Raw genomic sequence first — 71,025 nt, forward strand, 5'->3', positions numbered from 1 at the left:
ACTATCAGTGGAAGACCAGGCTGCTGCTCAGAAAAGACCCTACAGCTCCTTCCCAATGTCGGGTCTGGTGATAGTGCTGGAGGCAAAGCTGCAGGTCCTGTGTCTCCAGGTGTGCATTTCGAGCACCTAAAGTCAATATTCATGTGTTGAAATAAGAAGGATGACTCGGTGTTTGAGAACTGTGAGGCCCCAATGATTGTAACAGGAAATGTCTTAATATTTGTTTAAATAGAATGATTCAAACTGCAGCCTTCTGTGCTGATACCAAATTAAAGTAAGGAGGGGATTTTTGAAGTTATTCTGCTTTTAAGTGCAACAGGGGAAAAAAAGCATTTAAAGGTACCATGCAGCTGATGGAAAACTACAGTTCCCAGTAATTTGTATTATCAGACATGATGTGTCTTCTAGACATTTTAAATTCCTTATTGCCTGTTCCTGTGTCATAACTTCCTCATACACCCTGTTCTTGCAAACTGAGTAACTGCTCAAACAAGTGATTGGGGGTGAAATAAAAGGTGACTTTGGTGTGCCGTGAAACAGCTTGTTAGCACAGGCAATTCCATGATGCCTGATGGAACAGATGCTGAATCAGACCTGATTGCAGAGGGAGGAATCAATTTTTTGCTGTTGAATTACACTTATCTTCAAAGATGTAAATGATTCCACATTTATTCAGCAGGACAAGTCCTGAGGTTTTATATTCCATGTTGTTCATTGCTGTGCCATTCGTTACGATGATTTGGCTTTTAATCTACCAATGAATACTGAATGAAGAATTAAATCATGAATCAGATCTCTTCTGTTACTTCCCAGGAACACAAGCCATTTTTATTTTCAATTTCAGGTTTCTTTTACAGTAGAGGACAAAAATAAATTATAAGTGAAAAGAAGTTAAAATTATTCTTCTCAAGCAAGTCTCCTGTATCAATGCTTAATCCTTCCGTTATGTCTGATGTCATTAATCATTCTACTGTAATATTTGACACAATCATTTGTGGGACAAATGAGGATCTAATATAAAAGCTGCAATAATACTGACTTATGTGGAACTGCAGCTAATTATAACATATTTGAATTTTCATCTTTCATTAAAGACCTCTGTAAAATGAACAACCTTTCACACTGCTGAAATGACTGAGACAGGAAAGCAGAGGAGGAGTGAGGGAAGAAACATCCAAGAACAACAGGAGAAATCTCAGCACCGTAATGAGCCAATATCAGTTGTTGATGGATTCTTTTTAATGGTGGGCTTTTTCTCTTTCAGATGTCTTCTCTACCACAGCTGTTGGACTCAGCTTATTTAGGTTGGAATGGTTTGGTTGCTTGGGTTCATGAACGACTGACTGCCATCTTCAGAGGTTAAACATCGCTTCAGTCTTCACAGGTGGACTAGAAGAGATAAAGGAGACAGGATGCCATTGCAGGAAGATAATATGTCTCACTGAGCAAGAGGATGAGAGTTCACTAAATATTTTCTGCAAAGCAGCCTTTCCTTCCTCTCTCCCCACCACATCTTCTCTGTGCCTTTACTTGTAGACCTCTAGAACCTCAGTCTTTGAGTTCTCTCTTGAAGTGTCACGTTCAATGTTTGTGTTCAGTTGCTTGGAGAAGCATCAGGCATTGCTGCCAGTGCTCAAAGCCTCAGATCCATCTGTAGAGAGAAAATGAGCAGCATAAATTCCCAGTTTGTGTATTAGCTAAAAAGGTGGCTAGTCTCTGCTATTTCTGTATTTGGGATCCTCAGTCTGAATGTGGGCTCATTACTCTATTGAATTATATATCAGAAGTAATTTCTTTTCCTGGGAAGTGAATCCTATATACATGCAAATCTATTCCAAAATGGATTCCTCCTGTCTCTCAGATGTTGCTTTTGCCTTGGCTAGTCTTCAGAAAAACAAATTGTCCAATTAAATTCACCAATGGTTTTGCCCCCCATCTAGAAATGAGAGGAGATCATAGATTTAGCACATTTTCTGGATGCTGAGATTCATATGCAGAGTGTTGAAGGAGCAGCAGCTTTCCTTAGCAGCCATTCTCTTGTGCTGCCCTTAAGCATCCTGGATTGATGCATTTTTCATTTTCCAATGCAATTGAACCTTTCTGTGCTGGTGCTTCAGCAAAGCTGTAATATCTCCAAACCTAACAAAAGGGTTATTTTGAAGATTTCAGTTACAGGAGTATTAATGCCAGGCTTGTTTCCTTAACAGTCTGTTACATGCTGTAGGCAAGGACTGTGCTGTTTGAGGTGAGTACAGCACAAACTCCTGTGCAGATCTGCCCACTTCAGACACGTCAGTGGAAACCAGATGAATGACACTGTTTCAGGCATGGACCAGAGCAATGGGAAAATGGCTAGCAAGAGTTAAGGATTTATTGGTATAATGAAGGGTAGATTTTCTCCCTTCCCTGCCAATCCCTTTTAAAGAAGTCTCTGAGCAGAAACAAAGGCTTACTGTCCACCACCATTTACTGAGTCACTTCTTTTCACAGATTTCTGTGCTGTTTTTCTCGCGTCTGCAGTTATTCCATTTATCCCTGTTATTCTCCATCCTTTCACTCTTCTAAACTTCACTGTATTCCTCTAGAAATCACCTTTTTGTTTTTAAGCTCCTGTCTGCCTCTCAACGTTTCTGCATTTTTTGTTACCATCTTTCTATGGAGCATCTTTGTTCTCACTGTATATCTTAAGCCCAGTTTCTTCAGCAGTTTCCTTCATCTCACTGCTGCTGGACCTCCTACGTCTTGTCCCCACTATGTCATTTTCAGTCACAAATGGAAGGCTGAGCTGCAAGGCTGCAAGAACCCTGGACTTCCACACAGAAGTGCTGTAGCCAAATACAGATGTCCAATTCCAGATGAGGTTGGCAACCTTCTGATGTTATTTTTGAGTCTGGAGAAAGATTATGTCCCACAGGCACTTAAATAGCTGGATGTTGGATCAAGTTTGAGTTGACTAGTAACAGTTTTGCATTGCTTTCTGCCCCTTACACAGCCTTGATGATAGGTAGAGGTCTTGCCTGAAGGGCAGGATGGCTCCAGATGAGTTGGGGCAGTTAGGTGGGCATCATTTGTGCACTATATTTTTCCTAGAAGCACTGCTTAGTATTTCTTATATTGCTGAATTGTATTCAGCAGTAGTACAATTGGAGTATGATTATGATACTCCAATAATAAGCAATAGGGAGTTCTTTACTTAATCCCACCATATTCTTTAGTTGTTTATAACTTCAGTTTGCATTCTGCCTCCTAAAATGCAGATTGACTCAATTCTACCTCTGCAAGCTCTACCTTGCACATACCTGCCACACAGAACTAGTACAAATGATGTGATCCCCCTTTTAAATCTTCAATCAAGTTTAGCTGTACAGGATTACAATTCACTGGTTAGACTAATATTACACTTTAATTTCGGAATTCAGGAGAATGGTGGGAATCTTCAAAGATTTCCTCACTTCTGAACTCATTCTCCAGGTACTGAAAGGATCTCAATGCATAAGTTTTGTACAGTTGCTGCTTTAATGAGAGAATTTAATGGTACCAGGTGCATTCCTTGATGACTTCCGTTTGCTCTTTTTATCATGAATTTAACATTATTCTTTCAGAGTACATTTTTGCAATCACAAATATGCTCTTTTTGTTTACACAATCATGGTCTTGCAAGTCAAAAGGGGCAGAGGTGATCACTTGAAACATTTCTTACAGAATAAACATTGGCAGCCAAAGGTGAGGATGAGATTCTTAGTGCTTCAGTAGCCCAGATGTCCTGGAAAAGGGCACCAAGAGCTCCAGAACTTGGGTAAAATGGGATTCTTGGAAGTAAATGTAAGCTGTTGCTTACTTAACAGGTTTAACAGCAGGAGAGGTGTCTTAGGGAATGCTGCAGCCTTGGAGCGTTGATTCAAATTGGTGCTGTTGTCACAGGCAACAGACAAGTACCAGGGCTCACCTGAAACAGACCTCTGCACTGAATTAAACACGGCCATCATGCCACTATGCCTGCAGTGACCTGTGTGGGCAGGTGGCTGAAAAAAGCCATCCCCAAATCCTTTCCATGCTAAAAGCCTTTGTGGTTTTCCCAACTGATGGAATTCCATTTGCATCTTGCTGGAAGCTCTTATCTCAATCTCTCTCCCTGCCATCCTGCAGTCATATGAATTTAGTTGCATGTAGAGCTCCTGATCATCACCAAGGAATGACCAAGGTCTGGGAGATAAAACCTTTTTTTTCTGGGGACTTTTTGTCCTGGTAGGACTGATCTCTCTGTATGAAGGGAAATGTGTTATTCTTCAAACTTTGATTTCTCACTTGCTTTTTAGGCAGTGAACTGAGCACTGATGGCCTTGGCTCTTGAAGAGGAATATCCTGTGTTTTAGCCTCACTGCAGGACTTCAGCTCTAACACCCTGGTGTATCTACAGTTCAGGACTAGGAGCAGGTGAGGATGCAGCTAAGTTTGTACCTCATACTTATCAGAGAGACTTCTCCAAGAGTCACTAGATTTCAAGTTTTTCAGAGAAACAAGTATCACACTGTTGGAGTCAGTGCTGTGAACATAAATTTTCACCAAGCACTATATAAATATTAAAAGTAAATTAATTTATGTAGCACTTTAAATACTATATAAATTCAACCTCAAATGAAAGTCCCATCCCAAAGATTTATAAAGAACTTGTACATTTTAGACTGGGGGAAAAAAACCCATCCCTCCTTTTTAAGTAAAGGGAAAAGCCTAACTCAGAATTGTCTTGTTATTTACTCCTGTATTCATATTGCACATTAAAATACTTACATAAAATGTGTCAGTTTTCAAAAGCAACTTGTTACTCTGTTTTTCAACTGAACTTGGCCAGACTAAAAAGAGAATTATATATGCCAGAGGACTGCAGTAAAAGAGATTTAAGGGTTTTCAAATACTGTAAGAAAGAGACTATAGTAAGTGACCAGTGGAACAGTCAGCAATTTTAATTAATACAGGGCTGCTTATTGATCTGTCATACAGATTTACCCCATCTGCAATATTTCAGCAATGTTCCTATTTCAGAAAACGGCACTTGTAAGAGCCAGTAAAGAATATGGAAGTTAAGAATGGAAACATTTTGTAACTGGGACGTTCTCTGCTAAGATCTTTTTCTATCCCATTTAAGCACCTCACGTATCTTCACACAAAAATTAAAGCAAATATATGGAATCTATAGGATAGTCTATCCTCATCTAGTGGAAGGTGTCCCTGCGCATGGCAGGGGCCTGGAATGAGATGAGCTTTTCCAACCCAAACCATTCTGTGATTTCCATGATATTGCTTTTCTAACTTAATGCCAATGGGTTCACTGCACGTCAGTGTGAAAAAAAATCCATCAAGTCTAAAATATATTGGTATTTTTAAACAAGTGGGATCTTTAGCAGTTGCGTCTTCAAGGTGGTCATTTGTCATCCCTGAGCTGACTGACCTACATTTCCATTGGGAAAACCAAGGAAAGTACTAAAAAGGGGCTAATAAATGCTCTGCACACATATGGAAGTTCTGTGGTGTCAGCAACTGCACTTGGTAGATCTGCTTTTTTCCTGAAGGGTTTGCTTATTTTAAAATTCTAATTATTTTAAATTTCCATTTTTAAAGTAGCATGATGAAATTAAAATACCCTCAATGCAAATTTGGCACAAAAACCTGGTTTTAAAGCCAGAAATGTGTCCTGAAATAGCAGCACTAGCAGTGGCAGAACATCTGCACTGGAAGGAACTGCTGCTGTGCTCTGATTGAAAAGAAACACGAACTGAAGGTGGTAATGGTGATGTGTCTGTTTTTTAATTAAATACATGCATGTTTATTTAAAGTTTATGGAGAGCTGTGCTGTGTTTACAGAGCAGCTTGTGTGGCAACATATGTGATGTCTCCCAGGTCATGTCTGGTGAGCACCTGGTGTTGGCAGAAGGATGAAGCCATGAAGATTATCGTTCTTATCGTTCAACAGCTGTATTTTAAGAAAAAAAAAATTAAGAAGGACATATGTGTTGAGTTTTTTTATGAAACCCAAATGGCTGGGAACTTGATGGTTACACATGGGTCGAGAGCTTTGAGAAATCGGGGATAGACGTAGAGACGGTTTTTTGAGTGGGAAACATAGTTTTATTTTTAGATGAAGAAAACGCCTCATTAGGCTTTTATTACCCCAGAATGTTCCTGCTCACCGCAGTGGTGAGGTGAAGCGTTTAGCCTTCAAATGGCCATACAAGCCACGGCCTTTTCCGGGGCTCGCTATGCGCAGTTTTCCCTCGGGCCTGATGTGGCAAGGCCCGACCAGGCCACGCCCCAGCCCTGACTGTCCCCCCACAGCTCCCGTCAGCGCTGGCCGCCATTTCCCGCCGGGGGGCGGCTCTACCCACCGTGCGCCTCGTCCCATTGGCTGATAGCGTTGCGGAGGTGCGGCTAGCTGCCGCCTCTCGATTGGCGCGTGCGGCTGTCGCTCTTGGCGGAGGCGTGGCCTGGCGAGGCGGGTCCCCGCAGGGGCGCTGCGGCCGCAGTTGCGCTCGGGCGGCGGCGGGTGATGGCGGCGGCGATGGGCTCCGCGGTGTTGCCCCTCCTGGCGCTTCTCGGGCCCGCGGCCGCGCTCGCCGGATACATCGAGGTGTGTGAGGGCTGTGGGGGAGGGCTCCCCCGGGGTACCCGATGCATAGGCGGGAGGTAGGCGGGATTCGGGGTGTCTCGGCTGGTGTGGAGCCGCCTGGAGATTGTCCAGCGTCTTTGAGACCTTCCTGGAGTGGTGAGTTCGTATTTTACCGGTGTTTTCGCGAAAGCCGTGTCCCTCAGGCCGCTCATCTGGACGGGAAGCTCCGTCTCACCGGGATGCTTGGGGCTGTTTTTTTGGGGACGTGACCTCGGCATTCTTGGCACGGGAACAGGAGCGGCCAGCTCAGATGGGTCCAGAAGCATTGAAGACTGTTAGAGGGCTATTCCCTACAGAAAAATCTCGGTTGAACGAATCCATTTGGTTGATGATGGATCCAAAATAGATCTTTGTGTTGGAACTGGTACCTCGGCTTTCGGGGAAGATGCTTCAGCCAAGTGTAAAGGCTATGCATTTCAAATATAAATGCCTTAGATGCCCATAGGAGTCTGTGTTTGTATGTGTGTGTATATATAAATACACACTTGTTCACACATAAACGAATATATATTACTTTTGTATGTATGAAACGCGTATTGTATTTGCATATATGAAAATAACTGGACAGAGGAAATTCCAGCTTTTTCCTAAATCTAAAACTCAGTATAATCTAGCTCTCCAAACAACAAGATGAGTAGGAGAAAATCTTGTGAGTTTAAAAACTTGATACTATAACTTGTCTTATTAGAGGGAAGGAGAAAAACAAGGAGCTAAGTATGTGCTGAGCTTGAGAAATGGCACGTAAACAGAGTTTACTAATCTACGCCTGAATGTTGTTTGGAAATGCAAAACAGCTGCATCAGTCTTGTGGAGGTTCTGGTTTATGTAGGGCTGGATAAAGAAAAGGCTGGTGGCTGTTTGTGAATGGCTTGATTTGAGAGTTTACAGTAAATTTTAGCAAGCTTGGTTAAGCAGAACATCTACCTCAGTGTGATGCAAAAATCTAATGCTCTAAGATGGTGGTAATTCCTAACTGGCAGTAAACTTGGATATTTTTAATATATGTTGTACAAAATTGGTCTGGTCTGTGATTTCTGCTTGTTTGGTTGCTATTGAGGAATACTATTCCACATACTTTGTACCAATCTTTCTGTTAAATTTCTGTAAATTAATGGGACATGGTTGATAACGATTTGCGGAACAACTCGTCGGGAGGTTATCTTGCAGGAAGGATGGGGAGCTGCTCTGAGGGCATGGAGCTAATGCCCAGATCAGGTTCCTTGGCATTGCCTTGGTGGCAGGGGACTGCCTGGTGCTGCATCCAATCTCTTGCACCTGTTTGGCAACTCCTCCAGCTGTAGGTCACTTCCTCTCTTACATCCGAGACAAATTTGGCTGCTATGCATATCCCTTCTGGAATCTGCTGCTTAGGGACATGTGCCATGAAAATCAGCTTGGAAAACAAATCTAGCTGTCACTTTATTCCAAGGCCTGGTGGTGTCTGTGTGATGAAACAGATCTCAAGTTTGGCCCGTCCCAGGACTGGCAGAGAGGGAGAGTGGCTGTGTCACATGTTGACTCTCCAGGAGGGGCCAGCGGCCCCAGAGAGGGGGTCACTGTCCTTTTAGAGAAGGATTAAAATGAAAATGTTCCTGCAATTCAGTTTGCTTCCTCTGAAGGCATGATAGCCGCCTTCGTCTGCTGGCATAAAATGTCAACTGTGGCATTTTAATCCTTATTTTTGCTGCATTCTTTCCCATTGTCTTGTCGGTGGCAGACTGCAGTTCTCAAGTCTTTTATTGCTGTCAGATTTGCTCAAGAACCACTCTCGATGCAGAGCTTAGGAAGTAAATGGTTTTGTTCTGGGTTTTACACTGTGGTCATTACTGGATTTTACCAGCTAATGTGATGAAAAATATGCAAGCAGTTGGTTTTTGTAAATAATCAAGATGTCATTTGAAAGTTATGGAGAACATGTAACCATGTCTGCAGTTATTAGTTCAGCTGGATTGGCATGGTCCCATTAGGTGGATTTTCTGTCTCTTGATTATCTTAGCTCCCATTCCCTGTCCCTGGAACACCCGCTAATCGTCTTATCAACTACAATCTGTTTTTCTTTCTGTGCAGGGCAGAGCAAGGGGAGTGGCAGTTTATTTTTTTCTCCTAAATTATTGTATCTGATCTCTTGACTAGGGCGTTCCCAAGGGTTGGTGCTGGTGACAGTCGGTCTCCCTTTCAGATCATAGTGTGGGGATGGCTGATAACCTCTGACAGTCTCTCTTCCAAATGAATATGAATAGAAGAGTTTAGAGCAATCATGGATCCCAGCAATTAATGTGTTTCTTTCCATAGCAGTATGTGTCTGAATTTTGCTTGTTTTGATTGTGAAGTCCCCAAGAAACTCAAACAGGACACTGATGCCAACTGGAAAAAGACTATAAATCTATGCTAATTAGATCTGTATTCCAATGATGAACTACTTCTGCTGTGCCCTCAAGACCTTTGAAGGTGCAAAGTTTTTTTTTTATTACTTGATTTTTTTGTGTAATCAAATCAAAGGTAATGCAGACTTGATACGGCTTTTTTTTTAATAATGTTTGGTCTTTTTCCAAAGCTCTCTTGTATGCTTGCATCTGTTACCTGCCTGCTCAAGTCACCAGGATTTGGGGGAGGGGGGAAAAGAAGGGTGTGTTTTGCAGCAGAATTTCATGCTATTATTTTTGTCTCGTATTGCTTAAATTCTCCCTGGCAAAATATCAGCCTTGTGCCATTTCTGCAGACCTTGGGGACTTCTAATTGCCTGCGGCATCGAACAAAGAACTCCACCTAGGGAAATTTCCACTTCGGTCTTTGAGTCCTGAGCAGAAGCAGCTCAGGAAAATTCCAGTCTTGAGCCTGTGGCCTTTAGTTTGCTCTCAGTTCCTAAAACTTTGCTTCTTAGTGTTAGGAAATACAGCTTCCTGTGAAGGTGATAATATGCAGTGCCTCTTCTTTGCTTCAGTAAAAGCTCCTCTGAAACAAAGATATGGAAATAAAGCAAATCTGATACTGCGGGGAGGCTCTGGATTTTCTGCTGCATTGTAGGATGGCACGTGATAAGTGCTTCTTTTTGGAGGATGCCTTCAGCTCTTGTTTCACCTGTGAAATAATTATCACCTCTATTAAATGTTATTTAGTCATTAATAGCTCTACCAGGGATTGAATGACTTTTTTGTTAAAGTGGTCGTTTCATCACCTGCAAGTAACTCAAAAACTGTTCTGTAGGTGGCTTTAGCTGTATTATAATTACACACTGCTTCTGCTCCAGCTCCTGGGAGTCCAGGGAAGGATTAGTGCAGTTCCTTGTGCTCTGCTCCAGTTGTGCTTCTCTCTAGATATGCCTTGTAAAACTTCTGCCATTGCTTTTCCCTGTGTGTGTCTTGGAGGTGTACGGGCTCAATCTTGGAAGAATAAGTCACTTGATTGTAGCCTCTGCTTCTACACATGTACTTAAACCAAGGCCTTGTTCCTCAGCTGAAAATTGAAGAGAAGTACACCATCCCCATCTATTTCTTGTTAGAAGGCAAAGCCTTTCTCTTTCTTTTTTTACACTTTGGCATTTCACACTCTGCTCTTTAACTCCTCAGGCTTTCGAAATTGATGCAATCCCTGGGGCTCTTGCCCTTGTGCTTCTTCTGTGCAGTAAAACTTGGTGTCATTGTTTTTAAGTTCAGGCAGTCAGCGCCTCTGAAACATGGTGTTAATTTAAGATGATACTTGCTCTTAATTGGAAGCCTTTCAATATTCACAATGGCCTAGAAACCCTTCTGGTGAGGCTCTTAATTCAGAATTGTACTTGAAATTGCAAGATTGACCCCCCCCCCCCCTTTTTTTTTCCCCCTCCAAACTGTTGTCTGCACCCATTATGGGCATGTTCTGCTTTCTCCACTTGCAGTGTGTTTATCACAGTGAAATGGCATCTCCTACCACAGGTTTTACTTGCTGGGTATCTTAAATTGAGTACTTAGGGCTTTGTGACTATGCATTAACTATATTAATGTTATCATTTGCTTTTGGGTATTTCCCTTTTCACCTTTTTCCTGTAGGTGCCAATAAGTCTCAGGTTTGTGGGGAGAAATGGGTTGACAATATTGTACATAAAAACTTTTCCATATGTAGATATATACTTATCATGTGCTTACTAGTGTGAGTTACAAAGTAGTAAGAAGGAAGATGTCAGTTAATTGTCAGGTTCTTTTTATTGTGAATTATCCAAAATGACTTGTTTTTTTCTGGTTTGGAAGGGTTGATGGCTCCTCCTCAGATACAATAAGATAGAAGTAACTTTAGCCTGTTAATACTGTTACTTGTATAGGGCAAGTGGCTGGTGCTGTAGGAGCAGCACTCTCGCTCCTGAGGGGCAGTGCACAGGGAAAAGTGCATTTTGGGATGCATAATTTGGCTGGGGTTGTCTTTGAGACTAATTTCTTAACATGAGATTTGACTTTTTTAATTTATGAATTTCTGCAGCTGTAAGCAGGGAGATATATATGCATGCACACACACACACTTCACATGGAGATCTAGCTTGTGAATGACAGTCTTTTTTTTTAACTTGTTCAGCACTAGATTTACTACTTCCACCTCCATCTGCCTTCTCAGTTTCTCAGTTGGAGTTAAATATATATTTGTGATTGAGTGTTCTCTAAGCTATGCTACCTTATGGGAGGACATGGAAAATCTACATGTACCAAAGAATACAGCAGTGCAATCCACCTTTTAGCCTAGCTTTTAAATGTCCATTGGTTCTAATGCTTGCTCTGAAGGATTGATGTTTAAAACACAAAATTCTGTCTTTTTGTGCATTTGTAGGAGTTTTAAGTTGCAACCTAAGATGAATGATCAAAACACCAATGTTCTGCAAATGACGTTAAACTAATCTCCCTGGCAGCCAAACCCAGCCTGCTTGGCTTTATGTAATCAGGTGTCCACCTGATCAGGAGCACATGTGGCTAAGCTGCTTACTAGCTTTTCATTTGGAGGTATTACAGGGATGTTTTGTACACAGCCAGCGGGGAAAAGGATGTACTCCTTATTCTTGAAAGATCAACCTGTAGATGTACTAAATTGAGTTCTAACTCCATGTTGTCATGTTTGCCTGCTGTGGTAATGCTCTTGTACAAATGAATGTATTGCAGATCTTCATTTTAGTTTATTTTTTCAATAGCCTCCTAGTCACTCTTAACTAGTATGCCCAGACAAATGGTGCTGATCTCTGCGGCATTTGGTGATTTATTTCACTTTCCATTTTTGCTGGTGACAATGGGAAGTCAAATCACATGTTGGCACTCTGTTTCCTGAGGAAGACTCACTGCTGGGTGAGGCATAGTAGGGAACAAAAGGCTTTCTGGACTACAGGCAAGCCTGGTTGGTGTGCATTTCATCAGATTTAGAGATTTCTCCTGGCGAGACTGGCCCAGTAGTCTGTGAGGACTGGTGCAGCTGAACTATCCTGATGTTGGAGTGTTTACTGCAAGGATAGTGGCTTCACTTGAGCTGTTTTTTTCCTGATGATTTGTTTCTCAAAATGACTCTGTTGGGCTGTGCAGTAACATCTGTTAGCAGTGGTTTGAGCGAATTCTTAGTTCTCAACCTGCAGATCAGTGGCTGCTTAGAGAGTTCAGTCTAACCTTCTTTGCCAGGGCTTTCTTGGGGGGTTCCTCCTCTAAACCTTCAAAAGTCTCACCAGTTATTTCTAGTGCTAGGATTTCCTGCACAGGTGAGCTGTGGGGTAGAATGCTGTGGCTAGACAAGGCCTTCAGTTGATGAAGCAGGGTCTGAAGTTATTCCATGCAGTATGTGAGCCTCAGAGAAGCTTATGGAGGAGACAAGTCAATAATTGTTTTTCTTGGATGGCTTCACTGTGCTTTGAGACTAACTGAAGATCATTATCAAAGGATGACTTTGAGCTCAAGTTTTTCAGACTATCAAGTATGAAGGGCATTAAAATTGTCAGTATAACTTAGATGCAGCCTGAAAAAAACCCCAGCAGAATCCGCAGAAGGTGGGAGCTGTGCCTTGGTTCCCAGTTGTGCTGGAGAAAGCTTTGGGTAAGGCACCGAGTCATTGGTGTGTTCCAGCTGTTGGCAGTGTCACCGGCCTGTGGTGTCGTGCCGAGGTGCAGCAGATGATAAACGTGCCTCAGCAGTCAGATCCCAGGCTCTGGCTCTGTGACAAGGATGCATTTAGGTAATTTCATACAGTAAGCTTCTCTCTAACAAAATTATAGCAGTGCAAAGTGTATTTTTGATCCAGGTCAAGGACGGGGACAGGCAGACACACTGAGCTGGCTGAGGCCATGCTTTACTTGACTATAACAGCAGGTTGATATTCAATGAAATTTCCATTTAAAAGTAGCTAATTGTCATCTCCTTATGAATGACTTCATGTTTAAATAAGTGCAGTGTTTAACGTTGAAAGTTCCTGTTCTCATTTAGGTCTCTTTTCCTCCGACAAATATTTTCTGGTTATATTTTCAAATGTGTGAGCTGTTCTGAGGTGAGGGTCAGGGGGTTGGTTTCTTTCAATTCTTGCATTAGTGAGAATTTTATTATTTTATTAATGCTCTACTGTATTAGAGCTTGTGTTTTCTCATGAAGATGTTGTGTTTGGGTTCTTGAACCCATCACTATAAACCTCTAAATGGAGCCAGTGAGGTGAACTCAAAAATCTTCATCTGGTGATGATGTTGCAGAGATGAAACAGAGGTTTAGCAAACTACTTGGTATTTTCCACGAGTTGCCTTATGCTAGCTTCAGTACTGAGATGCTTAAATCAAAAGCCAAACATTAGCATTTTTGATCTTTGGGGGTTTCTTTAAAGGCTCTTATGTTATTTTTAGCTCCAGCTTCCTGCCAAAAGCTTTGTTCCTTTTATTTTGGATTTTGTGTTGATGAATCCCACTAGTTATGATGTCATTGCATGGTGTGAAATGACAGCAACAAAAAGAAAAATCTTAACCCATACCATCTGTTACAGTAAATATTATGCACTCCCATTAGATTCCAAGCGGATTTGGATTGCATATTTACTAGAGAAGCTGGTCTCTGCTTAGACTTATGGTACCCTCTAGCATAAAGCCTTTAATCACCAAATTCTCTATATGGTTTTGGATTTGACATGACACATTGCAGGTCTAAGTTTAGTTGTTTGTTTATCAGTGTTTAATCTTCTGTCATTCATATCAGGCCTAGTAACTTGCCAGAAATTATCCTAGAGGAATCTGTGTGAATTAGGATAATTCACTAATACCAAGCATTGGTTGACTTCTTACAGTGGTCATCTTACGGTAATTGTGGCCTGAAATAGAGTGGGGCAGATTTGCTTTAATCTCATAAGTATTCTTCTCAAAGATTAAATGCAGAATGTTGATTCAAACCTGTGGTTAGTGCTCCCTGAGAGTGTATTGGCATTTGCATGTGTCTTTCCCTGCATAATTTATCAAAGCCCTCACTGAAGAAATTGAATTTGATAGGTGTTTTATTTTATGCTGCAAGATCACAAACATGTTTAGAAACGCTAAAGAAGAATGAAATGGTGTCAGGATCCAAGCAGAGCATGGAGCTGCCTTAGCAGCCTTGGTCAAAGATGGATTCTGAAATGTGGGGTACAGCAGTGCTTGTGTATGAACTGAAATGTGCTGCCTGCCAGGGAAAAAGGAAACTGAGAAATTGTTGAGGGTGTATGTTATCGTGGAAACCGGTTATTACTCTTGAATGGAGCAGGATGCTCTCAGCTCCCATTTGGACTTGGGATGAGATTTAAGTGCCTCCAAGTAGTTTGAGTTGCAGGGTTTCAATAACCACTTCATTTCCAGAGGCTTTAAGTAAAGCCTCAGTGCTGGAAATGTCAGGCAGTGGAGAAGGTTTTCTCTTGGTAACCAGCCAAAAAAATGGAAATTTTGCATTTGCAGTGTATTGATGTATTAGAACTCAGCCTTTGGGCATGGATGGACGTGATGCTGTGGCTTACCTGGGCAAGACCCAGATCCCAGGAGTTGCTGGGGGAATTCTTGAGGAGGTCACAGAATGAAGTTGTGGTGCTCCTTTGAGTGTGTGAAGTTTGGGCTTGGGACAGAGCATTGTGTCATTGCAGGAGACACTGGGGAAAGAAGGGGGGACAAAAACATGTTCCTGCCCCTGTCACTCCTGATAAATGCTGTCTTGTTCAAATTGCATCAATACTTGCCCTGCAACAAAGGCAGTCAGTATGTGGATGTCCTGTTAAGGGCACGACCACTTTCTCGGAAGCAATTTTCCAATAGCTGAGGCAGAGATGGATGGCCTCCCAGAGCAAAGGCTGGATGGGGTGGAAGGATTTGCAGTGCTTTATCCCTGCCTTGTCTACAGCTGGCTTTGTCGGCTGGATCACTGCTTGTCACCTGTTCTGTCCCTCTCCTCCTGCCTATGTGCTTAGGCACTTTTGTCTTTTTTTCATGGTATACGCATTTGAGTTTGTGAATAAGAACTTGCACTAATCACAGGAGCTGAAACCTGTTACCTATGTTTGAATCCATAGTGCTGTTTTATGCATAGTGTTTTTAAATAATCCTTAATTTTAAATCCTTGTGTCTTGCTGTGGAGTATATCTTGGTTTCTGAGATTGGGAGACCAAGAAATAAACATAAACTAGCTGATCTCTCCCTGCACAACAGGTCCTTCCCTTTGCATCCTGGCTGCCAGGTAGAGGAACTAGAAGAGCTGGATTCCTTACATAGTAGGGCTCTTAAATGGCAGGAAATCTTTGCTAAAATGTAAAATCCACAGTAGAGACAAAAGGGATTTTGCAGTTGAGACTGAAATTTCTGGGTTTGGATAGATTTGTTGCACTCAATTCTACTGAGCAAGCTTTTGCAACTTGCTTCACATGGGACTTAGCGTGATGAGAAGAATACTTTTCAAAATATAACTATGAGAGGTTTTCCACAGAGCATCTACAGCATGTTAATTCCCTCTTTCACTGCAGGGCCCTGAGTAGAATGCAGCATTGTAGTCCTTTGGTAATAAATGCTGATGGATTTCAGGAGTAGTGCTGTCATACTTTTAGTGGTGTGTGTGCAAACTGCTATACTTGGTACTCCAAGGAAAAATTATTATGGAGACACCAGGAAAATTTTGGGCTGCAAGCTTCCTGTGTGCTGTAGCAGAGACATGGGGAGCACTGTTTTCCAAGACCCTAAATGGCCTTTTGCTCCAGGCAAAAGCAAAGATGATTTTACTTCATTTGCTTTGCTGTCCTTGATTTCAGTTTGGCTTTTTGAGCTTTATGCCATTGTCTTTAAAGATTTTTGCAAAAATCTGAATCATTATTCCTCATTATCTGAGTGGCTGATAGCATTAGTGCAAGTTCTTATTACTCATAATTTTCTGTTGTTTTATTTATTGGGCTGTGACCAAATACACCATTTATTTTTATCTTATAACTGGGGGCACAACAAACATTTAGCCACAGCTGGCAGCAGCATTAACTAAGATAGGTTTAATGTGCTAAACTTTCAGCAGCTCTTCCCCTGGTGTTGACTTGGAGATGCATTGCCTCTGAAAGTCTTTTGTCTTTTTTAAGAGGATGCTGCTGACCTGCTCTAAGCTGTTTCTCAGTTCATAAAAGAGGGTTGATTTTTACTGTTTATAACAGCAAGCTTTAGGTACACCAGATCAAGCAGAGATTTCTTTTTGGTTTATAGTATTTGCCTTGGAATGACTGCTCTGCCTTGAAGTGGCTCTTCAGATGGGTCTCAGCAGCATCCATCTCACAGTCTCTACCTACAACATGTCCAGGATGATGCTCTTCACTGATGAAGGGGATTAAAATAGTCATTAAGTTGCTGAATACACCAAATGTCCTGTTAAGTACAAAATAAAGATAGTGAACATGCTGGAATGATACAGTCTGTTGGAATGCATCAGGATGGGAACATCTTTAACTTGAGCCAGACTTGAAATGCTTGTATCGCAGAAAGATGAAACCAGGGCTTAGTTTGCATATGGAAACTCTTGGTCTAGTGCTGTCTGTAGAGACACTTTCTTGCTCTCATTTTTCTCTGCTGTGTTTAAGTGAATAGTTGGTTCTGTCTGCCCCACCTTGACTCCTGAGTGCCACTTAAAATGGTCTGCTTGGCACTATTGTTAGGATGCTTCCTGCAGTGAATTAACTATGGGAACAACCCAAAGCAGAGGACTGTTCTTATTTATTTCCACGTCTCTGGGTTAATATTCAGAGCCTTTAATTGACAGGTATAACTTTGAAAATACAGACAGCCTCTAACACAATTGTATGACTGTGACTGAATAGTTGATCTATTTGCCTTTGTTGTCCAGGCTGTAGAGTTGCCATGCAGCCTTGGCACCCACAAATCCATTTTGTGCTGGTTACCAAACCTGTTTTCCCCCTTTCAACAGGTACTGCAGTGACATACGAAAGTTCTCAGTGCAATATTCTCAGAATGTTCCCAGCCTCATAATGCAAATCCTTGTAGTACTGGTCCCACTGCTGTCCAGGCTGGCTGGGAATTGTGCAGGGAGAGGCAGCCTCCAGGATAATTAAAGCATGGAACTTATTTGGGCTCTCAATGATTTTTTGTTTTTGTAAGATATCCAAAGTAATTATATTAGAATGAGATATGCTTCTGGCTGTCTCGTGCTATTGCCTATCAGGCTATAATTTTAGTATAGCTTTCTTGTGTGCTGCTCTCTTATGATTTGAGACATCTGTGGGGCTAATCAACATCAGGGATTTGCCAGATTCATTTGCAGCTGAGATGTGTGCACAGTTGGGTTTCTGAATTTAAGAAACACCTTATTGGGCCATGTCTGAAGTCAACCAGCGAAACATAAAACCACCATTCCTCAGGGTTAGAACTGTGTGCAACTGCTGAAAGCACTACTGAAGTGACTCCGCCCATGGCTAGGAAAATGATGAGTGGCCAACTGCATCAATAGGCAGATCAATCTACCCTCCAACCACTGTGATCAGATTTGCATGTTAAGTCAACGTTTCCATAACTGTCCTTATCTGCTTGTGGGGTCAAGGAAAGCAAAACTTGTTTAGAAGGCTGACCATTTAGTTCTTTCTCATTCAAGCATGTCTTCCAAGAGCATCTGAGCAGGAGAAAGAAAAGCATCTCTAAGTAAAAGTCAATAGTCACTTCTTTCCTTGCCTAATAGCCTTTTCAAAGCAGGAAGATAAAGAATTGTTTGGAATGCATCTGTTCAAAATAACGTATCTTGACAGTTTTCTTTACAGTTCCTCCAGTTGGTCTTTATACAAAAAAAAAAAAAAAAGCTGCTGTGATGGACAGCCCGGGAAAAGGGTTTAAAAAAACCAAATAAAAATACTAGTACATACAGAGACCTTGAAGAGGAATATCAGTTGAAGTAATGGAAATTCTCGCTGGATAGTGCCTCTTCAAGGCATAACAAGATGGTCTAAAACTGTCCTGCCTGCTCTTTTTCAGGGAGTGATTTCCCTTGCTGTTGCAGAACAGGCAGTTTTTGCTTCCACCTTTGGAGTAAAGCTTTCAGCACCTGATTGTTTTGTGCTTAGAAGCCCTCAGTGAAGTGTAAAATTACTTAAAACTCATCAAGAACCTGCCCATCAGGTGGGTGCAGCTGCAGCATGTGAATTCTTCCACTAATCGTCTGGTCTATTGCATTTTAACTAAGCCGACAGAAAAGAATAGTGTTCTCTTCCCTACCTTGAAATTTTTTCAAAAAATGAATAAAGAAACGTCAAGGAAATAATTATCAGTGTACAGAGAGTTCATGCTTCCCACTGAAACCTGGGAGAGATTATTAACAAGTTAAAATCTCATTTTATCGAAGATAAAAATCCCCTCTCCCATTTTATTTCCATGCAGTGCTATGCAATCTGATACAGCTCAATAGGGTGAAGAGGTATAAAATTCAGTGTAAGAAATTCAGGTGTTCAACATGCAAAGCCAGGTAAATATTCTGCAGTGATAGCCCTGAAATAATAGAGGTTCTAGGCTTGCTTCTGTGGAGCTAGTTTTACTTTCTGGATCAGCAAAATCAGTAATGGCCATTTCAGCCAGCTTGAGTCTGTTCTATAAATTACCACTTAATTTTCTAATAGCATTAGGCAGCTGTTGTAAGTAGAGCTCTGCTGCTTCCTGTGAAGGAGCTGGTTAATATGTCCATTAGAGCTTTTGTGCAAGGCTAGCTGTGGGGTGGTGCTGTGACTGTTTAACCCCGGCTGATGAATTAATGCTTTAGAAATAAAATGCTGCTAAATTACTAAGGATTGCTTTTAAAGAGTGGAAAAAATGGAAATACATTAAGCCATTGCTGAGGTCCTTTACTTTCTGTGACCCTGCTCCTGACAAATTTTGAGGGTACTTCAAAATGCTTTTTGTCATGTGACTTCTCACGTGTCGGACTGCTGAATCCAGGTGTCTGAGTTCTAGAGAATGGATGGAAGTCTACTTTTCATCCTCTGCTTTGGAAGAAGGTGAATTGGAAGATTTAAGCCTGAATTCTGCTGATAGTCACAGGATCTTTTGAGCACTGGTTGGCTGTGTGTGTAAGCTTAAAAATGAGCAAATAAAGCTTTTGCCCTCAGACTCTTGGAAGTAAGAAGTGTTGCTCTGAGCCTTCTTCCAGCACTCCATGCTTAGCCAGGGTGGTGCTTGCTATTCTTCATTCTACCCTTGCTTGAGGGCTTGCTCCCTCACCTTCAGTTTGCTGGCAGTAGTGGAAGGCAGCTGGCAGCCTTTCACCACTCTCATTGCTGGGATAAGAAATAGCTGCAGTGAGGAAAATGAAAGACTCTTTTGGTGACAGTTTGAGATGGTTTTGCTAAATTAATTCTCTTGCTTTTTTATTAAAAATATTTTTTAGTGGAGTGGTAGGAACTGTTCCTAATCAGCAGCTAACTGTAAACTAAACTTTCTTGGCACAATGTTCACATTGAAGTTTTCTTTAAGGAAAAAGATGTTGTTTATCAGACCTGAATAAACTTACTGAGCCAATATAGGAATCTCTTTAAACACTGATTTCTGCATACCTGGACATGAAAGGTTCTTAAAATATTTTGTTTTGTATGTGAGCAGTCATGTAAGCTGCTGCCTGAAAGATGCTCCATAACAACTCTGAACAAATAACAGGAGGAGGTGTATGGGAAAATGGTTTTGGTTTAAAATTCCAATTTCCAATATTTTTAAATAGATTTACTAAGAGCCAGAGTTGCTACCTGTTCTCAGTAACAGATACTTACTACTGACTGTTTTCATAGGCTTGAAATTTGTAGCAGTAGCCTGTGCTTTTGGGTGGACTTAAAGTTTAAAATATAAAAGTATTCTAAGTTTTTATTCTGGAAACAACAAGGGTATTCCATAATTTTTTGCTAACTCGTTAATTTTGTTCTGGATCAGCATAAGCTTGGCAGAGCTCAGGGAGCAGCAGCAAGGATAAAAGCAGTCCTATATTTTAGTGGTTTCCAGTTTTCAAAAGATGGTCATTAGCATGGTTTGGAAAGCCAAGACTTAAAAACTTCATGGTTTCCTCTGCAGGTTTGAAGTTTCATCTGAATTGTTTGGAGGACAGAATTACCAATTAATTGTGTTGAGTTCTGGGTTTTTTTAACAGAAGATTGTGAATTTCGAGGTGGAAAGCATTAGGCATGACCTGCAGAGCTCCAGCTTGGTCAGAGCACGGCCTGTGTGCTGTTGGGAAGTTGCATTGTAGCCTAATTGCAGGACTTGAAAATTCAAAGTATTTTATCATATTCAAAAACACATGCAGTCTGTGCACATAAATAATCAATCTGTGATGCTGAAAAACATCTGTTAGGGGGTGGATACTTGAACCAAACTCAGACTGCTGACCTGCAAACTGCATTCCTGCTTGTTATCCTTCTTTATCCTTATCTTTTTTTTTTTTTTTTCCCTCAGGAATTTTTCCTTGCCACTTCAAATTCTCTGTTAAAATACACCCTTCAGTTTCCTGCTTGCCTTTTGGATCATTGTGTTTTAGATAGAAATGCAGCCTTTTTATCTGGAGTCAGCCGAGTGGTTAGACAAGTAGATGGAGTGAGAAGCCACAGGTTCATGCAGTGGCCCTTGTGCACAACTCCCAGTGAGCTTCACAAGGTCTGTAAAACAAATGTTTGTGCTGTTTTGAGGAAGGAATTTTGGTTTGTCCCCTCCTGGAATGCTAAATCACTTTGAGTCAGTAGTAAGGGGTTTAATTTTCTCTGCCTGATGTTAACAAATTCTGTCTCCTTTCTGCCAGATTTGGCCACTAGGGAAGTTAGTGGAGAACTCGTGTGGGTGTGTGACTTGGATTAGTTTTAGTCCAGGAGTTACTTTTGCCTTGAACAAATTGCTTTGAAGTTATGAAAGATTTTCTGAATGTACTTTCCTGTGTATTATGGAATCTGTCTCCTGGTAACTACAGTGATTATATTCCCAAACTCTTGCGTAGCTCAAGTGCCTTAAGATGGCTCGAACTCTCCTATCAAACCATGGAGAAGTTACAGAATAGCATCTCTCAGTACTCCTCCACATTTGCTGCTCTCAGTGATGCCTTTGTGGTATCGGCAGTATGGTTCATATTAATAATCAGTTCAGAAATGAAAGACCTGAGAGTTAAACTTTTCAAACACTGTTAAGCCATAGCTGCTGTCCTTAGGCTTCAGTTTGGATCTCCATTCTGATAGTCCAGGAAGGCAAAACTGCCCTGTGGCCATTTCTTTGGTAGAATATTAGTGAATGTGAAAACATTAACTTGCACTCAAGTTTTTGCTTGCTGACTGACTAACAAACAAGACATCTTGGGTCTCTGTGCCTCAGATGCCCAAATAATTAATGTGAGAAAGCAGTTATTAGTCGGACCATACAAGACAGAGTGATGACACAGATTGGAGCTAGGAGACCGCATTAAACCGAGCTGAGCCTGCTGCTGGGTGACCTTAGGCAAGTCTCTTGACTTTGTGCCTCAGTTTAGCCCGGTGGTAAATAGGCCTGGCTCTCTGTGCTGGGATAGGACCTGCGGTGGTGCCATAAAAAGGGGACTTTGAAATAGTGCTGTGGCAGTGTTCTGCTGCGAGGGGAGGGAAGTGGCCCTGACGGTGTCTATCTGACACAGCTTGGAAATTGTCCCTGACGTCCTTGTGACACGTGGAAGATGACCTGCTGATTAAACCTATTTGGACCTACCTGTGAGCATTGTGAGGATTATCAGTGTTTGTGCTTTCCTGTTCTCTTGCCCTTATTTTTAAGGAGGCTTTGCGTTAAACTGTTCTAGTCCCAGCCACTATCCCCAAGCTGTACTTTTCAAGCTTGAGGCCCTGAAATTGATCTTTTTCAAAGGACACAGTTCTGGGTACAGCAACATTTGTTCAGGAAATGTTCCAGTGCAGTTGTTATGAACTTTGTCTCTCCAGGGATAGAAAAGAGGATGCCAAAGGCAACTGTGTTACACAAGCAACTTCAGGAAGCTGAGGAAGTGCTGAGTTGTGGCTTTCCTGCATTTGATCACCTCTTCCCCAGCCTAGCACTGCCTGCAGTGTGGCACTCCCTATTGAGTGCAGCAGTTCACAGTGCAAATGTCTCACATGCAAATTATGTGCTCTTTTACTCATATAGGCCCTTATGGAGCGTGATAAACCAGAGGGGGAAATAACCTCATACCTCCTAAGCACAAATTCCAAGGGCAAAATAGCTGCCTATGAGTCAAGGGTACTTAGAAATCTCCCCTTTTCCTTGTGGCAAGGCAGTAAGGAATGCTTCAGGCTGCAGTAGGTTTTTAATCCTACAGTTGCTGTTGGCACACATGGAAGTACGTGGATTATTGTCACTGAACTTCTGAGTGTTCAAGTTGGCCATAAACACAGGCATCTAAACATAAACTGCACCCCAGCTACCACTGCAGCTCCTGCCTTGGCTCCCAGTTCTCTGCTGGTGCAGACTCCTCCACCACAAGTGTCAATAAAGGACAAGCAGATGAGAACTCCACCCTTTCCAGCAAGTTAAAGCAAGCCAAAGACTGCTTTAGTGAGATTTCTGCCATTTAAATTCAAAAGCAAACCTAGGCTGGTATTATCAGCTCACACCAGATCTGCCTGCAGACAGTAATTCTTCCTGTCTTGGACCCCTGCCCATGTGCATTATTGTAATTATCAGCAATTTAAAAAAAATAAAGCAATAAAGCTAGGATGAGCTGCTAGTCTGTAGATTTACTGCTTGCTGTGTCAGGCATTCATTCCTGACCTTGAACCTTCCTGGGTTCAAGCCACCTATCTGCTGAATAAAAGCAGGAAGAGGAGCTAAGGAAAACAATGCATGAAACACCATTTGAAGCATGAATTGAGAGCTCTGCTTGCATTTACAAGTTATCAATCCAAAACCAGGGGAATTTTAAGTATTCTGTCCAGAAGTTCTTGTGTGTAAAGTTCTTCTGCCAACTTCTCTCACTTTTTAGTTGAAGTGTTGGTTTCCTGAATACTGACTTAGCATTAATTTCCAGGTGAGATTCATGGCAATGAATGTTAGATTTAAGGGCTCTGTTGCATGTTGTAATTCAGGAGGGCTGGGCTTTACAATGCCAGCCCAGCTGTTCTCCTTCCAGTAGCTTCAGTTTGTGACTGTGGCTCTTCTTAATTTCCATTTTCAAGGAGTGGCCTCTTCTTGGGGAAAGGAAAAGGCCTATGGACATCAGTTGGAGGCAACCCTCTTATGGGGGATGCAATTGAAGCAGTTTGAGTCCCTGCACAAACATTCGCACCAATTTTTCAGTCAGGCAAAATGTTAGAATCCTCACATATTCAAAAGCAGCCGCTGTGGAGGGTTTTGTTCACAGGAAGGCTGGTAAGGTAACAGGGCTCATTTTTGTGTCAAAGGAACTGTTAGAATTCCTCAGTAGTTTTGAAAGTGTTCAGTTTATATCCTCAATATCTATGAGTATTGCACCTACAAAGGGAGATTTGCAGAGTTGCTCAGATAGAGTAGGGAATGTAATTAAAAAAAAAAAGGCAACAGAAAGAGTTCTTTCTTCATTTTAATGTGGGCAGTGTGATTTATCTGAATAAGGACAGTGCTGAGCAGCGTGTTTGTGTTCCAGAGTCCCTCAGGTTGTGGTTCATGTGGACCATGATTTAGTAACCAGTGTTGCTTTTGAGGGCCTTAGCCTAATTAAAAATAAACAGCACAAGTAATCTTTCCAAGTGCTTTCCAAGTGCTGCCCTGCTTTTTTTTTTTTTTTTTTTTTGGTCAGTGTAGCAACAGCTGGTTGTGGAATGCGTGTAACTCTCAGGAGCAGGAATTCTGCTCTGACCTATAGAGAATCCTACAAAGGGCCCTGCCTTGTCAGTTAAGGCAGGCTATGCCCTCAGCAGCCAGTTCTCTGCCCACCAAGTCAATGCAATTCCCTATTGGAGCTTTCCTCAGCAGCTCATAAATTCTAGCGGCTGGAGTTTCAGTCTTAGAACAGCTTAATCTTCTACGGTTTTATGCAGAGAGCTACTCTTGTGTTGCTGCAGAGGTAGCCTGATAGAAGGCATGTGTGGTGTGGGTTCTCCTCACAGACTCTCCATGCTTCTCAAGCTCCCATCCACTGTGGTTTTGTTGGAATAATGGTTCATTCTGGCTAATCTGATCAGATGGATGAGGCTCTGGTCATGTTTGACCTCACTGAAAATGCAGAGTTCAGTTAAATATGGTATTTTGCAGATACCTTTGTGCTGTTCAGGAAAGCTCTCCAGAAGTAATTTCTGTGAATTATAATTATCAGCTTCTCTTCACACGAGAAAAGTTCCAATCACCCTTCAATCCTCAAGTCCCCATCAGCATGCCAGAAGGTTTTCCAGGATAGTATTCCATAGGGAGCTCTATGGACAGCATATGAAATATGTTGTGATGATGTTTAACAGATCCTGGCAATAAAAGTCAAGGGACATGGATGTGGTTTTCATGTTTGTCTTTAAAAACCAGAACTGCAATGTCCTGCTTGTGTTTCAGGGATAGATGTAAAATTATCTTACTGAAGTCTCTAACCTTGTGTCCCTCCTTTGGGATGGGGGATACTTGCAGGAAGAGCACATATGACCCTTTTTAGCGCCTGGGGCCCAGGCCTCCAGGTGGGTAAGCTCACACATCCAACCGTTGTCACAAGCTGAAGAGGCCACTAGTAAATAAAAGCCAGGATACTCGGGCAGACACTTCCATCAGAGAAAAGGAAGATTTAGAGGCTTGAATTCCAGTGTTTCAGGGCCATAAATTGGGCACTGGCTGGCAGGGTGAGGAATTTAACTGACATTAACTGGCCAGAGATTTATGTGTTTATGGAATGAAGAACGTATTTGGTCTTGGAAAGCAAACTGGATTACAGAATTATGCCAAAAGGCAGAGCCCAGTTTCTCCTGAGACATCTTGTAAATGCAAGTTCCAGTGAGGAAGGTAATGGCTTATGGAACAGTCTTTTCCCAAGTAACATTTGTCTTGCTCTCGTGTTTCGTATATGTATTAACAGGATAATAGCTACTAAAATAATGCTCAGCAAGGACATATACAACTGGGTGAACTTTCTTCCATCATGTGTATGTTGTCCCTCCTGCTCTGTCAGGCTGCTTATTTAAGGGATTGAATAGCTGCTTCCCCGTACTAAAAGAAGCAGCTGCTTCCATTTATGGCTGGGAAATTCCCAGAGAAAAATGTGCTGTCAGTTTGTTCATCCCTTTGCAATGTGCAATGGGTGAATTCTCTGAAGTACTAAAGAGCTTAACTAAGGACATGGCTTTATCCCAAGCTCCATGCCTGTTTACATGTTTTGCAGCCTTCCTTTTGCAGAGTGATGCTTGAGTGTAGCCTGAGGGATCTGCATCGAGTTTTCATACACTGAAAGCAATTGTGGGAAACATCCGAAAGTTACTTGGTTCCAAAAGGTGATCTTTTTCCCTGTTTAAGTGTCAGTGTTAAAGGTGTGGCCTCTGTGAAGCTTGGAGGTGCTGTATTCTCTCATTACAGCTAAAATGAGATTAAAGTACTAAATTAAAAAACTTGTATGATTGAGGCCTGGAGTGGATTGCCAGTGGAGGAAAAATTGAAGCCCATTGCACAAAAATCTTGCTTTTCAAGTCCTGGGGTTAAAGAATCAACTCATGTATCTCAAACTTCATTAACTTGCCCAACATCACAATTCAGGAGAAGATTTCTGTCAGTTGATTAAAAGTGATGAAATCAAGCAAGTAATTAGTGTAGTTTGGTCAGCTGTGAATTGGGGCTTAGCATGTTCTGGTAGCTATGGCAACAGCACTCGACTGATATGCAAGCTATGTGAGCAATCCAAGAAGGAGGAATGATACCTTTGCAGGGAGCAAAAACAAACACTGCTTGGAATCAGTATGTAAATAGCGGGTGGTCATGATTTCAGGAGGTTGGTATGTGTTTGAACAGGAGTTTTGCTCATGCAAGAAGTGTGATGAGTGGATTACTTATGGACTGTTTCTGCCTCTCAATGGATCCTGCACCTCTCCTGCTCACAAAGTTCCTTTATTGCTGCAGACTTGTTAAGTTTGCTTTGAAGGAGTCAGATTTCAGGCATCAGCAGTGCCATCACAGCACATACATTTATTCTCTTTTGATGCCCTGTATTCTTACAAGGGCATCAAAATGCCCTTAATGCTTCCTGGGTTCTTGATCTTGCATTTCTTTTCAGTTTTTTCCAGGGGTGGAACTTGGATGTGCTTGCAATGTTGCCATCAAACAAAATTGTTTTGGGGATTGTTTCCTGCATGTGAGGTCCTGTGGTCTCTGGAGAATTATTATTGGTACCAAAGTGTTGTTTGTTTGGAGAGAGATAAAAATGGCCTCTTAAAAAATTTGTGTGTGTTTAGGGAGTTCTGAAGGATCATTCTATATTTGTTTCTTTCTTCTGAAGAGAAATCAGGGAGGAGGGTGGTGCAAGACCTGTTGCAGATTCTGGTGTGTGCACTTGTAAGATGTTTATTAAAGACTTGTTTTCTGCAAGAACCGAGTTACTGCACCATATTCCCAACCCCAGTCTATCCCTCAGAGTTCCTCCTGTAGCTGGAAGTACAGGACTATGTGACTCTTTTTTCTTTAGGACAGAGAGTACGACAAACGTACCCATAGTAAACTTGAAAATATATGTGAATTTGGCAGGATTTGGATACTGGGACATAAATGCTGCTATCTCTTACATGTAGTTTGGTATTTTATTACTTTGTGGTCTGTGCTAAAACATGCTGTCATGAGCATCTGTTGGTTGGGAGGGTCAGAGTAAGTAGAAACCACTTGTATAAGACTGTTTCTCTTAAATGATGCTTGGGTGAATAGTACTTAAAAAGCAGGGGGTCATTTTTCTTCAGTTAATACTTGAATTTATGCTTTTGTGCCTCAGATTGGTTTTCTCCCCCAAGCACTAATGTTCTGTTCAGCACTAAACAAACCTTGACTTCCTGAGTGTTGAAATGCCTTATCTCTAGGCAGAGAGATAAGGGGAGGGGGAAAAAATATAATAGTTATAAAAAGAGTTATTCTTTTTCCTAATATTCTGTAACTAAGAGCTGCAAAAAGAAGTTGTCCAGTTGAATTCTACTCTTTACTCCTTTATTTCTTTTAAACATACTGCTATTGATATGAGTTGATGGAGGTCTGCAGGCTGTAGGGAGTGAACAGTGCCCACAGTAATTCATACATTTTTCTGTTCACAAAAAATTCAATATGAAGGCAGGAGTGGTAGCCTGGGGTTTGTGTTACCTGCCAGGAAAAGCAGCTTAAGACCAGCAGACTGTGCATTGCTGTTTCTATCTGGAGAAGTTGAAATGGATTCCATTCCCCTAAACACCTTAAAGAGCTTTGGAGTTCATCTGTTTTTTTTTGCCTTATGCCTCTTTCTGTTTTACAACAGCTAGTAGTTTAAGGAGAGCATGTTCAGCTCCCAGCAGTCCACTTAGTCTTCTCAGAAAAAAAAAAGTCTGCAATTTAATTTACTCTTCTTTTCCTCTTTCAATCAGCCAGCAGGATTTCAGAGAAAGGTGTCTGACCTTGTTTTCATTATCAGTCTGCAGTTTGACCCAGATGTGGGCCTGGACTGTAAGGTTCCTGTCTGTTGGTGCAGTCTGGGAAGTGCACAGAATACACATGTTAAACAGCTCCCCATAAGAGTGCACTGAATGGGATACAAGGCTTTGGGAGGCTGGTTGTCACAGCTGTTTTTTTCTGATTCAGTAGAAATTATCTTTATTTTAATGTTTGAGCAAAAAATCAAAAAAACTGTGTCTCACTGCAAGAATTCTGCTATTTTTATTAGTGGTAGTAATACCTGTGTATTGTGCGTAACTTCACAGAGGTCCTTCTGCCAGAAGTTATTAGTATTAGTTATTTGGTAAGTTTTTCAGAATCTGTTTTAGTCCATGTGGGTGCAGTCTTTTAGGGGGAATTACTCTTGGTTTTGCTAAGTTGTTGTTTCAGTTATAACAAACAGGATTTGGGAAACAAACGCTTTGCTCGTGAAAACTTGTGATGGACTCGCCATGTCAAGGAATGTTGTTACAAAATAGTTTGCAAGACTCCACTGATATTCTGGAACAAGCAGGAACTGTCTGAGAAGATGCCAGAGGGTTTCTGGTTCTTTGAGTTGTTGATCAGATAATACAATCAAGGTGTTCTGTTTTGGTTTGTCTTCACAGGCCCTTGCAGCCAATGCTGGGACAGGGTTTGCAGTGGCAGAACCTCAAATTGCCATGTTCTGTGGGAAGCTAAATATGCATGTCAACATCCAGACTGGGAAATGGGAACCTGACACTTCTGGGACCAAGACCTGCTTTGGAAGAAAGGAGGAGATTCTGCAATACTGCCAGGAGGTGAGACTTTCTGTGTGATCCTGAATCTTCACTGCTGTGAAGGAATTGGATTCCAATTTAGCTGCTCAGTAGCAAATTAACCCTGTAGGAGATGCGCTTGCTTTTGCCTAGTCCAATTCTCTGCACTATCCTGCTGTGTTGTTGTCCAGGAAGAGCAGGGAGGACACTGCAGCGGGGTTTAGAAGCTGCCTCCCATCAGCTCCTACTGCTGCAGAAGGTCCTTGGTCTGTCAGTCAGAGGTATCTTCATATGTTTGCAGGGCTTTACCCCAGTGTTCTTGCCCTGAGCTGGTTAACCAGTATCTGCTCTCTGTTGCATAAAATGGAACCTGACACCTATTTTAGTTAGAATGCAGCGATGCTGTTTTAGTGATGTGCTCAGATCAGGCAGAATTTTAGAAAAATATTTTAATCAAATTTTGTCAGTATTTTTAAGCTCTTTAGACTTTATTGAAAAACATGTAATCATCTTCTAGTGTGTTAAAAATATACTGTAACATACTGGTCTTGTCCAGTGTCTTTAATTGCTCCTGTGAGGTGACAGGCGCGTAAAATACCACAAGGAATGTATTTTTATTAATGGGAAAGCAACATACTGTACCGTGTCTAGACTGGAAAACTTTTTAAACTGTTTTACAAGGCTGATATAACTGGGACTGCAGTTTTTTCATGTGGTAGAAGCCTATATATAAGTCAGTGTCTGGACTTGAGAACCAGGGTATAAGGATCAAATTAATACATCATAAATGGACCAGGCATGAGGAAACCTGAGGAGGTGGGTGCATATTTTGACAAGTGATGAGAGAGTCTGAAGATGGTACTAAACTCATTTTGTTGGTGATTGCTGTTCCGGGGGTATTGTACTGCTCCAGAAAGAATTAAACAGCTACATCTCCTCCAAAGCCAAATACCCAAATACTCCTCCTTCACTGCTGTGCCAATCCAGACCTCTCAGCTTAGTGCCAGTGAGGACTCTTCCCTGATGTGGCTTTCTCCTGCCTCAAGGCAATGGCATATCTATTTCTGAAGCCCTGTGTGACAGACAGCTGGAGCTTTTTTATGTCTCTAGCTGTCCTGAGCTTGATCCAGAGCAGAGTTGTGTGTCCATGTGCAAACTCCAACTTGTTCCTAAGTTGAAGTCGTTCTTGTGTAGAGAATCAGCCTTACTACTCTGGTAGGAGCTGCTCTGCACATTCTCTGTCCTTTCTGGAGAGAAACCTCTCTGTCTGTGCTGTTCCCCAGATGTACCCAGACCTTCAGATCACCAACGTGGTAGAAGCCAACCAGCCCGTCAGCATTGACAGCTGGTGCAAGCGTGGGAAGAAGCAGTGCAAGGACCACACTCACATCGTTGTGCCATACAAGTGCCTGGGTGAGTGTGCTTGTGGGTGTGCTGTGCCTTCCTGTGGGAGAAGCAAGGGGCTGCCTCCTGGATTCTTACAGAGAGAGCAGCTCAGTTTGTTAGACTTGTGGAAATGACAACCTGATACAAGACAACTTTCACTGTTTTTCTTTCTGACATGTTTTTCTTCCCACGAGATGGAACTCTGCCTTTCTGGAGCAGATCGACAGCTTGGTAACAGCTGTGGTAGAATAATGGTGCCTGGCATGAGAAACAAATCCCCATTCTCTCTGCAAATGCCATAAAAACCTGAAGACTATTGTATCTGAGTACCACAAAAACACTGGGATTTAATACTTTGATCCTATTTTTGTGAAGCTTTAATATTTTGTTGCCTTGGAGACTTAAATGCTCTGTGTGCTCAGGCTTCCTGCTTGGCCTTGGCAAGAGATCTCTATTTTATTTCAATGGCTATATTTAAACTTAGCTGTTTCAAAGAGGCTCTTTTTCTTACAGCTGTATCTCCTTTCCCCATTTTGAACTGTGAAAGAATATGAGATAAACTGTGATGGATTTCATGGTACTTTCCAGAATGTCCCCATCCCCTGGAATCAGGCAGCATGTTTTAACTGGTTAACTTGTGACTTTTGACCTGTGGGTTGTGGGTGTCACTGCGCTGCCCCACTGCACTGCATGTTCTTAGGAGTGAGCTTAGTCTCAGCTGGCTTTCTTTTCAGTTATCCACTGGAAAAGACTTATAAGAGGTCTTGGGAGAGACCTCCTACTGGATGCTCCCAACTGATTGCTGGGAGCATTGAGTAGGAACCAGTTTTCATCATTTGTGTCCGTATCTCAGGTTGCCATGTGATTTGACAAAGGATAATACCGGCAAAGCAGCAGAACCATGTGTGTGCTTTGTCCTTTATGTAATGCCTTCCATGAGACAATCATAAAGCACTTCATTAAACACAGAATTTATTGTGGACACATCCTGGGAGAAAGGTGCTTGTCTTTATAGATGTGGAAATTCAGGTTTGGGAAACGACCAAGCCAAACTGGATCATAAGGATCTCCTTATGATCATCTCTTGATCATAAGATGAACTTCTGATGGAAATAAGGATGGAAGCAAGATCCCTGGATTTATAAGGAGTCATCTCTTTTAGAAATAGTCGTTCCCCTAGGCTATTCTCCAGCTAAAAAATAAGCTGATTTTACTGACACTGCCCTAAAATTTGATTAGCATTAAACTATTCAGGTTTTTCATTAGTATATTTCACAGTGTTCATGATTTGCAGGCCCCAGCCTGTGAGGCAGTCTTGGTTTTCAGATCTGAGTTGCAAGTCTGGAGGCCATATGTCTATAAAACCTCTATCTTCAGCACTCCACAAATTGCTTCTTCTAAATGGATTATGCATTTCTCTGGGATTATAGTCAAACTGGGGGATTTTGTTCCCTTTCTTAGTTGTGTTTTCCTTGATGCATTAATATACAGGGGACCTTGAGGTAGGATCCTGTCACCATACCCTGTTTAATCTTCCCTGCCCCTACCCCAACAAGGAAAACTCCTTTGTATTTGAAAAGTGAAGAGAAGAACCCAGAACCAGAGTCCCTTGGTTTTAAAGTTTGCTCAGTTTTACTTTTCTTACCAGAAGCATTTAAACTTTTCCTGATAGAGTAAGATGAAAGACTATTAACTAAAAAAAGTCTAACTGGCCTGTTTGAGGTGAGAAAATGGGGAAAATACAATATCTCTTTTAGTTTAAAATATAAGTAATCGCAAAGGGATGGTGAAGGTAATTTGATTTCACTGTCTTCAGTTATCAGGTAATCTAACTCTAAACTAACTTCTCTGTACTTTGTAGATGTATCCATGATCATTTAGTATCAACAGTAAGGATCTGCAAAAATATCGGTCATGCAAACAATATTTAAAATATATTTAGAAAAGATGGTGTGAAAGATTGGTTTGACAAAGAATTCTGCTTTCTGGAAAAGTCTTCTCCAAAAGTCTTTTCCTGTGAGCAAAAGTCTTTGACTTACAAGCTTTTCTCCAATTTTAACAAATGCTGCTGCTCCTAATACTACTGGTCACGTGTGCAGGGAATGCTGCTTTAAAACACTTGAGCTGAAGATCTTTTCCTGGTCTTCTCAGAGCATCTAGTTCTCTCCTTATTTTAAAGTTAATGAATGCAGCATTTGAATCTGCAAGAAGGAAGAACCTTGGCTTGGAGCAAATTTCATGTTTGGATTCCAGTGGCAGTGTTTGCTGGGACTTCTTGGGTAAGAACTGGACATGATCCTCAATTGCTTCTGATCCGTAATTCATGTGTGTTGGTACCAGGCTGAATGATGATAGAAATTTAGGCTAAATAGCTTTTAAGTCCAAAAAGTAGAGTCTGTACAGCAGACAGATTCTCTCCCATCTTCTCCAAAAGCAAAAGTCTGGGTTTGGCACAAGGATTGTACCAAAGCTTCCTCATGCTAGTGAGGTTGAGGTTATCTAGATACTGGAATGCAATGTATTTGCTGACTCTGGTTGTACTCTGATATTTAGGCTGTATAGTTTTTATTTTCCAGCTCTCTGTGTTTTGGTTAGGGCAGTGAATGTGCTGTGGTTGATCTTGAATTGAACCATCTGGAAAAAAAAATGAAAACCAAACAAGATTTGCTCAAATACTGAAAACATAGATAACGCTCTCAGCATATAAAAATTTCCAGGCTGTTACAGCAGCAGACAGCATGAAGGAACTTTGGTATGATGCAGCTCATTTGAAAATAGGTGATTTGGTAGTTTGAAACTTCTTAGTGCAGACACAGTCTTCTCAAAGATTTGAGTGAAATCTCTTCAGCCAATCCTTTCATGGAAGAACAACTATTGATTAAGTTGCACTGTAAACTCTGCATTCAGCTTTCGGGGTCAGCAGAATCACAGCATGCTCATCGTTTTACATTGGACTCTCAGAGGCTCTATTTTTCTTTAGATTCTCAGAAATAATTTTTATAGCTGGTCTGACTAGTCTCCTTTAAGAATATACCAAACCCCCAAGGCACAACGTTTCCTTAAATACATTAAACCACAATACATTGTGGTTTAATGTATTTAAGCAAAAATCCATGACCTATGGAAGTGATTCCCTGTAAAGACCTTGGCAGCTTCCTTCAGACCTGATGGAACCAATCAGCTGGCTGGTTTTGAATATTGACACCCTGTCAAACCAATTAAGAGAGATGAAGGTGCCTCTGTGAAATCACATTTAAAAATGAACAAACCCTGGGAAAAACTCTTTTTTCTGGCTTTTGAAGAGGTAACTGGACCTGCACCAGGCTGGGTGGGACTGGGCTGGGCCCTGCTCTGCTGCAGTGCTGGCCGGGCTTGCTGTGCTGCGCAGCCTGGCTGGCTCAGCCGGGGGCTCGGCTCACGTTCTGCCATGCTGAGTTCAGCCGTGGCTGATGGGCCAGGCCGGCTCCCTGTGGCTCCGGCTGAGGGCTGCCGAGCCGTTCCGCTGGCACCGTGGAAAATCTCATGGCTGAGAGCAGAGGCGGCCCTGCAGCCCCGGGGCTGGGATTGACCATGTGGGGGCCAGGAACCGGGTGTGCAGCCAGAGCGGCCCTGCCCCACAGAGATCACGTGGCCGTCCGCAGGCCTGGATGAGTTATTAACTCTTCTCAGTGCACAGGTGAAACTTGCAGACCTCAGTCCTCTCTTGAGTGAGAGAAAAGGAAAGGGTGAGGACACGTAAAGGAAACAACATGGAGACACCAAGGTCAGTGAAGAAAGAGTCAAATCCCAGATGGGAGGAGAATGAGGAGATGCCTTAGTCTTGGGCTAAAATCCTCTTGTAAGGCTATGGTGAAGATATAATTGATACACCAGAGTTTTGGTTTTTTCCCCTGTAACTCGTGGAATGCACTGGGGCGATCTGGGTAGCGTTCTAACCATGACTGTGAGCAGAGGCACCTGTGTTGAAGCAAGCAGATGTTGAAGTAGCTGTGATCCAATGAGAAGCTTGAAGAGAGAGAAATGAGAGAGGTGAAAACCCTTGCCCCAGGGATGGAAGAAGAAAACCTCTGTTCCCAGGGATAAAAGAAGAGAACTTTTGTTTCTGTACTAGAACAGCTCATCCCTAAAATTGCACCCTAACAAGCTGAAGTGGCCCATGGTGGTGGTTGTGGGAAAACTACCAAAATGTGGTAGGGACTTGGTGATTGCAGATTTCTGGGAAGGGGCTAATCGTGAAAATTAAAACCAGAAGAAAACTGTTTCTTGTGGAAAAGTCTCCATGGCATGGCAGGAGAGACTCCTCTCCCTAAGTAGACTAAAGAAAGATTATTTTAAAAGTGGTAAACTGACTGAAAATACCAAATTTATCTCTTTATGTTGTCAGTGGGGAAAAGAAAAGTTGTGAGGGCAGAGAAGTGTTCTGAAGGTTTATTTTGATTTTTTAATTATTTTTTCTTTTAATTCTGTTAATAAAGTTTCTTTGAAAGTTCTGAGCCTGCTTTGCTCTCCTTGTAATCCCTATTTTCAAAGCAGAAAATGAGTAATTCTGGTGGGTGTGCTGGCATTTGACCTGCACTAGACCCCATTAAAAGGTGCATTGGCCAAGAAACTCGGCTTGGCAAACAAAAATGGCTACACTTTAACTGGTATTTCTGCCTGGTTCAACTGGAACTGCTGACACATACACGGAGTGCCCTTTCGGGGAGTTCTGGGAGGCTTTATTTGCTGACACGTGTGAACTGTGACCATTGTGTTTTCCAGTGGGTGAGTTTGTAAGTGATGTCCTGTTGGTGCCTGAGAAGTGCCGGTTCTTCCACAAGGAGCGCATGGATGTGTGTGAAAGCCACCAGCACTGGCACACTGTGGCAAAGGAGGTAATGGAGCCACTGGGACAGGAGTGTTTATTCTGGGTCTGTCCACTCGGATGTTTGTAGTGTTGGAGCATAGCAGTGTTTCTCTCTGTATTGCTGTTCCGTGTTCTAGTCAATGAACTAAGGCTGACAGCAAGGAAATGAAAATTTAAAAGTACTCAAGTGACATAAAAAATCTGTCTAGCAATTGAGTTATTCTTCATTAAAAACTCTCCTAAATAGCTTATCCATATCACAGAGGTAGGAGTTGAAATCAGCTCTCTGCAATACTGCTTTAACCAATGGTTCATCCCTTTTTATTTTTGTTTTTTTTTTTTTTTTTCTCCCAGGGAGTTACAGTGAGCGTAGGATAGTTCATATTTTTCTTGGACATTTTGCTTTAATGTACGTTCTGCTGCTGGGGATTTGGTTGGGAGGGCTTGCCTGGGAGAAATCTGAGTTTTGTTGGACTGATGAGTAGAGGTTTTACATAAGGGATGGATTATATTCTCAGAATAAATCTAGCCCATGGTTTGGCGCGGGGGGGGGGGGGGGGGTGGTGTGTGTGTTTTTTCTGTCTGGCTAGCTGAACTGTTGTAAAAGCTCTGCACTCCCATTTGAAGCTGGGGTAATAAAAACAAGATCATGACAGTATGTGCTTGTTTTCCATTTTGTAGAAGCAACAATTGTAGAAACAGCAATACAATGACCAGTTAAGAATACTCCACTTAAAATTCCTTGTTATTTAAAATCATGTGAGCAAAAATCTGTCTAAATAAAGCTATACTAGAGGAAATGTCTTTTAACTGAGGGTAAACTTGTTAATGTCTAGAAAATTGAAAAATCATTTACTTTAAATGTGTTTGTAGAACTTTTCCAGCAATACTTGGCACATTTAAAAACAGTGTTGAAACAGAGTAAAGCACAAAAGGGTTCTGACGGGCATAATAAAGCTTTTCTTCATTCTTTTGGGGGCACCTCTAAGCCAAGTGTTTCCTTTGCTTAAGAGAAGTATATAGACATAATGTCTAAGTGTACTTTACATTTAACTTTTTCTTGAATTATCTGATTGATTTTAACCTTACAGTTGGTAAAAAAATCTTGACACAAAGTCCATTTGAGCAATTATTCACTTACTACAATGTAAAGTTTAATAGGTAAAGTTTACTGAAATGGCCAGCCCAGAAGAAAAAACACCCTTTCTGACTCTTTCAAGTGTTCTCCCTTGATTTGGCACAAAATGTTTAGGGCTTTTTTTTCCTGAACTTTGCCACGTTGACAGACCATCAGTTGTTGGGGCCAGGGTGTGAAATGTTAGCACCAGGAAGTACTGGGTGTTTCTGAATCTGGGACATTTGTGGTTTTTTTTTTTTTTTTTTTTTAATGCTACAAGTTTCCACTCTCCTTTAATGTTCAGATTTAGGTCATATATTACTGTTGTTCTTGCTGTAAAACTTAAGCCATTCTTGAGATCTCTGATAGGCAAACTTGAGCTTTATCCAGAGGAAGAGCATGGTGCTGGACTGACGTGAATGGGCTTCCCTTTCAGGCCTGTCTGACAGAAGGGATGGTCCTGCACAGCTACGGGATGCTGCTGCCCTGCGGAGTGGACCAGTTCCACGGCACAGAATATGTGTGCTGTCCTCAGACTAAGGTTGTGGATGAGGCTCTGTCCAAAGAGGAAGAGGATGAGGATGAAGACTATGACCTCTACAAGAGGTAGAGTTCTTACTGGTATAGATATTGAAAGCTTGGCACATGAAGCTGCTGCTTGGGAATATTTCACACAGCAACTCCCTTGTTGCGAGGATTGAGCAAATTTCTGTACTTCTGAGTTTCTGAAAGAAGTGTTCTAAGCCTGAAGAGGACAAATGACTTTGCAGTCCCCCTTTTACTGGAGGAGCTAAATACCCCCTCTCCCTTCATACCTGCAGAGAGTTGGGGTCATTCAGCCTCGAGAAGAGAAGGCTCCAGGGAGACCTTAGAGCCCCTTCCAATGCCTAAGCAGTCTCCAAGAGAATTGGAGAGGGTCTTTGGACAAGGGCCTGCAGGGGCATGGGTTTACCCTGCCAGAAGGGAGTGTTAGATGGGATATTGGAAAGGAATTCTTCCCTGTGAGGATGGTGATGCCCTTGCACAGGCTGCCTAGAGATGCTGTGGCTGCCCCTGGATCCCTGGAAGTGTCCAAGGCCAGGTTGGATGGGTCTTGGAGCAACCTGGGATAGTGGAAGGTGTCCCTGCCCAGGGGAGGGGGTGGAACAAGATGGGCTTAAACGTCTTTCCCAACCCAAACCATTCTGGGATTCTATAGTAGGAGCCTGACTCAACAGGGTTAGACTTTCACTTACTGAACAATGGAAAGAGGCCGCATGAAGGCAGAGCCATGGAGAATCTCTGCTTGCAACAGCAGGAGTGTCTGTAATAAGGGATGTCCCCTTGCTGTGAGTGATGGGCTAATTAATAGTTAGTATACTTTATTTTTCCCATTTCCATTGTTTCTAGAACGGATGGAAAGAATCATTATTCAGGTACATCCAAGTGATTAGCCTTAACCTTACTCCCTAATTTATCTGTGTCCCTCCAGTGAGTTCCCTACAGAGGCGGGTGTAGAAGACTTCACAGGAACAGCTGTGGAGGAAGATGAGGATGAGGATGATGAAGGGGAAGAGGAGGAGGATGTGGTGGAAGACCGTGATTACTACTATGACAGCTACAAGGTTGATGATGACTACAATGAAGAGACACCCACAGAGCCCAGCAGTGACAAGGCTATGTCTGAAAAAGAAGTGAGCAGTGACATGAAATGTAAGACACATTCCAGTCCACAGGCCTCCTGCTCCCTTGAGATCATTCCTGTTGGCTGTCTGTTAGTGATGGGGTTTTGATCAAGCCGATAAGTGCCACTTGGAAGTTTTATTTGCCAGATAAGTTAGCAAACAGAGGAAAGCTGATGATGCTTGTTTCAAGTGTTGAAATTAACTCTCTAGAGCATGGGCCATATGTTTCCAGATAAACAGCAGTTCTGCTGGCAGGAAGCCCAGTGTGTGGCATGTTGAGCAAGCACCTTGTGAAGGTGCAGTGATGAGTCAGAAAAGCCGTATCTGCAAATTTTGGAAAATCTTAAAGGGACATTTGGGGTACACTGTAAATTTAAAATCTGGTGGTTTATACCAGCTTAAAATGAGGAAGCTGGAAGTGGTGGGCCATACTCTGCAGATGTGCCACCTGGTCATTTAAGGGTGAGGAACATCCTTGGTGCGGCCTTTGCAAAACACTTCTCTTCCACAAAAGAAAGCCAGCACGACTGCCCCAACTTTGTTATATGTTAAGATAGACTTTCTGCAGTAGTATAATCTACTGTGCTGGTGGCAGCTTTTGTTGAGCGGTAGGTGCCTCTGCAGAGGGCTCATGATGTGACGCCTTAGCATTATGTGATGTCTTACACTTTGCATGTAGAAGTGTCTGCAGAGGAGGGAGGAGCGGAGAGGGAAAGAAATTCAATTAGCTACAGATCACTGAATCATTGCCAGCAGTTCTCGCATCTTTTTGGTAAAATGCCAGCATGCTGCAGATGATTTTCCTTGCTGAGACAAGGCTTAGCTCATATGTGTACAGGGCTGTTGCAGATCTGCAGGTTTTGTAAGAGGCTTGGAGGAATATGATTGGGGTGTCTGTTTTGGGAGTATGCAGTCTTTTTTTCCCTGAAGTGCTATGAACAGTTGCTAATTTATACGCTATTATCTGCTCTCTTGCCTCAAAACAGCCCAGCTGCTATTGCTGGCTCACCATGAAGCATTCCACGTACCATGGCTACGTGGAGTTTTAATATTTGGTGCATAGATGTTTCAAACCTTAAAACCTCAGTGTCTGAGGCTGGCATGGAGGTCAATCCCTTTGTTTAGCCTGCTTTTTCACTTACTCCTACTCTTGCCCTGTAAGATGTAGAATGTCTGTCCAGGCAGAGTGCAGTGAACTGAACATCCTTTGATGCTTTAAAGCAGCCCTAATTGACTGGCTTTTCATGCTTCTGGTTTTATAGAGTGGAGGGTCTCCTACTGGGGTAGCTGGGGCATAATTCTGTGGTATCAGCAGAACAGATTCCTGTTGTCTCAGCCCCTGGCTCTGGAGAAATCTCTCACAGATGAGAGCTCAATTTAGAGACAGAGTGAGCTGCTTGGCTATCCAAAGCACCACGTGCAGGCATCTCCCTGACCAGCTTGTAATGGATGCATTGGAATGTTAAGCCCCCCCCAAAACTGACAGAAGCCCTTGGGTTGGTGCAGCAGCAATGTTGAGGCCAGTGCCTCAGAGGAAGGGGTGAAATAGAGCCACCTCTGCATCATGTAAATCGCTCGGCAAGGCCTGTGCTCCTCACTAGCTCATGTTCTCACCCATTTCCACACAGCTGTCTGCTCCCAGGAGGCCATGACAGGGCCCTGCCGGGCTGTGATGCCTCGTTGGTACTTCGATCCTAACAAGAGAAAATGCATTCGCTTTATATATGGAGGCTGCGGAGGCAACAGGAACAATTTTGAGTCAGAGGAGTATTGTATGGCTGTGTGTAAAAAGATGAGTAAGTCCTGCCTCCCACTGGCCTTTTGCAGCTGGCCACTGTCTGTCTGGCGTGTGGTGTCTCCTCCTTCCCTTGGGCAATAGAGGACCCGTCTGTAGCTTATTCCTTTGGTTCTGGTGTCTGTCCCTTTGCAGCAGTCTCCTCCTGTCTCTGCTTCCCTAGGTCTGCAGGGTGATTGTTCCTCGGGAAAGTGCCCCTCGCCATATGCTGTCTGTGCTCCCTGGTGACTTGCAGCTCTTGCTGAGGGCTCAGCTGTCCTCTTCCCAATCTATAACAGGGACCAGGGGCTGTATCTGGCCTCTTGCCTAACTGGCTTTTTAATCAAAATATATGTAAGGAAGCCCTTGCTTTCCCCAGTCATGTTACCATGCATACATTTGACAGTAGGTCCTGAAAAGCGGGCTACTGTTCTCCTGGTAGTAGGCATTTTCTTGCTACTTTGATTTTGGGAAATGTCAGACCAGTAGTATAGAATTCAGATTACCATTTTCAGCTTGGTATGAAATACAAATCACATCTCAATGCCTGTGTTTTTGAGTGCTTAAGGTTTTTGGCACCAGTTTCAACTGGCTTTTATATCAGATGATAAAACTACTAAAAACATTTTAACCTCTTTATTAATCTTATTATTGAACTCCAGCACTTCCACTTCAGCTACCATTAAAGCTTTTGAAAGGCTTTTTGTGTTATCTGGGGCTTGGCAGCCTGACTATACAGCCATAATCCTGTTTACAAAATGTGCTTCATGCAAGTGCTTTAGATTGGGCTGATCTAACTGAGGCGGTGAAAGAAAAGATGCGGATGTCAGGAGCTTTTTGTACAAAAGATTGTCCTGTTACAGAAGGATTTGGGGCTGGGAAGAGAGTTCTCTGTGTCCAAGCCTGGTTCAGAAATGCCAGGAGCAGGGCCAGAATATGGAACAGATATGACATTGTCCCTTGCACGCAACAATAGTGCCTGTGATGTATGTTGTCATTATTTCCCCCTAGTCAGAGGGAAGGGTGCAGTGCATGTTGAATTCTTATTCAGTGTTCGTGCTGAAGTGCCAGGTAATTTTTTTCTGTATGCTGTCTTTAATGACATGTTGGAGGTTTTTCCACCCAAATAACTCTTATGGATGACAGGTTGCCTTAACTGTCCCTTTGTGCCTTCCCTCAGGTGAAGGGTAACAACAGAGTGCATCATGTTTGCCATAGATCTTTCAGAAAGGCTCTGGGATGTGTAGTTCCTAAAACCATAGCACAGGAGCACTTTCAGCACTTCCTGAACTGCAGTATAAGAAATACAGAGCCCCTGATGTGAATTCTGTAGATGCTTGAAGTTTATCAGTTCTCAAACTTTGTTTTTCTCCTTGTCGAATTTGGATGTCTTGAAGTTACAAACCATTCAGTGTACTGGACAAGTCACTTTGTCACACTGAGTCTCCTTCTGTTGCTGTCTTGTCTAATATCATTGCCTGTAAGTCCTGCATGGTGCATCTGGTAGGGGAAGGTAGGTTTGAAAAGTGTAAAATCCTGCTTTTGTGCAGATATATTGTCAAACTCCCTAATCATGTTAATGACGTCTGGAGCCAGCTTGTCAGCGAACAGCTAATGCACAGAATGTCACTTAAACCATCCAAGGCCAATGTGGAAGGGAAGGGAAAAGTAGTTCTTTATCCTGTCATGCCAGGCACTGTGTTTCTGGAGCTGAGTGCTGCTCACCTCAGCACTGCACAGGCCAAGCAGTGCTGGGAGCTGTGGTCATCACTGCCATTTGAGCTGATGTTGGACAGAAAATTGGCACTGTAAAGATTCTAAAACAGACTCTGGAAGGTGGTGGTTCAGTAGGCTCAGCTTGCCAGACTATTAATTAGGCAGGCATGGAGAGTCCTTTCCTTGCACTCCGCAATCCAGGATTGCAGGTTTCTGACTGTGTTTACCCTTCCCTCTTCATGCAGTGCCAACTGATGATGTGGATGTCTATTTTGAAACCCCTGCTGATGACAATGAGCATGCCCGCTTCCAGAAGGCCAAGGAGCAGCTGGAGGTCAGGCACCACAACCGCATGGACCGGGTGAGTGTCAGCCTGCAGGCTTTGCTGTGTGGTTGTTGGTGTGTCGGCTGCTGCCTGTTTTACTGGAAAAATTGGTGATGAAGTGACTTGCTTTCCAGTTTGCAGCCTTCTGTGTGTTTCTATCAGTATGACCACACCGTGGGAGTCAGATTTTTATTTCTCCAGTGTTGAGAGAGAGAAATTACATTGATGCTGGGAAGAAATTCTTTATCAGATGGTGCTGAAGCCCTGTGTGAATGTTTTGACACTGGCACAAGGCCAAATGCCCCCATGAAAATGTGTCTGCTGTGAGATTTTGACCAGGAATAAACAAAGCAGGCTCCCACTTGAAAAAAAGAAAAATTTATTAACTAAACTACAAAAACAATTACTAAACTACCCACAAAAGAAAAGAAAACACAAGGAAAATGAAAACCTCACAAAAACACTCTCCTCCTCCTCCCCCCTAAATTCCCAATACAATACGTCTTCCAAAATCACCAATTCTGGGTCCAGCACCACCCCTTTAGAATGCTCAACTTTCAGCTCCTCAAGAGGAGAGGGAGTCCTTCCGTGTGTCGTGGTGGCCTTTTCCGTCCTTGTTCCGGTGCTCTCACCACCGAACAGGGATCAGGGCTGCTTCCAGGGTTGCCTTTTTAAGGATGCTTTGTCCAGTTCCAGAAAAGCACAGTATCTCACCTTTGGGACATCTGTCCCCCCCCATATCCCCTGGGGCCGAGGGGTACCCACACTGAATCTTCTTTGGCTCTAGGACATTTCTCCCCCTGGACTCAGTCTCTGTATCACATGGAACACGGCTCTGTCCATGGCTACACAAAAGAGTCCAGCATAAAATGCCACTCCATCTTCTCCATTCTTCCAACATTTCTCACTCTCTCTCTCTCTCTGGTCCAGACCTTCATCACTCGTCTAGGAAGGGTTAATGTTCTGTGAAGTTTTCATTGTCCAAGAAGGGTTAAAAACTCCTCCAGGCGGCTGGACTCCTGGCTGCACCCCCCCCCCCCCCCCCCCCCCCATCTCCTCAGCCGGGCTGCCTGCTGCCAGCACATGTTTACTGAATTTCAAGGTAACGGCCACAAACACAGGCTGCACTCTCTCTCTGTCTGTCTCCAAGGGGGGGGAACAGGCTGCACATTGCTTCTCGGCATTTCTTTACTTCTTCCTTCCACCCTTGGGGGGGCCAGGCCGACCTCTCCCGGGCCGGCCCGCATGGCTTTTCCCCTCCCCTCGTCCAGCCAGCAACTGGGCCGGGGGAGAGACCCAACTCCTTCCCGCCGGAAATCCAAAGAGAAACTGCCAGGGGGAGAGCCCTGCTTTTACCCTGTGTTCTCAGAGGTGGATCCAATGCCCAGTGGTTGGGCCAGATGGCAATACTCAAATCTGAGCACTCATTGGCCCTATCTACAGCATCCCAGAAATCCTGTTTCCGGGTCAAACCATGGCACAGGTTGCCTGGAGAGGTTGTGGATTCCTCATACCTGGAAGTGTTTAAGGCCAGGTTGGACAGAGCTTGGAGTCATCCAGTCTAGTAGAAGATGTCCCTGCCCATGGCAGGGGGTGGAACAAGATGAGCCTTCCAGCTCATCTTGGATGTCCCCTCCAGCCTAAACCCTTACAGGATTCTGTGAAGCTTGGCTTGTTACTCAGAGGGATTAAGTGCTAGGCTTAAACCCCACAACAGCTCTTCTGTGCCTTCAAAACCCAGCCAGGCTGTGTTAGGATCTGCCTGTGAAGGCAAAGCAGCTCATAAAGATAAGATATAAATTTGTGTCTTGTTCATGTGTTCTGTCCTTTTGCTGTCCAGGTGAAAAAGGAGTGGGAGGAAGCAGAGCACCAGGCTGTTAATCTCCCCAAGGCAGAAAGGCAGACTCTGATCCAGGTAAGAGTGGAAGGATCCTAAGGGGAAAGTTACTGAGAGAGAGGGCAATATTCAGAGCTAAAAGACAACTGAGATGCAAGAACAGCCTTCCTGCTCTGTCAACAGCTGCCTTTTAGAGGAGGTTTGATTCAATTGTTTGCTTTGTTCCTTGAACTGGAGATGATCTGATACTATGCCAAGTCCTTTCCTACACACACTAGTAGGAAGTGATCTCGCACCTCAGGCGTAGCATCAGTGGAGCCAAATTGTAATTTCGGACCTTTGGCCTGTTTTGCACTAACACTGGCCTCAGAGCCTGGTTCAGAGTCAGCTCTGCCTCTCTGGGCACACATTTCCTGCTTGGCCAGACTTAGTAAAAACAGCTTAGACAGCAGATGAAGCTGATTTGCTGCCAAAATGCAAATGTTGTGCCTTATGAGGAGGGTTCAGTTGGACTGTGGAGTTAATGAGAGATTGCAGTGTGGGATCATTAGGGCAAGGCTCTTCTGGCAGTGACAACTCTGTGAATTTGTCTCAAACCAGTATGCAATGAAGTGGTTGACTCCAGTTTTTAAGCCCACTTTGGATTTTATCCTGGAACACAGTTTTCTCTCTGCATTTTTTATATAAGTCACTATTTGGAACTATGCGCAAATGCAGAAGTTTGTCATTATCTCTGTTGGAACGTAACACTTAGTGGACTGTTCTGGTTGGTTTAGAAATGAGGGTTATGACCTTTCTAAAAGAATACAGAGAGATTTGATCTGAAGGCACGCTGATGGAAAATTTGCTATGAAGTACCTTTGTAAACTTTTGCAAATTCAAATTAATGGCTTCAGGCTGAAGGGATCAATCCTGTTATTGTATTGCAGGGTTGAGGGAAAGAATTAATATTGTGTCAGTTCTTCAGCACAGCCTGGATCTCCCATCCCCAGCATAGTCTTTATGTGCAAGGTCCTTTTCACTCTTCAGACCTTTGAAATGGCTTGTGTTCTGAATTTGCAGAGATGAAATCTGCATCAGCATTTTTCCATGCCTTTCTCTCCTAACTGTAAATGGGTTGAATGTGGAGTTTTACTGTCTTTGTTAGTTCTGAGGAGTTTCAGATGGTGTTGATCACACAGTGCATTTCACCCAGATTATTTTCTTTGTTCTAGCACTTCCAGGCCATGGTAAAATCTTTGGAGAAAGAAGCAGCGAGTGAGAAGCAGCAGCTGGTAGAGACTCACCTGGCTCGTGTGGAAGCCATGCTCAACGATCGCCGTCGCATTGCCCTGGAGAACTACCTGGCTGCCCTGCAGGCTGACCCACCACGTGTGAGTTTCTTCCCTACACATTTTTCCGGTAGGATAGCATTGGGTAGGATGGCAGGTGGGAATGTCTTGATGAGAAGATTGCCTGTGACTTGCAGAAACTGGGAATTGGTTCCTAGGAAAGCTTCTTCATTGTGGAAGTTGGTGCTGCAGACTTATCAGTGGGTCTGTAATTGACTCCCACTCCTTCCTGCCTGGGGAGAAAAAATCTCTGCTTTGTTTGGTGTCCATTAAGCACAGCTCATAAGATGTGGTGCTCTGAGTTATATTGACTTAATTTTAAGTGTTCTGAATCAAACCGGCTTAATTAAAATAAAAATAAAAAATCCGGAGGGTGAGTGCAGGTGATAGATCTGTCCAGCACCAAAGTAGGCTCACACCTGAAGTGCTGTTTTCAGCTGTGGGTTTGGAGTTGACACCAGTGGTTTGACCTATTCCCTGCTCCTGTCCTGCAGCCCCACCGCATCCTGCAGGCCCTGAAGCGCTATGTGCGTGCCGAGAACAAGGATAGGCTGCACACCATCCGCCACTACCAGCATGTTCTGGCAGTGGATCCGGAGAAGGCTGCACAGATGAAATCCCAGGTATGAGGGGGTTTCTGTCAAGGGAGCCATTATTGTCCAGCCCTGGGGCTGTTGGAGGCTCTGCAAGCTGTGTATTGCAACTTCATCCTTGTGGAGCTCTCCCTCTCTCCTGTGCTTACTTCCTGTCACCAGATGTACTCGCTGCATGGTTTTCCTTGGTGACTGACAGTGTTAAAAGTTGAAGCTCTGTTTTATGCATTGTTGGTCACAGTGGCAAGTTGAGGGGTTTAGACCTAGGTCATTATCAGTTTTACATTTCCTTTTATCAAGCACCCTTGTAATGTATTTGCTGGGGACTTGGTTTTCTTGAACAGGGTTCCTCACTTCTTCCAAGTGTCTGTGTTTCCTTCCTTAGGCTTGATCTTCATAGTGCCTGTGTTTGGGGTTTGTGGGAATTCTCTCGTGCCTCTGCAGCGTTATTGCCTGGTTTCTAACACGTAAATCGTAACCATTTCCAAGTACTCGATCAATGTTGTTAGCTTTATCAGAAAGTCTGGTTTTGATGGGTTTATGTTGTACCATTTGTAAGAGGAAATCCATTAGTTATGGAAGTGATTCTCTGTGTGGACTGCTAACAGCTTCATCCAGACCCAAATGAACCAATCAACTGGCTAGTTTTGAATATAGGCACCCTGTCAAACCACTTAAAACTAAACACACCTCTGTGAAATCACACTTAAAAATGACCAAACCCTGGAAAAAACCCTCTTGCTTCTGGCTTTTGAACAGGTAACTAGATGCTAGCCGGGCTTGCTGTGCTGCGCAGCCTGGCTGGCTCAGCCGGGGGCTCGGCTCACGTTCTGCCATGCTGAGTTCAGCCGTGGCTGATGGGCCAGGCCGGCTCCCTGTGGCTCCGGCTGAGGGCTGCCGAGCCGTTCCGCTGGCACCGTGGAAAATCTCATGGCTGAGAGCAGAGGCGGCCCTGCAGCCCCGGGGCTGGGATTGACCATGTGGGGGCCAGGAACCGGGTGTGCAGCCAGAGCGGCCCTGCCCCACAGAGATCACGTGGCCGTCCGCAGGCCTGGATGAGTTATTAACTCTTCTCAGTGCACAGGTGAAACTTGCAGACCTCAGTCCTCTCTTGAGTGAGAGAAAAGGAAAGGGTGAGGACACGTAAAGGAAACAACATGGAGACACCAAGGTCAGTGAAGAAAGAGTCAAATCCCAGATGGGAGGAGAATGAGGAGATGCCTTAGTCTTGGGCTAAAATCCTCTTGTAAGGCTATGGTGAAGATATAATTGATACACCAGAGTTTTGGTTTTTTCCCCTGTAACTCGTGGAATGCACTGGGGCGATCTGGGTAGCGTTCTAACCATGACTGTGAGCAGAGGCACCTGTGTTGAAGCAAGCAGATGTTGAAGTAGCTGTGATCCAATGAGAAGCTTGAAGAGAGAGAAATGAGAGAGGTGAAAACCCTTGCCCCAGGGATGGAAGAAGAAAACCTCTGTTCCCAGGGATAAAAGAAGAGAACTTTTGTTTCTGTACTAGAACAGCTCGTCCCTAAAATTGCACCCTAACAAGCTGAAGTGGCCCATGGTGGTGGTTGTGGGAAAACTACCAAAATGTGGTAGGGACTTGGTGATTGCAGATTTCTGGGAAGGGGCTAATCGTGAAAATTAAAACCAGAAGAAAACTGTTTCTTGTGGAAAAGTCTCCATGGCATGGCAGGAGAGACTCCTCTCCCTAAGTAGACTAAAGAAAGATTATTTTAAAAGTGGTAAACTGACTGAAAATACCAAATTTATCTCTTTATGTTGTCAGTGGGGAAAAGAAAAGTTGTGAGGGCAGAGAAGTGTTCTGAAGGTTTATTTTGATTTTTTAATTATTTTTTCTTTTAATTCTGTTAATAAAGTTTCTTTGAAAGTTCTGAGCCTGCTTTGCTCTCCTTGTAATCCCTATTTTCAAAGCAGAAAATGAGTAATTCTGGTGGGTGTGCTGGCATTTGACCTGCACTAGACCCACTACACCACTACACTGTCTTTTACTTCTGAACAGCCAGGAAATCCTTTTCCTTCTGCTGGGTAGTGTATGTGAATATGTTACTTCAAATCTGGCTTTTGTATTTGTATGAGTACTTGCAGATACTCCAGAAGTCTTTGGAATTATTTTGATACTTGTTTTCACTTGTTTTAAAATAGTGAAAGATGTGCTGGAAGGCCAATTCAAAATTCAGATCAAGAATGGTCTGTTAACCCTGAAAGATCTGTTTGGAAGGATTCTTAGGTTCAGAGAGAGCTCACTGTCCTTTTGCAGCTTTACCTAATATCAGTTTGTGGCTGGTATGCTGCTTTGGAGTTTCTTTGAATTCTGCAGTGCACAAAAGATAAACAAGAAGAATGGAGAGCTTCAGGGGGACAGTGCAGTGGAGCACATTTAGTGCTGCCAAGAGGAAGAAGTAGGCACTGAGGAAAAAATGCATAAAAAACTGTATAACCAGGAGGTGGAAATGTCCTGGGTTAAGGGTAGGAAAAATCTGGAGCCTGTTGCTGTCACTTCTGGTGAGGGGCAGAGTGGTGTCAGAATGATTTTCCAGAAGCAAACCTCACCCTGGGAGGTAGCAGATTCCATGGATTCCACCTGTTTTCTGGGTGTTGGCAGTGCACATTCACCTTGTCTCCTGGTCTTCCACTGCCTATGGGATTCTTCTTAAGCTGCACATCCAGGAGGAGTGGTGGCAACTGTGGTGGTTATGATGGTGCCTGGCTCTCCATGTGGAATTCGTGGTCCCATTTTCAGACATGTCAAGCACAGCCCGGCCCAGCACTTTGTTCTGCTACTGCCACAGCCCAGGAGAGAGTGTGTGAACTGTGTTCTTAAGCTAAACCCTAAACAGTTCTCAATTAATTCTGAAGGCTGCAGTGTCAACAAATCGACATGCGAGGGATGTGGGTGGTACAGTTCAATTTCCATTCACTTTACTTTTCACATGCACTTTTAAGCTCCTCAGTCCATTTCTTGGATTGACAAGCTGCCACATGCAAAATTAAATTTTCTTCCTTGCTCTTAAAGGTCAGGCACACATCAGACTGTGAAACAGGTCCAGCTGACTCTAGCTTTTTGCAATGTTTGGCCATCTATATAAAGGTTTTCTTTGCTGTCCTTGATCCCCGATTATGCAGCACCCTCTTCAGGTCAGGCCTGACCTCACCACTGGATTTAATGTGCTTGGGAGGAGTGATTTGAGCTTGCCCAGAGCTTGAATGTATTGCTCAAAGGAAGGGAGAATACTGCTGCCAACGAGTGGGTGTAGGACAAATGTAATGCCACAGCTGGTTTGAAAAGCACCTTTGTTCTGAAACCAGAGCTGATAAAATATCCTGTCTGCTCCTTTTGCCTGTATCTTTTCTAGCAGTCAGGAATGATAATCCATTTAATAACACTGCTACAGGAGATGAATTATGACTGTGTTGGGCATATGAGAAATACCAGCTTCGGTGGCATTTTAGTGTTTGCAGTGGAGAGTTGGTTACAGTGAGAGTCAGCTGAATCCTCTCTTACTCCCAGCATTTGCCAAACTCCTGAGAGCACTGTCTGCAGATGGCCAGTTCCAGTGAAGTGTGAGAGCGCTGGTCACAGAATTGGACTGGATGGATATGTGTCCCCTATTGCCTGCCATGGCAGAGCCACCATTAATAGATACTTTATTGAGCAAGGAAAGAACTGGTTCTGTGAAGTGACTGACAGTTTTTGCTTACTCCAACGCATTCTTTTACATCTGCAGGTGATGACGCATCTTCATGTGATTGAGGAACGGATGAATCAAAGCTTGTCTCTGCTCTACAAGGTGCCATATGTGGCTGAAGAAATCCAGGATGAGATTGGTGAGTGTATATGCCAGTCCCTATGCTGCTGTGTTAAGACTCCCAAGTTTTTATATCCAATGAGCTCCCAAAAGATTTCTCTCTCCTTTGAGAGAGAAACAACAACAAGCGCTTGGGCTCAGGCTAGATACTGTCTGGATGTTACAAAATAGCCAGTCAGAATAGCTTGTTCCAAGAATTTTCACTGTCCCTTTAAGAAAAAGTCAACAATGTTCAGAATAGCAAAGCTATTTTAAATCTCTCTAAGGGAGATTTAAAAGATCCCTTTAAAAAATGCAAATGCATTCTCCCCTTATGGGTTAGTTAGTCTCATCTTGCCAAATCCTCTTGCCACATCAAACCTCTTGGCCCTTATTTGAATGCATTTCTAACCAACGCCTTTACTGAGAATTCCAGATGAAATGCACAAGATAAAATAACCTGGCAGCCCTTAGAGCAGTGTTCCCCTGCCATCCTGCCTCAGCCTGCTTCAAACCATCTGCCTCTTTCTGTCACTGCCAGGTTTCATGCAGTCTGTGTAATAATTCCTTTTATTCCTTTCAGATGAGCTGCTTCAGGAGCAGCGTGCAGACATGGATCAGTTCACATCGTCCATTTCTGAGTCCCAGGTGGATGTCAGAGTGAGCTCTGAGGAGAGTGAAGAATTTCCCCTGGATGGCAAACCTTTCCACCCGTTCCAGGTGAAAACCTTCCCAGCCTTGCCTGAAAGTGAAGGTATGTGGAACTGAACACTGGGTTTACTGGTGGTTTTCCTTAGACAGTAGGCTCAGCTGAAACAGAAAAAGCTCCAATCTCTTTGGGTGATGTAGAGTAAAGCAGTCACCCTGACAGGACCCCTCATTCACTGGAGAAGCAGTGCTGCAAGTAATGTCTGCTGAGCTGTTCTAATGATTTTCTTATTCTTCTCTTTGCAGAATTTTCCTCTCTTTTCATTTTGCAGTGAATGTTAAGTTTTTACAGTGCATCTTGACTCTGGAATTAATTTTCAGTCTTCAACAGAATTCTTGTGTAATGTTAAATCATTGTGCTGTGGCCTGTTGAAAGGCTGAAGGAATTCTTTCTTTTTTTAAATATGTATATCTATTTTTTTGTATCATTGGATGTTGACAGCTGGTGTGTGTGTGTGTATTTATTTTAAAAACGCTTGATCAGAGTCCTGAGCCTAAAGCTGTAGGCTAAAAGCTTTTCCCAGGGTCTGAGTCAGAAATCATGCACAAACCTTTTTTCCTTTCTCTCTTAATCTCCTTTCTCTGCTATTTTTGTTTTTGTTTTCCCTCCTGCTAGATCCTCAGCCGGATTTGTACCATCCAATGAAAAAAGGTTGGTTCTAAGCTGCTCCCTCACAGTGCTTTTGATCACACTCCTACCTCCTCCATGTGTCTGATAGCTTCATTTTAGTTCCATACTCACCTTGATTTTCATTTCCCTCCTTTCACTTAGAGCAGTCATGTTCACTTTTGCTTGTTTAGGCCTAGTGTTAAAGAAGCCAGGTAGTCTGAGCATCCAGCTGTGTGTGTGTGTTCCTCCCTGATGTCCTCACAAGGGTCTCAGAGTGTCTCCGTTTGTGACACTTCTCAGATTAAACCCTGCTGTGCTGGTGGGGAATAGTCCAGAGGCTCTTCTGCCTCCTGTGGAACCTGTCCTTGATGCCCCATGACACCACAAAACACTTCAGGACACAGGCTGTTTCCAATCCAAATGTCCTTGTGGGAGTGCAGCTAGTATTGGACAGATAAATCAGGAGATTCCTCCTCCATATTTGTGCTTTCCTTGGCATCACCTTCCCACACGTAGCATCTCTCCATACTAGCAAACTGTGTGTGGTTTTACATTTCTCCCTTAACTCAGGATTAATTCTACAGTAGCTCAGTGCCTGGCTAAAAAGCAGCTTTAAGAGCAGCATAGAAATATTAGCATAAAATAATGTCTCTATTAGTGATATGCAATCAGGGAAGGACCAGTAGAAAAGGGAGGCTCTTGCCGAGTAGTGCTGCATGAGCTGTGTGTGGAGTAAACCCAGTGTTTTAATATGCCTTTTGTTCCAAATATATTGTGTAGATCTCAAAGGAGAGCAAAAGATTTTGCTAATAACCATTTCATGTGAGCACACGTGGTTTTGTAACTCAGTGAAGACCAAATAGCTTGAAACTCTTCTCATTATTGACCTTTCTCTGCAAATATAAGTCACCTTCATCCCTGGTGTGGAACAGTGTACAGTGTGCTGACTGCTCCGGCAGGAATTGGAACAGACTTTAGTTAGATATTTTATTTATTAAATTTTTGGACAATTGCTGTGTTGCCTTGAGGATGATAAATTTGTGCTAGTTCTCCCTGTCTGGGTAAATATAAGAGTCTCTGATGACCTGGGGACAGCAATTGTCCTACACTTGTTCCTCCTCTCCCTTTCCTTTTTACTGAATTGCTCAAGGGCTTTGAGGGAGTATTGGGTTGGTGGAGTGGGGGGGGGATTTTGTGCAGGTGTGTGTTTGTGGATTTTTTTCCCTGTGAGGTATATAATATAAACTATGCCTTTGAGCTACATAGCACTGGGTCTGTTACTTGGTACTGCACACTGAGACAAATAGCAGAGCTCAGTGCAGCAGCTGAACTCTCAGCCCTGGAGACTGTGCTGGGTTGGCTCCTGAGACTGGAATAAAGCAGCCGTAGGCCAAAAGCTGATACAGTAGTTCTGTACAAACTATTTGTAGCTGGTTTCTCCTGAAAATCCTAATCATTGATTCCATAATAACATAACCTGCTTTGACAGTTGAGGGAAGTCAGACTGGCAGTCTTGGCCATGCTTGGAATCTGATTACTGCCTCTAAAGAAAAACGTGATGCACTAAAACCTGAGATGCTTCATAGTGAAATGTTATTTCTGTGGCATTTCAAGGCAATACAAACTTGTCACTGTAAAAACTTGCCTTGAAGCCAAGTGGCCTGTCCTTGCAGCTCATCAAAGAAAATGTTGCCAATTCCAGCAGCAGTTGACATGTCTTGGGCACCTTGCAAGCTCAGCAATTAGTGCAGAGTTGGGGGTTTGCAGTCACCAGCAAAGCCTGAAGTGCTGTAGTAGAATTTCCCCCATGTCATTGGAAAGATCCACTGCTTTTGCACTAGTGCGTCACAGGTCATTGCATTGTCCCCAGCACCAGTGGAACACTGGTGTTCTAACATGCTGTGTTATGTCAGGGCAGTTTGCATCAGACTCTCTTACTGATCTGATCTATTTATAAATGCTTTGGATCAAAACAGTTTATGCAGAGCCTTCTGTTAATTGATGTTCTTCTCTTGAGCCAATGCTGGTTCCAGCCTGGAAATGGGGTAGTAGTGTTCTGGTACAAAGGCTGGTGTAGTTCTCTGCTCCTCCCTTGTCCTGGGATTTATTTGTTTTGGGCTTCTGCCAGGTATGGGACAACAGCTCATTACAGAGCCATGCTGGGTGACCTTGGAATTCCAATTCCCATTCCTGAGGCACTTGCTGATGTGCCTGATTGCAGCAGAATGGGCAATGCTGAAAGCATTCCCTGTGTGCTGGCTCTTGGCAGATGGATGTGTGTCCACTCCTGTTCGGGGTCACAGAGGGGTGTTGGTGACCTGGGGTGACACCAGCAGCCATTACTGCACTTACTGTGTGTTATGTCTTGTCTGGAGCTGTCTAACAGAAGCACTTAACTGTACGGTTTGTCTGAATTGACACCTCAGCCAGATTTTGGTGATGAGTCTTGTCTGCTCCTCTCATTGCCACCTCATTTCCCCTCATTAACAGCCCTCCTAATCACTTGTCACTGTAGTTTGTGAGCTGCCATCTGACACAGCAGCATGAGGACAGGTTAATACCCAGCAGTCTGTGCAGTTAAACACACGATCCAAAGCAGCTCTACACAGAGTAGGTGACCCTTCCAAAATGTTCCTAAGGGCTGATGGACTCTCCTTGCTCTTTTGGTGCAGGTTCTGGCATGACTGAGCTGGACGGGCTGATTGGTGCTGAAGAAAAAGTGATTAATAGCAAGAACAAGGTGGATGAAAATGTGGTGAGTTCTCCACCTTTATTTTGTGAAGCTAAACCTGCTGTGGACACTAATTAATAGCAATGGCTTGTTTCAATGTCTCGCTCCAGCTCACAGAATGTCAGTGTGCTCATTATCCATATGGTGGGGGGGAGTCAGTTTGGTGACTGTTGTAGGCTCTTAATACTGAGTAGCATCAGAAGGGTGGGAGGGGAAGGGAAGGAGAGAGCTTCAGATCTTTGGCAGTCTGATTATGAGAACTCTCTGATTTAGGAATGCTTTTCCCAAGCATTTTTGATGTCCCTTTATTTTCACTAGGTTCACTGTCTGAACACACTGAATACTGGTGTGTTCCATCTGTGTCTCCCACTATTTTTCATGGCAAGGGAGGCCTCGTCTTCCTCCGAAGTTGAGCAACCCAGCAGAAGTTGTCTCTACAGTGTCAAGAATTCTCTAGGTTCTAGTGACAGCCCTTTGCCTCAATTCCATGGGTTTAAAAAAACTAAAAAGTCACCTTTTGAATTTTCTTTCAATACTGTTTTAAAGACACAGGTTACATCTTACATAACAGAAATGCTGGGTCCAAAGTTAGCAACTTTTTTTATTTATTTTTTTTTTCACTGGGGCTTTAGTTTGAGATAGTGTGGAGGTAACTAGCTGTGATACTATCTCAATACTGTCTCTGGTGGCTGTACAAGAGTTGGTGAACATTCCATGCTGTTAAGAGCAAAGGGGAGATGGTAAGTGGTCCTGAGCCTTTGCTAGTGTTCATTAAAGGTCTCTTGTTTGTCTTCCTCTTCCTTCTCCTCCTTGTTTTGTGTGGATCCTTCCATAAAACACTTTTGTGGCCGTTTTTAGGTAATTGATGAAACCCTTGATGTGAAGGAGATGATTTTCAATGCAGAGCGTGTCGGAGGGCTGGTGGATGAGCCGGTAGGTTTGTGGCTGCTGAATCCAGGGACTGGCAAATTCCTAATGCTGGATTTTGATGACTATTTTTACTGAATTCAGGATTTGGTGCCTGGATGCCTAGGGGCTCATGCAGAGTGAAGTACAGCCGTTCTGTGTAAGGATGTAAACAGTGAACACACATTAGATATTAACTTGACTCCTACTGCAAAATTGTTTTGTGGGATAGGGAAGTGATGTGGCCAGTGTCTGTCCAGAGCTGCTAAGTGGGGAAAGAATTTTGCAGTGGTTATCCTTTTGATGGAATATTTAGAGGTGAAATATGTAGGGCTGCTATATATATACACTGTCTAGTGTATAATCAGTCATATCTCAGTACCACAGATGGTCAAAGACCTTACTAGTGGCCATGGTTAGGTTCAGCAGTGCATCTCCCTTATTGCTCTTCCTCAACCTGCTCTGTTTTCTTCCCTCCAGGATAATGACAACTCCCTCCGTGATGACTTTGGCTTCAGCAGCAGTGCCCTTATTGGGCTGTTGGTGATTGCTGTTGCCATAGCTACTGTTATAGTCATCAGCTTGGTGATGCTGAGGAAGAGGCAGTATGGGACCATCAGCCATGGAATTGTGGAGGTGAGAAACAGCTCCATAACTGAGGATGAAAATAGTCAGTGTTGAATCACATGTGTGTGGGGGTAGAGAATGGCAGGAGCTGCCAAGCCATGGAGAGTTCTGCTTCTGGCTGGGTAGGAATTAACTCTGTCCCTGCTGACACCATCATTGCTTGTTCCTCAGTGTGCAGGTGCCAGTCCCAGGTGTGCTGTGCTGGCACCTGCCACTCCCGAGTTGCATTTGCTTATCACTAGGATTTACTTAGGCTTTCCTGGCTGGCTCAGGGTAGGATTTAGCAGTAAATGAGCTTTTCAGGCAATATCTTTAGCAGGGCAGTCAGTCAGTCAATGCACAGCAGTTTGTCCTCCTGGCTAATTGACAATTAAGATGTTGTGATTGGCGAAATGCTGAAGAGCAGCTCCTTCTTCCTTGCACATTTCTATGACAACTTAATGGAGCCCAGAGAAAGCTTCTTTTTCCCTTTGCCCCACCCATGCTGGAGATCATAACAACCTCTTCAATGAGAGAAGTGAGTCCCTGATTTGCAGTGTTGACTGAGCAATGACAGATTTGTGAGAATATCCCCACAGGGGATTGGGTGGGCAGGAGGCATCAGCTCTGGAACAAGCGATTCTATTCAAATTACCTTTTGCAGTTTACGTTTTTTTCCATTTACTGCTCACCATGGTATTCCCTCAGTGTTTGTCTGTTGCCTCTTGTTTTGTGGAATCAATCCTGGAAGTGTCTCCTTGACCAGTATCATGTGTTTTTTCCAAAGGTTGACCCGATGCTCACCCCTGAGGAGCGGCATCTGAGCAAGATGCAAAACCATGGCTATGAGAATCCCACTTACAAATACCTGGAGCAGATGCAGATATAAAAGAGATGAAGGTGGAATAGCCCCGATGGGAAAAGGTGCGGGGCGAAGGGCCAAAGTGGTTCAGTGTTTTGGATCAGCTACTGACCAACAGTTGCTTCAAGAGGACTTCATCTTACATTCAGAACTCCTGGATCATTAAGACTATAATTACTACTGTAGAGTTGCAATTTCCATTCTTTAAAATGGGTGAAGAAATGATAATATAACAATATGATATATAAATCTCCTTAAATGGGAAAAATTGATCTATTGCAGATATTTGACTGAGATGTAGTTTTCTTTTTTTTTTAATAATCTGAAAAATACCAGTTCTGTTGTACTGTTGTCTGATACAAGCTCTATATATATAAAAATGGGAAATGTTGATTTTTATTTCTGATAGACCACCTGTATATTGAGGATCGTTTGTACCAGCCCACCTTCAAAAAAGGAGACAGTTGTGGCTCTTTGGTAATTTTGGCTTTTGTATATAATGCATTATTCTTTTCCTTTTTTTTTTTAAAGTGAATTTCACTGGGACTTGCAAAGAGATTAATTTAGGGATAGAAGCTATTACAGCATAAGCAAAGAAGCAGTTGGGAATGGTAACTAACAAAATTCCCTATAATGAGACAAAAAAAAGAAAAAGAGAAAAAAAAAAGGAAAAAAACCTCCATCTCCATATGCCAGTGGTGTGCACCCTGCTGCTCAGCAGCTTGGGCTCTAGGAATCAAGACTCCCTGGAGGCAAGGAGTTAAAAGGCTTCTAGCATCTCTGTTTATAGTTATTCTAGTAGAATGTTAGAACATGGTTTGTGCATACTTGGGTCTGCACATTCCTCTTCGAGATTCAGTTCTGCTCTGTTCTTCAGTTGGAAGTTCTGGTATTGAATTGAAATCTCTGTTCTCAGCCAGTTTCCTTCAGTACTCACCTGGCATTAACAGCCCCCTCTTACTACTACTTTCTAATTTCCCCAGCTCTCCTGCCTCACCAACATGGTAAGTAGTTAAGAGCCACAGGTTTTTGAGCCTTTGCATCTCTCTGGGTGATGTTGGGCCAGAAATGACAAATCACTGCAATAACTGGGACCTTGGGAGCTGACAAACACAAAGAGGTCTCTTAGGTGGGGATGGAAGACAGTGACATGTTGGGAAAGGGATGCTGCCTACTTTAAGGGAAATAGGATGCATAGGCCCCAAGAAGAACAAAAGGGGCATTGTTCCATTCACCATCATCATGTCTTTGTAATGCTTGTATAGTTGGTGTTAATGCTCACGGCTTTTTTGAATCTGGGGGTTCTGGTAACCTGTGGTGTATTTTTTCTATTTTTCCTGTGACTTTATTTTTTCTTCCCCTTTCCGTGTTTCTTCCCACTATGCACAGATTTACCTGCAAACTCCTTAGTGTGGTCTGTGGGGAATGTACAAAGTTTAAACACATCAATAAACACTTTAACTTCCAGATTGCTTCTTCTCTTTATTCATGGGCTCACTCTAATTCCCGGTCCTCCCACTCTGTCCTGCCAAGCTCACAAAACCTTTCCCTGACAGTGAGAAAGACTGTACAGGTTCTGATGTATAACCATACCTGCAGTCTTTTGAGGTATTTCCAGATCCTGATAACATTTCTGGAGTGGAGGAGGCAGGATGCTAAACAAACAGCTGGATCCTGAGAAGCGTTAAAGCAGCAGCTGGAGTGCAGGTTGGGGAGAGCTGGGCTGGGGCTGCCTCTGGCTGCTTTTGAAAGATGCTGTGGATGGTTCTCCCCATTCCCAGGATGCAGGTGGCTGCTGGCACACTCTGTGGGGGCAAGCAGAGCCAAGGCTCTCTGCAGTGACAAGCTGTTCTGTCTCTGGCCATCCACCTGCACTTCCTTGAGAGCCACAGGGACCCTGTGCTGGCTGTGTGCTCAAAGCCTGTGACATCCACAGGCCTCAGGAATGGGACTGGGCAGAAGGGCAGCAGGAAACCTTAGAATTCCTAGATATGAGGGCATGGATAAAGACCTCACAATGACACAGTTTCTGTGGTTGCTTCTGGTGGATGGCCAGATCTGAAATAATTGAAGTCATAGAGCCCAGGGCAAGAATCAGCTAATTAAGGTTAGTGCTCACTGAATTGCTGCTGCTGTTTTATGAGGGGAAATAACTGTTTGGTTTAAGTCTCTCTTCCAGAACACCTAAAACTAACAGCCTGTAAAGCTCAAAGCTATTTCTGGTCCCATGTGTCATTCCTCTCTGTTCTCCTTTGAGGTGTGACCTCAAGCACATATTCCTACTCTCTCATCTCAGTGAAATGTTCTAAGAGTCACTGTCACTTGAATGTCATTTTAGAGGTCAATAGACAGAATTAATTTTCCTCCATATTGATCTATGCAGTTGCCAGTAGGTCTGGAGGAAGAGAAGGAGAGGACAAACAAGAAGGTTTAGCAATTTGGAACAGGAAGCACTTGCTTGTCCTGTTTCTCCTTAAACAGGGGCTCCTTGGTTCCACTGAAACCTCCATATTCTGGTTAAATTATTCAGACACTGAGGAAAGAGCAGATGCTGTCCTAGAAAATGCCTTCTGTTGGCTTGTCACAACTACTTGGGAGAGAGTTTTGATTTTAAACTAAATTTAATTTAAATGATGCCAAAGCATATCTGCAGCCCAGTGCCATTCTTGAACTGCACCCTCAGGTAGGGTGACCTGCAAGTGAAACAAATTACAGAGGCTGCAGACTGAGTTCCAGAATTGAATTTGGGTATCAGATTTTTCCTTTGATAAATTCTATTAGTTCTGCAAAATAAATACATCAGGCTGGAATCAAAGTCTGTTAGCTCCATGCTTTGGGACAGACTGCCAAGCACTTGGGATCAATTCTTTAGGATGGATTTTGACCACAGTTCCTGAAAAGTCATGCTGAAACTTAGCTGCTTGAAGATGGATGCTAAGGCACGTCCCAAGAGTTCCTGGTTTTAGCTGTGCAAGCAGAGGGGCTGATGCCAGCAAAGAGGCAATGAGGTAGTTTGGGAAAATATCAGCAATTTCATGGCAATGAGATGCTTAAAATTAAATTATTCAGAGCACAGTGGAGCAGTTGGCTGGGAGAAGACTTGCAGCATGTGGAGAGCTGCATTTCAATAGAAACACTGATTTTAAAGAAAAAGTGCTTCAAGAGGAAACACTTTTTTTCCTCACTCTCTGGTGAGGAAACAGGATGTTTGAGAAGGGTCTTTGGGAATGCTGAGCAGAGGAAGTGCTGGGTCAGTTTGTCTCCTTTCTCCTGAAGCTGTTTGTGGCATTCCTGCAAGGGCAGAGTGATGAACGTCAGTGCATCAGGACTGTGATGTGCACAGGAACAAGTGGATGGAACGTGGGTGGATTGATTTTACCAGCCTTACTTGTCTCTGATGTGCAGAGCAACACTTGTGTGAAGTGTGGTTTTGATCATTCAGCCCTGGCCCACAGAAGAGATTAAAAGGTGCCCACAATGAGCTCAAGCAGGTGGTGATGCAATGCCTGGAGCCTTTCTTTCCCTGTTGCCCCATCAAAAGGTGATACTCATCTGATGCAGCACATAAACCCTCCTAATCCTTTGACCTGGGGTGTTTCAGGTAGATGTTGGAGAGCTGCAAGTCTCAAGGTGAGGTGTCCTTTTGGTCCAGACTGAGTGGTGCTTAAAGTTGGTGCCACCACACAGGAATTTGGGTGATCTCCAGAGCAGGTGCAACTCAGTCAGCGGCATCAGTGGCTTTGTTGTGGTGAAAAAGGCTGCCAGATAAGCACAGCAAGGGGCAACAGTGATGAGCCAGAAAAAGACAGTTTTTATAGGACATAGTAGAGTAAGGTAGGGAAAGCAAAAGTGAGTGAGCTGCTCCTGCTTTCAGGTCTCAGTGGGACCACATGCAGATCACCTGGCTGTGATCCTTAGCAGCACTGTGGGATGGAAGTCTCGGGGAACTGGAAAGCAGCAGGCTCAAAAGCTGTTTCTCCAGTGCAGAAGTCAGAGCATTCTTAACCTTCTGGGTGCCTCTCCATAAAGTCACAGTTTGATCTCAGCAGGCACTGGTAGCTTTGCTGCAGAGGCAGGGAGAAGATTCTGCTGAGCACAGCACCTGATAGAGGTGAGGGTTTAATTCATGTACATGTGGTTCCGCGTGTAGCGAGAAGCGAGTGGGTTAAACACGGGAGCATTTTGCTGTGTTTACCAGTGACCTGTGTGGAGGCTGTGCTTTGTAGCAGGAGCACTTAACCCCTGGACTGGAGGCTTTCTGTGTGTGCTGCCAGGATGAGTTTATAAAAAAATTTATTTCCAGCAGCACTGGGTTCCTGAGAGCAATTTGAGAACAGGCTGTGGGCTGAACAAGCTGGTTGTTAATTACCATCAGTCTCTGGATGGCATCAGGGAGGTTCAGAGTCTGAACAGACTCTGGTGCTTGGAGTGTGGGGCTGAAGGTGGTGGGAGGGACTGGGCCTGAGGGAAGTGGTCCCATCTCCCCAAAACCTTGCCATGATATGTGTCAGTGGGAGGAGGTAAAGACCCTTAAGGGGATGAGGTGATGGGGCAGTCCATGGAACTTAATACCTGAATTGCTGTGTCTGCTGTGAAACAGCTTGGGGATATCCCAGTTTTCTGAATGCTCCCTCATTCTCTCCTGTTTAAGCTTCATGGAGCTCTGGGTCCCACAGCCTGGCTGTGCTGTGGGAAGATAGGAGCCTTAGCCAAAATTCTGTTTCCGTACCTTAGATTTCCCCATCTAAGCCCTGAACGCGAGAGCAGAAAGAGCAAGGGGAGTCAGTTTACCTGCGAATGATCCTCCCGACATCCTCAACATCCTTGCAGTCTCCACAGCAACATCTGTCCTCTGGACCTGGGCTGGAGGCCACTCTGGAGGCAGGAACTTCTCAGGAGTGTCTCACCTGTTCCATGGGAGAGCAGGGATCTCCTTCCTCCTCCTCACCTGCTCCCTGGGAACATTCCCTGGCAGGGAGAACATCAATTCTCTCCTCTGTGTCCCTGCCTGCACACCAGGCGCTTTTCTCTGCCTGACTGTGCAGCAGGAAGTGAACTCCCTGAGAATGTGTTCACTCTTGGCTTTGAACTTTCTGCTCATCCCATGTGTGTGTGGCTGTGAAGAATCTCTCCCTGTAAAACATTGCTCTGATGTTGAAGAGGCTGAGGGTGATTCTGTTCTGGTGCTCTAGAAAGCGTCAGTGAGGGGTAAGGGAGATGCAGATGGTTGATTGGGATTTAATATCCCTTCTGGATGCCATCAGAGCAGCTGTTTGGTGTATCCTCCTGCAAGGTCTCTGAGAGGAAGGGCTCTGTCTATGGCAAGCTCAAGAAAGAGGGAAACTGGTCTCTTGGATGGTGCCAGGGTGGATTTATTTTTTTAGCTGAAAGCACAGGCACTTCAGAGAAAACACCTGCAGGGAGAAAGTGGTGTAAAGGCTTTCTGAGCAGAGGGACTGGCTGCCTCAGCTGCTCCCTGGGTGGCTGCTAGAATGGGGACTGGACACCGGGCTGCCATCCTGGAGCTGGGCTTGGTGCTCCCAGGGTGTGTTTGCAAACATCTGGCAGAGGACCTGTTCTTAGAGCAACCTTATAGAGGTCCTACAGATTGGGCATTTGGTGCTGCTGCCCGGGTTTGCAGGGTGTGTGTGTGAAAGGGACGGGATGGGCCGTTCTCCTGTGGGCTGACCAGGGCCTCTGCTTCCTGCAGTGGAGAACAGAGTGGGGCTGGTTCTGCACTGCCTCACCAAATGCAGAGTGAGCAATAATTGTTTTCTCAGTGTGGTGCTCCAGCAGGGAATAATCCTGCAGCTGGAGCAGGCTCATGCAGAAGTGAAGGCTGGAAGGAACTTCTGGAGGGTATCTCACTGAATTCCCAGCTTGGGTCAGAGCAGGTCTCTGGGTGATCAAATATAACGCTGCCTTTTTCAGCAGCAGCTCTTCTGCCTGTATCCATGGGTTTTGGGGCAGGAAAAACTGTGATTATCTGAGGCCAGGGAAGTCTAAAGGGGGATCTTTACACTGAGAGCAGGTCACAGGGAAATACCATCCTTTATTCCTACTCTAGGCAAATTTATTTGTGTGCAGCCCTTTATCTGGGGCTTAGCCCTTGCTTTGCACATTTTGGTATCACTTTTTTGGATGCAACAGGATCATCTGTTTTAGATTTTGTGTTATCCTGTGAAGATGCAATTATGGACATGCGTTTTCAGCAGACACGAGGAAGGAAACATTCCTTATGGCCACGTGAGTATTTGGATACTGGAAAAGAAATAAACTGCAGGTGAAGTAATGATCCAGCCATTCTCTACTGGGATGAATTCCTGTTGCAGACATCTTTTTGTGAAAATCTTTTCTTTAGGATTTTTCCTGCTGAAGCTGAGAAGTTTCAGCAACAAATGTAAACAATTATTATCTGCTGCTGCGGAATGCAACAGGTCCACCTGTGATTGGCCCCTCTTGGATGTTTACAATTAATGGCCAATCAAGTCGGAGCTATCTCAGACAGAGTCCGAGAGAGCTGCCTTTTGTTATCATTCTTTTCTTTTCTATTCTTAGCTTAGCCTTCTGAGGAACCTTTTGCTTTCTATTTCTTTTTAGTATAGTTATAATGTAATATATATATATATATATATATATATAAAATAAAATAAGAAATCAAGCCTTCTGATCATGGAGTCAACATTCTCATCTCTCTCTTCACCTGAAAACCCCTGTGACCACGGTCACAAATTCTCAGTGGTTTGAGGTTTTTTAAGAGCTGAATTTTGGATTTACCCCTTGCTGGTGACACAAGTAAACTACTGGAGCTCACTCCAGCTACTGAGAATCAAGAACTAGACTGGGACTATCCCAAGGCTTGGTCACAGATCCAGCCTTCAGCTATTTCAGTTACTTCATTAATAATCCTTTTTGTTCAGATTATGTGTTTAGTTCCTTTCTCTGCTCGTAGTTCTGGGAATGTTGTCTGTATTGCCTTTTGCTAATTGCTTTCTCCTTGCTTTGAAGAGTGAACACCAAAACCAGCTTTTTGGGTTGAACTTGAAGCATCCTTTGTTTTCCAGGGTGATGCATTAAGAACTAGAAGCCACAGATGAGAAAAGCCCTTGTAATATAATTCCAGGCCTATTTGCTCAAGTTTGTTTTTAATAAAGCAGAGAACACTTGAATTTCCAACAGCCCAGTTTGTGCTCTGAATTACACTCTGGGTTTAGGTGGTGCATTTATTCCTGTGCTGTCAGTTCATAGTTTTTCAAGACACTGGGTATTTGATGATGTTCAAGTGTTCTTTACTTTTACAGACTATACATATATGTGTATATATACATATATAAACTATATACAGCCTGAGATGTATATAGTTTATATATATACATCTACCACAGCACTTTACTGGTATATTTGGAATATCTTGCTGAAAAAAGGAGCTTCAGCATGGAAATCAACGGTGATTCTTTCTGATTAAGTGTTGCAGCCTGAATTGGTGCTAATAAAGTCCAGGGTAAGGAAGCAAAAAGGGCCTTTGCACGGTATGCACAGATGTTTAATTCAGCCACCAGTAAGATGCTCAGGGTCCCAGGCACTCTGCTGGGGTTCGCAGGGTCTCTCTGCCCAGAGCAGGCGCTGGACAGCGGCACTGGGGCAGAACAAAGCCAAGGGACAGCAAGGGAATAGGGAGGGATGGCTCAGGGACACAGGAACAGGGCAAGGAGCCAGTGGGGTCTGAACAGCTTTTTGAGGGAAGCTTCTTGTGTCTCCCTAACCAAGGGGATGCCCCTCAGGATCTCTACAATTCAGAACCCAGATTTTGGCTCATTTGAAAGAATTTTTGATATTCTGTGTTTTTGGATGTCTAATAAACTAGAGGACCACACTTCCAGGTCGTTGGTGTGTTACTTCTTCTCCTGGGGGGGGGGGGCTTTGTTTTGAATGTATAAACTCTAGGGGAGGGGGGAGCTGCAATTTTCATTTTTACAGAAGTAAACACCAGGGCAGAATCTATCTCAGTGCTTTGGATTTTGGCCAGGGGGAAACAAGTTGGGGAGGACCTGATGGTGTTCGGATTTTTTTCTTTAATATTTAAATATATTTTCATTTTAAAAATAAAAAGTAGAAGTGAATATAAAAATAACTGAAAAAAATCTCAAAAATAAAAAAATAAAAAGGTGAAAATTAAAGCAAATAACTGTCTTGATTTGACGCTGGTGCAATGCCAGTGCCCCCATGAAAATATATTCTCCCTAGTGCCTGCTGTGAGATGTGACCAGAAATAGGGCAAAGCAGGCTCCAGCTTAGGAATAAAGGAAAAAAACCCCAACTTTATTAACTTACAATATATAAAAGAAACACACAGAACTCAGAGTGAAAACCTTCCAAAAACATTCCTCCTCCTCCTCCCAATTTCCAGCACCAGACGAAATAGAACCTTAGATTCTCAATCCAGTTACCACCTCTTAGATCATCGACTCTCAGTCCATTACCACCCTTTAGATAATCAATTCTCAGTTCATCAAGAGGAGAGGAGTCCCTCTTGTGCCATAGGCTTCCCCTGGAAACACAGTTGAGACCTCGTGTGTTTCCATGTTACACGTGGCACCGCCCGGAGAACATTTGCCATGGTGACATCTTCCTTCCATGTCCAGTGCCCTCACCACTGCACATGGACCTGAGCTGCTTCTAGGGTTCCCTTTTAAGGATGCTTTGCCCAGTTCCAAAGAAAGCACAGTCTCTCACTTTGGGACACCTGTCCCTCCCCAGATTCATCCCCTGGGGCTGAGGGGTCTCGAGATCAGAGATCTTCTTCTCTGAAGACAGAGGGCACCACCACCCTCCTCACCTATAGTCTCTGTTCACGCACTCCTTCACATAATATCACTGCACTCTCTTGGCTCTGAGACGTTGCCTCCCCTTAAATGCAGTCTCTGTGTCACAGGAAAAATGGTTCTGTCCATGGCAGTACAAGAAAAGTCCAGCCAAAGGCCACTCCATCATCTCCCACCTTCTTCTCAACTTCTCTCGTGGCCATTTCCTCTTATCTCATCTCTATCTCTCTCCTCATTCATCTCCAGGAGGATCAGCATTTGTAAGGTTTCCATCATTCAAGAAAGGGTTAAAAATCACAGTCTCTGCCTGTCCAGAACTCCCATGGCTGCCCTGTTGAGCACCTTCTCACCGCAACCCCCTTCTCCTTCTCAGCCGGCAGTGCTATCCCGTTTCAAGGTGGCACAGGCTCTCTCTCTCTCTCTCTCTGTGTCTCGGGGGCTGGGGGCTGCCTGCTGCCTCTCAGTGCTCCTCCACCCTTCCATCCTGCAGGGGCCTTCACCTCCCTCTCTGCCCAAGGCCCGGCTCCCCTCACGCGGCCCATGGCTTCCCCTGCCGCACCCAGGCCGCAGCCGGGGGTGAACCTTTCTGAACCTTTCACCACCGGAACCAAGAGAGCTTCCCCTGGGCGTTCTCTGCTTTGAACCCTCTGTGTGCTCAGAGGTGCATCCATGTCCTCCTGGGCCGCACCAGGTGCCAATATTTGAATTTGAGCACCTATTGGTTTGACCACAGCATCCCTAAAAACTCGCTTCCTTTTCAAACCAGGACAATAACAATAAGTGAAAACAAAAGTAAGCAAAGCTTTAAACAAAAACTAAAAGTAAAGCAAAAATTACTTTAGTTTTGGTTTTAATTTTTAAATTATTTTAAGGGTGTTGCGTTTTGCTTGAACAAGGATCCCATGCACTTGGTCTAAATCATCTTTTATTGTGAAGCTTCTCCTCTTCCAATGAAACACAAAACACAGAACAAACATTCTCTACCCAAAGAAGAAAAGGAATTTCTTTGCCCACAAAATATCTTTACAGTCATTTTACACATCCAATGCTGTCTGAGCTCTGCGGCTCCAGCTCTGCTGTTAAAGCTGGTCTAAAATATAAAACTGGTTTCTGCAGAAGCTCAGTCAAGGAATACATGTGCTGAACTGATAATTTAATTAACCAATTGGTTAATTAAACTCTACAGCTTTGCCTTTAGGAGTGAAGCTGGGAACTGCATCTCCAGTTCTTATTTTGCCATTTAAATCCGAATTTTACCTGGAATTTGCCACAGAACATCAGGAAACTTAGCCTGTACACAGATATGTACACAGTAACTTAGTTTTCCTTAAGTCAGTAATTAAAACTAGCGGCTGAGCATCTTCCATTCTTTATTGGATCCCTAGGAAATACAAGGATTTTGGGCCAACTCCTCTTTTCTGGTCCCAACTTCCAAAGGCTTCTGTAACAAAAATGTTTGATACAACATTAGGTTAAAACAGAACTACAGCACAATACAAAAACTTCTTAAACCTAAAAAACTCTCTCTTTTAAACCCCAAGCCCCTTATTTTAAACCCAAAATCTCCTCTTTTAAACCCAACTAAAACTCTCTTTAAAGCCAAACAAACTCAAACTCCTGGACCTGTGTAGAACATTACAGAATCTAAAACAAATACTTTGAATTTCAGGATAAATAAATGTGAAACTGATATAGTTTAAGAATAAAAATTTCTCATTACTCTGACACTGCTGGGACCCAAGATACAGTTAAGACCCAGCTCTCACAGGAGCTGTGCCACAGCTTGGCCAGGTAGAATTTTATTCTGATAAATTGCAGAATTAGTTAGGTTCTGTCCATTGTGACAATAGTCTCCCAGTGAGGAAGAAACAAAGGAGGAAGAAAGAGCTGCACCATGTTCATCAGATGCCAGCAGCCCACAGGGGGAAAAAAGAGCCAGCTAAACCCAGCAAGAAAGGACATTTTTTCCACCCTTTCATGGCAGTGGCAGCACTCAGCAGGTGATGGAGCAACTGATGGAGCACTTGTCACACATTGTAGGGAAACACATCAGGTCAGCAGAACAGGTGATTCACAAATATGCTGCAAATCAAATAAAAATTATGTTATTTGATAGATTCAAATAATACCTCTCTACTACACTCACACATCACTGCAAGAGCTACATACTTTATTTCCCAACAGCATAACCCTGAGAAACAAGGGCCAATTGAACTAATCAGTACGGGAAGGTGAACAAGAGGCAACTGCTGTTCTTTCAGAATCCTAACATCAGCTCTGGAGAGCAGCTTTTCCAGGTTTTGCTGCACTACTGATGGCTTCAGCTAGGTTTCCAAGTAGTGCTGGCAGCTCATGGTTCAAATCCAGGTAATTAATCTTTTAATCCAGGTAACTCACGCCCCCATCATAATATCACCATTTGTGGGTATCTCTACCCAGCACACACAATCAAACCAAAGGCAAGTATTGGGTTATGATATTAAGCATTAGAAAAATCTTTCTTTATCTTTACATCCAACTTTAAACTGAGGCAAGAAGGCAGGGAGAAGCCTGGCTGCTGTTGCAGTTGAAGAGTCCAAAGAGAAGCTCAGGTTTGCTGAGGTGTCCTGGGGACAAAAGGTTCACCAGATTTAAATAGTTGCCTCAAAGGTGTTTCCATGTTGCTTTCTGAAAATCAGTAGGATGTGTAATAACCATCTCACCAGAATCCACTGTGCGAAAAGGATGCTCCTAGTGAACTCCAAGTATCCCACAGAACCAGCAGAAATGGGGCACAATGAGGCATCCTACCACCAGCCTCAGTACTCACACAATGCATGAACCTTCCCATCGCCTGCAGGGAAAACAAATATTATTAAGGTTAATAAACAGGGCAATTTTTTTGGTGAAACACATTGGTACACCTGGATTTTTAAATTTTATTTCCCTCCACAAAACACAGTCATTGGTATCTATTTTCAAAGCAGTGCTGGGAAAAGAAACACCTCCCAGGAATTCATAGATATGTCAGGAAAGAGGTGAGTGATGTGAGCACTACGAGACTCCACAGATGTTACACCCAGGGGAAAACTGTATATTTTTCAATAAGGCCACTCTAACTCTTAAGATTCATTATATTTGAGCATCTCCTTATCAACACGCATTCATCAAACTGTGTGCTGGTCTGAAGTTTCATGAAGTACAGTGGAAACACATTAACAATTAACAATGGGTCTGTCACCCCTGTTACACTGTGCAACTCTTGCTGGAACCCAGAGCATCCTTGAAGCAGGAGCAGCCTCCTCTCCACCAAACACTTCACGATCACCACCCAGACACATTCAAGAACCTCCAGCCTCCCAAGAAAACTACTCCAGCCAGAGCTGGAACACTTCCCCCTCCTTGGCAGCGCTTCTCCAGTTCTGTTCCCTTCTCCAAGCTCCAGCACCACGGTGTCCTCCTTGTAGGGAGGGACCCAAACCTGAACACTATTCAAGATGCAGCCTCACCACAACCTTGGATGAGATTCAGGCTGTGCATCCTCAGAGGAAAATAACTGCTGACTGTTGTTTTTTAAATCACTTGAGTTAATAGGCAAGAAACACATTAAGATTAAAAAAAGGAAAAAAGTAATGGAAAATTTTAAGTTCTGGAAGAGATAAGTGATCTAGAAAATCCAATTGTCCTCTGAACAGCAACTGCATTAAATTTGGAAGCTAAGTGTAATAATTAAGCTGAAAGAATAGATTTTAGTGATGTTTAAAGTGCTAATTTCAACTCCTCCTAAAACCATGCATCTCCAGCAAATCTCTCAGCTATAACAATAAAAGGTTTTGCATACAGATCTGAGTACTGAGGGTTTGTAAAGCACCTCAGCTCGTCCAGCAGCACTTTTCCATACGATCTCAAGAAGTTTCTTTTCCCTCTGGCTGAGGCAAGAGGATACACAAATTACACCCAGCCATCCTCCAAAGGCTTCTATGGCCAGTTCCTCCGGCACAACATCCTGTTCCTGACATTTACCAGCAGCAGAGGATTTGTGGAAATGGGAAAACTTACCATGACATTCTCCCAACCCTTGCTGTGAGAAAACCTGTGAATTCAGTCTGGAAGTGCAAAGGCCCCTGTTCCTTCCAAACACTTCAGCATGTGTGTTCTGGATACCTCAATCAATTCTCCAAATTTAACTATGCAGCTGGGAATATTTGTCATCAAAACCACCAGTCTTGGTGTTTCTGTGTGCCAATAGGCAAGAAAAAGGGTAAAATGCAGGTAAGAATTACCTTAAATCCTGGTTTGAGCAGCATCATTTAAAGCTTAACAATGTGTGAAACAACAAAGAGACACAGCATTGCTTTCTGACCAAGGTATTTTTCAGGGAATCACAGCCCACAGACCATGGAAAAAGAAAATCATCCACATCTCTACATCTCCCTGGGGACCAACAGTGCAGACAGACCAGGAGCTACACAAGGAATTGAATGTTCTGTCGAAAAATAACAGGAACAGCATCTGCCAGGTCTGTGTACGATAAATAATGAGGTCCCCTGTAATTAAACTCCCACAGGCACACATCCTAACCAGCCTTGGAGAAGCAGGGACTGCAATGAAACATGCGTCCACCTCCCACCTATTTCAGGGTTCCTGTGTCCACAGCACATGACTAGCAACGCTTTGGGTGGACAACGGGGTCTTTACTGATCACTTGAATCTTGTCTGGTCATGGAATTCCAGAGTGGTTTGGGTTGAAAGGGATTTTAAAGATCATCTCATCCCAACCCCCTGCCATGGGCTGACTCTCAACTCAGTGAGTTTTATTCCCTTCAGGCTTCATTGGGAGAGAAGATGTTACAGGAAATATCAATCCCATACCCAGGCTAGCTGGGAACTGTACAACAAACACAGCCACAGCCTCAACAACGTCGTATCTTCTTTCTACTTTATTGACATGATGAACATTAGTCATGTATCAAATATGGGGTAGCTCTATCACCTAACATGGTAACAGGTAATTTTGGCTGCTCTGCTCAAAGAAACCTTCTTGGGTTTGGAGTGTGATCCCACTGAACCTGTCAAAACACACAGCACGATGATTACTATTTGCTCTTACTTATATTTATTCAAATAAAGAAGAAACATCACCAAAAAACTCCAACATTTTATGCACCAAAACCCTCAGTAAGAGATTCAGCACTGCAAAGATAACATTTGGGCAGAAAAAAAAAAAAAACCCCAGGAAAAAAGTAACATCTGTGGATCAAAGGGGAAAGAGATTGTTTATCCCCTTCTTTTCAATCCAAGCTCAGTACACCAGGTTGTAACCTCTGCACTGAGCTTCCCATTAGTGGCAGCCAGTCTATAACAACTTGACACAATGACCCCACTTCTACTCCCAGGAGGATTGTTAACAATGGGATCACATCACCTCCATGGGGTGCAATGCAAGCTCTCACTACAGTACTGGAATCCACACCAGTGCAACTTAAAGGCAGCCAGGTCCTGGAGAAACCATTGCTCAGGAAGGCATCCTGCTTCATCCTCTGGGTGTGCTTGCCAAATGTGGGAGCCCAAAGTACTGCCTTACTTGGTTTTCTCTGCTCCTCAAGGCTTTTTTCTGGACACAAAGCATTGGTCTTCTTCCAGCCCTGCTCCAAAAGGAGAAAATATAAGAATAAAATACAAAAAAAAAACCCAAAAAACAAACAAAAAAACCCCAACAAAACAAAAAAAAACCAAACAAAAAAACCCCACAAAAAAAAACCCCAAAAACCAAACAAAAACCCCCAAAATAAAACAAAAAAAAAAAAAAAATAAAAACAAAATGAAAAATTAAAAATTAAATAGACAGTACTCACTCTTCCAGGGAGTTCCCATGGGGCTGGGAATTGCAACTGGTCTGAGGCAGGAGGAATTTTTCTTTCCTCCCAGACTGTGCAGCACATCAGGGATGTGTTCAGACTAAACTGGCTCTTGCATTTCTTAGGGGAATACAGTAAAGGTTTTGGAATATAATAAAATCAATGCTGCTGGTGCTCCCCTGTTCACCCAGTCCAGCCCTCAGCCATGGCACAAACATTTTAGATACTGATTATGAACTTTTGGATGATGATTAGTGATGTTCTTTCACTAAGTCTCCTAATGCTATCTTTTACATTCAGTTTTGTTCTCCATCTCTCCTCAGGAAGGATCTCCCCACACTGTTCTGCTGCAAACAAAAGGAGACTCCAACAGCAAGGCAGACACCCTCTAACTGGAAGGTTTCCTTTGGAAGTGACTGGCTCCAAGGAGCCAGTAAAGGTGTTGGAGAAAGATTGAAATGACTGCAGGGCTCTCAGACACTTCCCAAGACCATCCATACACCCACCCCCAGCCAGCTGGAACCATCATTTTGCTTCAAGGGTCTCTCAGCTGAGCCCCCTGCCCAGCAAACATCCCATCTCCCAGGAACACCAAACCCCTGGCTCATGTGCCTAACCCAGTTTCTGATGATAAACAAGCAGGAGAGCAGCTGCCCTCCATCCTTTCCATCCACTGGCCACCCTCCTTCCCTGGGCAGATTTATCCACATTAAATCATTCACAGTCCCACCCTTCAGATATTTCCTCCACTGCCTAAACCATTTTGAAGCCAACATTGCCTTAGCCTGCAGCAGGGTGTTCAAGAGATCCATGAAGGAGATGTGTTAAAGCACTTTATTGGTGATCACAGATAGTCTGTACATTCAACTTAGTACAAAACCCTCTCCATTAACCCCAGAGAGAACGACAGCCACCAGGAGCTTTGAATGCTGGCTTGGCTCCCTTCTGAGGAAGCAGAAGGGAAATGTTAGAAAAAATAGTCTGGTTTGCCACTCCAGTTGGACTCCAACAGCAAACTAGTCCTGCAGTCTGCAGCCTGAGCTGCAGCTCAGAGAATTAAGAACTCGTGTCTACCAAAGGGATGCACAAGGAAAGATTTGGCATCTC

General features: G+C 43.4%; 2 protein-coding genes across 5 annotated transcripts in view; one reads left to right on the forward strand and one right to left on the reverse strand.

The window, feature by feature from the left end:
- The first annotated feature begins 6,492 nt into the window (after positions 1-6,492).
- APLP2 (amyloid beta precursor like protein 2) lies at positions 6,493-56,726 on the forward strand. Of its 3 annotated transcripts, XM_059488316.1 has the most exons (18): positions 6,493-6,622; positions 28,304-28,477; positions 29,719-29,848; positions 34,583-34,695; positions 36,221-36,390; positions 37,256-37,476; positions 39,077-39,244; positions 41,184-41,299; positions 43,104-43,178; positions 44,315-44,473; positions 44,926-45,054; positions 48,777-48,876; positions 49,420-49,590; positions 50,161-50,196; positions 52,827-52,909; positions 53,744-53,818; positions 54,272-54,427; positions 55,185-56,726. In XM_059488316.1, exons 1-18 carry the CDS (start codon positions 6,542-6,544, stop codon positions 55,284-55,286), a joined length of 2,259 nt encoding a protein of 752 aa, XP_059344299.1. In that variant the 5' UTR covers positions 6,493-6,541; the 3' UTR covers positions 55,287-56,726. The 3 variants fall into 3 exon arrangements, with proteins under 3 accessions (XP_059344299.1, XP_059344300.1, XP_059344301.1); XM_059488317.1 differs by lacking the exon at positions 50,161-50,196; XM_059488318.1 differs by lacking the exon at positions 39,077-39,244.
- A 14,092-nt stretch (positions 56,727-70,818) lies between these two features.
- The window catches only part of LOC132083596 (transmembrane protein 45B-like), a 6,445-nt gene continuing 6,238 nt past the window's right edge, over positions 70,819-71,025 (reverse strand). For both annotated transcript variants that reach the window (XM_059488367.1, XM_059488366.1), the window contains exon 6: positions 70,819-71,025. This exon is cut by the window's right edge and continues 273 nt beyond it. The gene's annotated coding sequence lies outside the window, so the exon portion shown is untranslated.

This window comes from Ammospiza nelsoni, chromosome 24 (genome assembly GCF_027579445.1).
Source record: "Ammospiza nelsoni isolate bAmmNel1 chromosome 24, bAmmNel1.pri, whole genome shotgun sequence".
NCBI lineage: Eukaryota > Metazoa > Chordata > Aves > Passeriformes > Passerellidae > Ammospiza > Ammospiza nelsoni.

Bases quoted from the DNA above. Each gene is read 5' to 3' on its own strand.
- APLP2 (XM_059488316.1), top strand. From the start codon at position 6,542: ATGGCGGCGGCGATGGGCTCCGCGGTGTTGCCCCTCCTGGCGCTTCTC. The intron at 6,623-28,303 runs GTGTGTGAGGGC...TTGTCTTCACAG, and splicing joins CGCTCGCCGGATACATCGAG to GCCCTTGCAGCCAATGCTGG. The intron at 39,245-41,183 runs GTAAGTCCTGCC...CTCTTCATGCAG, and splicing joins GGCTGTGTGTAAAAAGATGA to TGCCAACTGATGATGTGGAT.